The sequence below is a fragment of the Thamnophis sirtalis genome, unplaced genomic scaffold (genome assembly GCF_051295495.1).
Source record: "Thamnophis sirtalis isolate CommonGarterSnake01/CBP01778 unplaced genomic scaffold, rThaSir2_p1.2 scaffold_1, whole genome shotgun sequence".
Lineage (NCBI taxonomy): Eukaryota > Metazoa > Chordata > Lepidosauria > Squamata > Natricidae > Thamnophis > Thamnophis sirtalis.
This window is the reverse complement of record NW_028261381.1, coordinates 177707605-177779693: the sequence shown is the minus strand read 5'-3', so window position 1 is coordinate 177779693 and position 72089 is coordinate 177707605. Positions and strand designations below refer to the sequence as shown.

The following is a 72089-nucleotide window of genomic DNA, read 5'->3' as shown; positions in this document are numbered from 1 at the left end:
AGTCTCTATGGAGAATCTTTCATCTCATCTCTTATGCCGATGCTCAAGGAGAAGGAGATCTGCCTGGCCTATGCAGAAATGTTGGAAACTGATGCCCTTATGATTATAGTACACAAACTTAATTTATATTATAAAACGTGGCTTAAAGCTGAAGTGATTATTTTATTTGTAGATTCTACTATTATTGCAAATTTATTGTCATTTCTGTCTATTTACAAAAAACATGGCTTAATATCACTACGGAATGTTTGGATCCTATCTTCTCATTGGAAATTTACTGTGCTGAAAGGCATAAAGACCATGCATGGGGCTTTGCATTTTAGAGACCACACTGGTGATGTCAGAGAATTCAATCAGTTCCTCCTGTCTTTAGACCCTTTGAACTCACAACTAGATACTTTTCTTCCAGAATGGTGGGAAAGGATCTTTGGCTGCCATATCCCCAAACCAGGCAAGGTCCCTCCAAAAAGGAAAAGACAATGTACAGGAAAGGAGAATTTACAGAATCTGCCAGTTTACTATTTTGAAATGAGCCTGACAGGTGAAAGTTACAATATCTACAATGCCATTTATGCTGTGGCCCATGCACTACATGCCATGTATGGATCAGGAAGGCGACCAGCCATGATGAGGCTTGGAAAGAAGATCTCAAATGTCCAGTCATGGCAGGTAATTCATCTGACTTCTTATTGGGTCCACAGACTCTTATAGTTTTTCATATGGATTTCTTGATTATTGGTTAAATATGCATATGTTACCATATCAAGATATCTCAGTAAATAAAAACAGAAATTATTAAAAAGCAATGTTATGAGTGGAATATAATGTTAAGTTTGAAATGGGGGGGGAGTAACTGAGATCAATTGACCATAAAATTGAAAGACAATCTTCATGTAAGATTCTGAAAGGTTGCCTGAGTTTCAAGAGCTCTCCATTCTATGCATGTGTTTGTGTGTGTGTGTGTGTGTGTGTGTACACACACATCATAGAAATGCCTAGTGATAAAACAAAAGGCATTATATTGTTGGTAAATGAATAAAATATTTGGTGAAACTCCTGATAGTTCAGATCTGCACTAAGATGTTACGAGGAGTCCTTGGTGCTCTTTTAGTTTGCTTGTTTTCTTTCAGATGTTTCATTACCCAAACTAGGTAACATCATCAGTGCTACTTTGGATAAGGAAACATCTGCAAGAAAACAAGCCAATTCAAAAAGCACCAAGGACTCCTCAGGTCAACCCTGAGCCACAAATATTTACTTTTATTGAGTGTTACTCTAGTTTGCTCAGGTCTCGACCTAAGGAAACCTTCTAGCTTCTCAGAGATGCAACTATCTACTAAGATGATGGCCGTCACAGAATGATAGACGCTATGAGGTCTCATTTGCTTCAATTTCTGAAGATCCCTTTTCTTTCAGATTCTTCCCTATTTGAGGAAGGTCAAGTTCAACAACAGTGCTGGAGACGACATTCAGCTCTCAGAAGATGGACTGGGATCTGCCCGTTATGATCTTCTCAACTGGGTTCTCCTCCCCAATGAATCACTTGTCCCTGTGAAAATTGGGCAAATAGAGCCTGAAACTCCACTAGGCCAGGATTTGAGTATTAATTCTGATGCAATTGTCTGGGCCGCAAAGGTGAGCTAGAAGGAAATGTAAATTTGGGGAAAGAGTCAATCTCTCCTGAAGAAGCAGAACGCTTTCTAATTGGTAAATTAGTCTATGAAGTCTGACAGTAGGGCAGTTATTTGGTGAAAAACCTGCTTTTTTGCATAATATATTCAAGGTGTAGATTGTAGTAGTCCCATGAAGATCTGGAATTGTGAAGGACTCCTGCTTGAAACCCAGGATGCAATTATAGCAAGTAACAGTGATTTCCATGGATCATTCCTGCTCTTTAGGGCCCACATGATTCTATTTTAGGCAAACGCTGTAGCTCAATGATATAAGGCCGGAGTTGCAATTTCCTGAATCCATTGGTGGGTCAGGAGAGAAGTATGTTAATTTCTTAGGCCAACACAAGCATTTCTTTTTTCTCTTTCAGAAGGTGCCCTTTGCCAGGTGTGGCCTGAAGAGGTGCCAGGCAGGAGAGAGGAGAAGAGTTCCAGAGGGAGAGCCGGTTTGCTGCTACCAATGTGTCCCTTGTCCAGAAGGAGCCATTTCTAATCAGACAGGTAGAGCACCATTCATATATAGATCTTCCAGGATTGAGACATCCATTCAGTAGATCACAATATTTGTTGTTGCTTTGGTTTTTGGTTTTATTTCAAAATATCCAGGCAGGTTTCTGCAGCACCTTTTGGTCATAGTCTATAGAGTAATAGAGTTGAAAGGGACCTTGGAGGTCTTCTAATCCAATTCCCTGCTCTAGCAGAAGACCCTATACCATCTCAGACAAATGGTTGTCCAGTCCCTTTTTGTAAACTTTCATTAATGGAGCACCCACAAGTCCTGAAGGCAGCCTATTCCATTGGTTGAGAGCTCTTACCATTAGGAAATCTCTCCTTAGTTCTAGGTTGCTTCTCTCCTTGGTTACTTTCCATCAATTGTTTCTCCTCTTGCTTCTAGTGTTTTAAAATAGTTTTATTTTTTTTCTTTGTTAAACAAGTAAAAAAATTGAAAGATAAAACGAAAAATAGTTTGACCCTCTCATCTTTGTAAGAGCTCTTCAAATATTGGAACACTTCCATCCTGCAGCCTAGTCTCTGGATCTCAACTGCCCTTTCCCTGCCCTCCCCCATTCCATTTTTTCTAATCAAATCACAAATTATCCATTAAATAAACATGTACCTTCTTATCATTATATATCAATGATTCAACTGTGATGGTTATACATCAATTGTAAACAAGACATTCTAAGTATTGGGTTCATACATACAACCTCATTATGCATCAATAGTTCAACACCAATTATTATTCCTTCTTTTTCAACAAATTATTGTATATATTGAAATCATACATACAAACATTGTTCCATTACATCATTCTAGTCTATTTAACAATGCAAAACCTTTATAGTATTACATATATCGTTCTATTGTTTTTAATATATAAAAAGTTCTCCAACATTTTCCATTACCATAATTTTTTGTCTAACCATTGATAAAACAAATCTCAAACCTTGTAAAATTGTTCATCTTCTTGTTCTCTAATTTCAAATGTCAATTTGCTCATTTCCACACATTCCATTATTTTTTGAATAGTTTCCTCCTGCATTGGTATTTTGTCATTTTTCCAGTTTTTTGCAAATACAATTCTAGCTGCTGTTAAGACATTTACAATCAAGTATTTCAAATCACTATTATATATTTTTACGGTGTAATTCCCAATAAAAAAATATCTGGCTTAAAATCTATATGTTTTTGTTTCATTTTTTCCAACCACGTGTGAATCTTAGTCCAATATCTTTTAGCTTCTGTGCAAGTCCACCACATATGGTAATACGAGCATATAAATTTGCTTTATATGCTGCTGACATTGTAATTTTATAATTTTGAGACCACAATTTCTGCCATTTCTCTAATTAAATCCCATGCCCAAAATCCTCCCCCATGCTATCATAGATCTTTTGACTTGTTCTTCTTCTAACGTAACCTCTATTAAGTGTCCATAAAGTTTTTTAATCACTTTTTCATCAGTACCCATAAATATTTTATCTAATTCAGTCATTTTATCATAAAAACCTTCCTCTTTACGGTCTTTATCGTATCTAGATTGTATTTGAACTTATGAAAACCAGTCCATCTTTATTCCTTCTTGTTCCAGTTCTTGCATAGATTTAAGTTCACCCTCTGCATTCAGAATTTCACCATATCTGTTTATTTCTTTTTGTATATTATTGAATATGAAAAGGCTTCAATAGTTGATAGCCAGATTGGATTTTTTAAGTAATATTGTCTTTTGATCATCTCCCAGGTTAGTAGCAAAGCCTCCCATAGGTAGTGTCTTCTAAAATATCGCTGGGCTTCAGCTCCCTTGTACCATAAAAAGGCATGTCATCCCAACAATAGATCATGTCCTTCAACAGTCAGTGGTCTAGTGTTCCTTAATGTTATCCATTCTTTAACCCACATGCTTTTTTGTCAGCCCTATTGATCTTCTAGGAAATTGATAGTGTCGGGGTTCCAAGTAACAACCCCAATGAAAAGAAACTCTGAGGCTTGGATTTTCTCAAAGCTACAATTTATTGGAGATGTCATACTGGCACATCTGGGAAAACCTAAATCTGAAAGCTTCCAGGTTTTCCCCACCCAGTTAAAAGTTCAAGACTTTGTCCCAACACCCACAAGTCCATCACATGGTCCAATCAGTCATTGCCACGAAGGAAGATTCCTCCCATCCACATCTGTCCAGGTGCAGGGACAAGATGACCTTGACTTTCTGAGAAGGAATGTTATTATGGCTACATCTCTCCCATACTCCATACAACCCCCTGTCAGCTTCTGCTTTGCTGCTGCTTCAGCTGCCATGAAACGGGAAGGGGGGGGGCGTGTATGTGGGAGGGTTTTAATTGATGTGCTGGAGGACTGCTGGAGGAATGTTCTAGGATGTACCAGTCGTTGGGATTGCGCATGCCTACGTGTTTCCCGCCTGCATCAACGGCCTTCACATTCCATCTTGGCCTGTCTTTTTGAAGTTATCTCACACCTGACATTTGAAGGACTTATGATTGGACTGGAGCTTTGATCCTAAGGGGGGGGAACGGGCTTTGCTATATATCAATTGCTTTCGCGCCATATTATTCAGATTTTGCTTCACTGCTGCTCGCTTACCATTGGTAATTAGTAAAAGTACTTTGGATTTCCAACCCATGGAGTCTCTTGGTTTTCTTTCCTAATTATGGAATGGAGTGGGGCGTGACAAGAAGCAAAATCTGAAAATATCCCTTTCCAGGAGATTTTACGTCTACCGAGAAGGGAAATAATGTCTTCTCCGACCAGAGAGGAGGAAGGCGCCGTTGGAGGGACGGATTCCAGTGAACTGGGACCTCCCGACCTTTCTTTACACCAGCCCAGCCCCTCTGACCGACCTTTGCACGAAGATTTATTTCAACTGCAAATTTCCAGTCAGCCTGAACCTTCCCCCCTACCCCGTTGGTCAACTTCAGTGGGGCAAAGAGAAATAGAGACAAGCTGGAATGCTGGACTCACCCAAAGACCACCTCAACAAACTTCGCTGGAGCCAGGGGCCGTGAGAAAACCTCAGGCGGGTGAGTTCCATGAATATTGGAGCCAAAGAGGCGATGAAGCAGAATGGGGAAATTATCAGCACCAGGGCCCCGTGAGAAGACCCCAGCGGAGTGAGTTACCTGATTATTGGAGTCAAACATTTTTGGAGGACAGGAGGGGGGAGGAGGAAAGAGACTGGAGAAATTGGCAACGTTACCCACGCCAGGATTCTCCCCCACCCCCCCCTCGGCCTGTATCACCCCCTGCGGCTAGAGGTTTCGCTGATCAAAGAGCACCTCCACCCCAGGCTCCCCCCCGAAGACATCGTATGGCTAAAATCCCTCCTTTGCCTGTGCGTTTTAATGGGGCTTCTGCTAGCCTCGCCTCCTTTCTTATGCAGGTTTTTAACTACATGGAGATTTATGGCCGGGACTTTGAATCTGACATTTTAAGGGTCAGAATGGTCCTTTTGTCTTTGGATGGTGAGGCGGCTGCGTGGTCGACTGCTTTGCATATGTCTGGTTCTCCCCTCTTGGGGAATTTTAACCGTTTTATGGCAGCTTTCCGTCGACGTTTTGATGACCCGTTGACTGAGAAGCGAAACAAATTGAAGTTTTTAACTTTTGACCAAGACGACAGGCCTGTCGCCGAATACATCCAGGAATTTCAATGTCTGTCTCAGTACATGAGAGGCTGGGGGGAGGATGCGATGCTGGACAGATTTGCTGAAGGCTTAAACCCTGAAATTTATCAACAATGTGTTAATCGTAACCTGCCGAGACGCTTAATCACTTGGTTTGAGCATGCTGCTGACGCTGAGCTTGACTTAATTCGTCTGCGCTATGCCACTGAAGAAAAAAGGAAGCGGAAAGAAAGGGCTGCCAAGGCCCTCCCCCCTCCTGCTACTCAAGCGCTTTCCAAACGCCGAGGCGACGCGAGAGAGCCCCCTTCTGGCTCCTCCAGACCTTTAACATGTTTTCGCTGTGGCAAGCTTGGCCATACCGCCCCCCTCTGTCGGGCGAAATCACCCCTCTCCGCCCAACCCCCTCCCAGACGTGAGGAGAAGCCTGCAAGAGGCCCTGAAAAGAAAAAGAGGGAAACAGCTTTCGCTGGAGAAACCAACCCCCCTCCTCTTGCCCAACCATTGAAGGATGACGCGGATGCTAACTACTCTTCTTCTGATGACTCAGATGACGACGCTTCACCTCGCTGGGTGAGTTCAAACAAGGGGCCCCTTCTACTCCCTATTGAATTAAAAGTTCCTCCTGAGGGAACACCTGCCACCCTCCTAGCATTACTGGATTCCGGCTGTTCCCGGTCCATGATCAATCCAGCCATGGTTGAGAAATTAGGCCTCAAATTGCGCACTTTGAAAACCCCTATTGTTTTTTGCCAGATAGACGGATCGATTGCAGGGGGGGGGCCCCGCCCATTTTTTTACTGAGCCTTTGGAAATGACAATGGGTACCCACACTGAATTAATCTCTTTTGTGGTCGCACCTGGCATGGACAGACCACTTATTTTAGGCATCCCATGGCTCCGGAAATGGAACCCTCACATAAATTGGCGGACAGGCTTGCGTATTCGCTCCAAAGTGCCTCCAGTGGGGGAGGGCTCTCCAACCCATCCTGACGTCACTAACGTTCCTGAGGTGGCCGCTAGGGGGCAGGAAAGGATTGCAGGAGAGGAGAAAATTCCGAAAGAATATTTGGATCTTAAGGAAGTCTTCAGCGAGCAATCTTCGGACATTCTACCCCCCCACAGGCCTACTGATTGCTCCATTGACATTTTGCCCGGGGTCAAACTCCCAAAACCCCGCATTTACTCCATGTCACCCAGGGAAATGGAGGAGATGCGTTCTTTCATTGACAAAAATTTGAAACGTGGTTTCATTGAACCGGCCCGACCCAAGGTGGCGGCCCCTGTGCTATTTCGTGAGAAGAAAGATGGGTCTCTTCGTTTATGTTGTGACTTTAGGAATCTTAACGCCATCTGTTCTCAAAACCTCTACCCACTACCCTTGATGAAGGACTTATTGGCACAATTGGGGAAGGGACGCATCTTCACAAAATTGGACCTGCGAGAAGCTTACTATAGAGTACGCATCAAGGAAGGGGACGAATGGAAGACCGCGTTCAACTGCCCTCTTGGTTGTTTCCAGTTCCGGGTTATGCCTTTTGGCCTACAGGGGGCTCCTGCTGTATTCATGCAATTTATTAATGAGATCCTACACGACCACCTCTATAAGGGCGTTATCGTATATCTGGACGATATCCTCATTTATACCCGCACTTACGACCACCACGTCAATCTGGTGCGCACTGTTTTGAAAAAACTCCGGGCTGCCAACCTGTATGCCAAGTTGTCTAAGTGTGAGTTTCACCAAGCTACTATTGACTATCTGGGCTATCGTATCTCCCCTGATGGCGTTGAAATGGACCCTGAAAAAGTGAAGGCGGTCACTGAATGGGACGCTCCCAAAACTCGTAAACAGTTGCAAAAATTTTTGGGTTTCGCTAATTTCTACCGTCAATTTATTCCCTCTTTTGCCGACATTGCTCTACCCATTACTAATTTGCTCAAAACTAAAGGCGACCCGAAACCAAAACCCAGTAAGCCTTTGGACTGGACCATGGAATGCCAGGCAGCCTTCGAAAAGCTTAAACGCCTTTTTGCAGCTGAACCAGTTCTTAAACATCCTGATCTCGACCAGCCGTTCGTTGTCCAGGCGGATGCCAGTGATGTCGCCATTGGGGCTGTTCTGCTACAAGCCAATGACCAAGGTAACTTGCAACCTTGCGCGTACACCTCACGTAAACTCACTGACACGGAACGGCGCTGGGCGGTCTGGGAGAAAGAGGCTTTTGCAGTCCGTTGGGCCCTCGCTACTTGGCGCCACTTCCTTGAAGGCTCTAAGCACCCATTTGAAGTGTGGACTGACCACAAGAATTTAGAAGCGTTGCGCACACCGCGCCGTCTCTCCCCAAAGCAGATGCGTTGGGCCCAATATTTTAACCGTTTCAATTTCACTCTAAAGTATATCCCGGGCGGAAAGAACTTCATGGCCGATGCTTTGTCCCGGTTACCTCAGTATAATTGTTCCAAACTGAGTATCGTCCAACCGCTCTTGGCAGCTCCGGTGCTCACACGTCAACAGACCAAGGCTCAAAAGGACGTGCCTCACGATCTGCTTTCTGACCTCAAGGCAGCTCTTCCTCAAGACGACTGGTTCCTGAACCATCGGGACGAGTGCACCATGAGGGACGATCTACCGTGGATTGGTGCTAAATTGTACATCCCCGCTTCCCTACGTCTTATGGTCCTTCGTCGCGCGCATGACTCCAGGATGGCGGGTCATTTTGGGTTCGTCAAAACTTTGCACCTCGTGAAGAGACAATTCTGGTGGCCCTCTTTAAAAAAGGACATTGAACTTTATGTTTCCAGTTGCCCGGTCTGCGCTACCGCCAAAAAACCGCCGGGGAAACCACACGGACTTCTGCAGTCTGTCGCCCGCCCGGTTGCCCCGTGGAAGGAGATTTCTATGGACTTTATTGTGGAGCTTCCCGAGAGCCAAGGGCACACCGTCATCTGGGTGGTTACTGATTTGTTCTCCAAGCAAGTTCACTTCGTGCCTTGCCACAAGATTCCTTCCGCCAAGGCGTTGGCTAAATTATTCCTTTCTCACATATACCGCTTGCATGGGGTCCCCGACCGTATTATCTCCGATCGTGGAGTCCAATTCACATCTAAATTTTGGAAAGAGTTCCTCACGCGCATTGGCTCCGCCCAGGGCCTTAGCTCCGCCTACCATCCTCAGACTAATGGCGGCTGTGAACGTACTAATTCCGTTCTTGAACAATATTTACGTTGTTTCATCAATTATCAACAGGACGATTGGGTGGACTTGTTGCCGCATGCTGAAGTGGCTTATAACAATTCGGTTCACTCCAGCACGGGTTTCACCCCTTTCCGGGTCGTTTACGGCCAGGATTTTGTTCCTATCCCCGAACTGCCTACGGCCCAGCCTCAGGTTCCTTCCGTTGCAGACTGGAGTGAACGTCTCAGTCGCCTTTGGCCCCTCACTCTTTCCACCTTGGACGCTGCCCATAAGGCTCATAAGAAGCAGGCTGATAAGAAACGCTCTCAGCCTTATGAGTACCACGTTGGAGATTTAGTGTATTTGTCCACAAAATTCTTGCATACTACACAAAAGTCAAAGAAATTGGGTCCCAAGTATGTTGGCCCTTTCCCAATTGTGAAAGTTATCAATCCTGTTTCTGTTCGTTTGCAATTGCCCAAACACCTCAACCGGGTCCATCCGGTGTTCCATATCAACCTCATCAAACCAGTTCGAGTCTCCGACCTACGGCCCGCAGATGACCCTCCACCTGCTCCGTTACTTATTGATGGCGACCGTCATTTTGAAGTCCGGGACATTCTGGATTCCCGTCGCCACCGTAATCGCATCCAATACCTTGTGGCTTGGAAACATTTTCCCCCCTCCCACACGGAATGGGTTGATAAGTCCCACGTTCGTGCCCCCCGCTTACTGCGGAAATTTTATGCTTCTTATCCCGACAAGCCTTGACTTTTCTCCTTTCCCTCTCTTGTTTGTTTGTTATTTGTCTGTCTTGTTTGTTTGTTTTTTTTTCCAGGCCTGACAGCCTTTTTTCCGGGGGACGGCCGGATGTCAGCTTCTGCTTTGCTGCTGCTTCAGCTGCCATGAAACGGGAAGGGGGGGGGCGTGTATGTGGGAGGGTTTTAATTGATGTGCTGGAGGACTGCTGGAGGAATGTTCTAGGATGTACCAGTCGTTGGGATTGCGCATGCCTACGTGTTTCCCGCCTGCATCAACGGCCTTCACATTCCATCTTGGCCTGTCTTTTTGAAGTTATCTCACACCTGACATTTGAAGGACTTATGATTGGACTGGAGCTTTGATCCTAAGGGGGGGGAACGGGCTTTGCTATATATCAATTGCTTTCGCGCCATATTATTCAGATTTTGCTTCACTGCTGCTCGCTTACCATTGGTAATTAGTAAAAGTACTTTGGATTTCCAACCCATGGAGTCTCTTGGTTTTCTTTCCTAATTATGGAATGGAGTGGGGCGTGACACCCCCCTTCCCACAGTAGAATAGATTTGAATATGTGGCAGGCTTGAGGCCCTATACAAAGAAGGCTTCCAAGCCTGACAGGCTGTTCCCCCTCAACAGAAGAGTGTGTCCTGTAACAAAAGTAACACAGGGGATTAATCAGATACCTTACCACCTCACCCTCTTCCTTTGGCTTATCAGGGTATTTGTCATGGAATTGTTTAATTAGCTTATCTGCTTTTACATTCCAGCTTTTTATCTACATAGCTTCTGACAAAGGGCACCCTCTCCAGTAAACTAAGTATTGTAATTAACCCCTATGCAATTTGGAGTCTAGAATTTTTTTTCACTTCACAATGGGTTTCCTCTTGCACTACTATCAGAGGAGGTGGGACCCTGGTCCGTGGTCTTAACCTTGATTCCAGGGTGGATTTTAGTCAACTACAATGAAACACAGGATGTATCTCCCCTAGAATGCTGGGGATATTTAGCTGAACTGTCACCAGATTGATTACTTTCACTATTGGGAATGGGCCTAAGAACTTAGGTCCCAATATTTTGCTAGGTAATCTTAGCCGTATGTATTTGATGGACAGAAAAACTTTGTCTCCCACTCAAAAAGGGGGCTGAAGAGAATGATGCTTGTCTATTGTCTATTCTCCCAGCCCCTCCTCAAAGATTTAATTCATTCTGTCAAAGTCATTGAGAAGGGAAGCTCCCGGGGTAATTCTTGCATGGGGAGGAACTCCATGCCTTTGGTAATTTGGAAGTGGGTCAGCCTGGTACTGCTATGCATTTTGTGGTTGTAAGCCACTTCTGCAAATGAAAATAAGTCCGCCAAGTTCTCCTGTTGGTAATTCAGATAGCATCATACATATTGTTACACATGGCATTAGTCCTCTCTGCTGCTCCGTTAGTACTCAGATGTAAAGCCGAGCTAAGCCCGGGTGGATCGGATAGATCTCAACAACTCCCTCCAAACTTAGCTATGAATTGGACTCCTCAATCTGCGATGACTCGGCAGAGAATTCCAGTTGATAAATGTGCTTGATGAATAGCTTGGCCAGCTTCTTCAAAGGTGGCAGTCTGGAGGAAGCAATGAAGTATGCTTGCTGGGAAAATAAGTCAATCACTTTCCAAATGACTATGTCCCCCCCCCACTCTCTTGGAGTTCAACTCCTGCCACTGGGGGGGGGGACAAGAGCTCAGTTGAGGTGGGGACCCCTCCCTTCTGGACCCAGACCCCTCTGGGGTGGGGCTTCTTCTGGCTTCTGGTTGGATCAGGAGCCTGCTATTTATGGCTCCTCTCAAGGGCATCAGGAAGATTTGCAGGGCTGTCTGGTTGCTGGGTTATGCAGAGGAGGATTCTCTTCTGCACTTCCTCTTATGCTACCTTTGGCAAGGAATCGTCGACCCTGCTGGCATCCATCGTGGGGAAGAATTATGGCCTCAATGGGTTCCTTTAACAACATGTCTGCATTGCTCTGCAGGGGTTTGCAGAGCTGAGACCCCTGTAGCTAATGCTTGACCCATGGCCACATGTCTGGCTAATAGGAAAAGGTGGCAGGTCAACATTCAACTTTCTGCTCTTTGGGATTCATTTCCGGTGAGCTCGGTTGGTTGGGGTTTTTGTGGCTTCTGGCGGCTTGCCACATGTATGGGAAAACTTCAGCTGAGCCGCCCCATCAGTTGTGGTCGCACTTGGATAGCAGAGGGTGTGGCCTGCAAGCAGGGAGCCTGGGTCTGTTCCAGCGATCATGGCAGTTGGCTGAACAGGTAGTGAACTTTGGCTTTACTAATCCCAATATATTCATGAATGAATGATGATGTGCCCTTTTTGATGAACCATAAATAACAAAGTGGATCATCTGTTCGTCCATCCATCTATTCATCCATCATTATCATGTGGATTGGCCACAACAGAAATGGGATAGTGAGGGATGTGGCTCACTCCTGAAATCCTTTGACAAAAACTCTTAATTTCAGATGCTGCTCACTGTGAACCCTGCCCGGAAGACCAATATCCCAATAAGGAGAAGGACCAATGCATTGCCAAGAAGATCCACTTCCTTGCCTATCAAGAGACCCTGGGATCCACTTTGGCTTCTCTAGCTCTTTTCCTTTCTCTGATCACATCTGCAGTACTGGGGATTTTCCATAAACATCATGACACACCAATAGTCAAGGCAAACAACCGAAATCTCACCTACATCCTCCTGGTCTCCCTTCTGCTCTGCTTCCTGTCTTCCTTCCTTTTCATTGGTCGACCTGGGAAGCTCACCTGTCTCTTTCGACAAGCTGCCTTTGCCATTCTCTTTTCCCTTGCAGTTTCCTCTGTCTTGGCAAAAACCGTCATGGTGGTTTTGGCCTTCATGGCCACCAAGCCTGGAAACAGGACAAGGAAATTCTTAGGAAAATCACTCACCAACTCCATTGTCTTAGGCTGTCCCTTGGTCCAAGCACTTATTTGTGCCATTTGGCTGGGAACGTCTCCCCCATTTCTCAACTTGGACTTCCATTCCTTGTATGGAGAAATCATCTTAGAATGTAAAGAAGGCTCAGCTTTAATGTTTTACACTGTCCTTGGCTATCTGGGTTTTTTGGCCCTCATCAGTTTCACTGTAGCCTTTCTGGCTAGGAAATTGCCTGACAGCTTTAACGAAGCCAAATTCATTACTTTTAGCATGCTGGTCTTTTGCAGTGTTTGGATCACTTTCCTCCCCACCTATTTAAGCACCAAAGGGAAGTTCATGGTGGTTGTGGAGATCTTCTCTATCTTGGCCTCTGGGGCTGCTCTCTTGGCTTGTATCTTTTTCCCCAAATGCTACATTATTCTACTGAGGCCCCATCTTAACTGTAGGGAAAATATGATAAGAAACAAAAATATCTAACTAAATCATTGATAGGCCTTGGTTATATCTCTTTGTTAGTTATGCTAATATGTGATGATATTTCTAAAGCATGCTGACATGTAATGAAGGACCATCTTCTCTGTGGTTCTCCACAGAGTAGCTCAGGGTTGAACTGTGGGGTCCTTGGGTGCCCTCTGTGCTTGGTAGTTTCTGTGGAGACATTTTATTACCCAACTAGGAAACCTCATCAGTGGTACCCTTAGAGAGAAGTTGTTGTACTGCATTGCCATCTGAATTGGAGAAAATTGGAAGACTGCTTTGTTTTATATTTATCTTATGCAATTTTTCTTAGTATCAATTTTTAATCTTTACCCTCTTCTTCCTTTTGCTTTTATGTTAGTTTGTACTTAATTTTTTAATAATGAATAAAGACAGCATTTTTATAATAATGTGTTATTTGTGCCTACTCATTTGTGCCTCGAGTGAGAATTCTGAGCTGAAGCTTTCAGTGATTACAAACACAAATGACATTTGGATTAGAAGTTCCAGAAGATTAGTACTCAAGTCCCAGCATGGGGTCTGCAATACAAAACTAGTTAAGACCACGAAGTTGATCAAATTGATTTCCAGTAAGATCAATTAAGTACTTCCATTCTGGTGCTCATTTTTTACTTTCTCCAGCCATCATTTAGGGTACACCTCTAAAAAGGCAAATAGCAACCCAAAATTCTGGCCCATGGTTCTCACCCTGTCTTCAGGGATTTCTTAATTGCTCTTCATCATTTAACAAACCCTGCATGCCACAGGACTAGGTTATTTGTGGGACTGCCTTGCCCTGAGGACATCTAGCCATCTTACCAGGTCAGATAGGGTTAACAAGCTCCTAGTCCCTTCCCCTAAATGTTACTTTTTCATAAGAACTGGGGTAGAGTTCATATAATATGCACAGCTTTCCCATGGTAGCACTTGACTTATGGAACTCTCTAACTCTGAAGTTCAACAAACTGCTGCTAACTCAGATTTCCATAAAGCTTTGAAGATGTAAATAAAGAAAAAGAGCAAAGGTGATGTCCATGTCCTTCTTCTGTCATTGCACCAACTACTTCCAGCCTGAAGTATCTCCATCATGGCCCTACAGCAACTGCCAATTCTTAAGGCCCTTTCAGAAGAGTAGAAGGATGGGGATGGACTTCACCTTTGGTGGCAGAATGTTCCAAAGTGTGGAGGGCACAGCAAAAAAACCTCTTCTTCTAGACCCCACCAACTGAAATTCATTGGATGGTGGGATCTGAGGTTCCAGACGGAGCTTGGGGTTATTCCTGATACCCTCGCCCGCAGTCCGGCGGAGACTCTGGTTGCTGCTTGGAACTCGGCAGCGACGGAGCCTCTTAACCGGATTGTGCCTCTACGGCCGCTCCGAGGCAGTGGATCCAGGAGGCCCCTTGGTTTACTGAGGAACTCCGGGAGAGGAAGCGCCGGAAGAGACACCTAGAGCACTTATGGAGATCCAATAAATCCGAATCGAACCGAGCACTTTTAACATCTTGCATCAGGGAATACATCAGGGCAATTAGGACGTCGAAAAGAACTTATATTGCCACCCTGATTGCTTCCGCTGAGTCGCGCCCAGCCGCCCTGTTCAGGATAACCCGTTCCCTCCTAAATAGGAGGGATACGGGGGATCCTTTGCAGGGTAGGGCTGAGGATTATGTCCAGTTTCTAGCGGACAAAGTTGCTCGGTTTCGGTCAGACTTGGACTCCAATCCCGCAGACCCAGCCGAGGCACTAAGGCATAATCTGGTAGGCCATCGCTGGGTTGAGTTTCAGGCTGTTGCCGCTGAGGACGTGGACAAGGCCATGAGAGCTGTGAGTGCCTCCACATTTGTACTGGACCCGTGCCCCTCCTGGCTGGTCGTCAACAGCAGGGAGGTGACACGGGGCTGGATCCAGGCGGTTGTTAGCACCTCCCTTCGGGAGGGGGTCTTTCCCCCTGTTCTTAAGGCAGCGGTGGTGAGACCCCTCCTGAAGAAACCATCTTTGGATCCAGCCGTTCTTAACAACTATTGTCCAGTCTCCAACCTCCCCTTTGTGGGGAAGGTTGTTGAGAAGGTGGTGGCCTTTCAGCTCCAGCGGTCCTTGGAGGAAGCTAGTTATCTTGACCCATTCCAGTCTGGCTTCAGGCCTGGCTAAAGCACAGAAACCGCTTTGGTCGCATTGACCGATGATCTCTAGAGAGCCAGGGATGGAGGCCACGCCTCCATCCTGGTTCTCCTTGACCTCTCAGCGGCTTTTGATACCATCGACCATGGTATCCTTCTGCGACGACTGCGGGAGGTGGGGGGTGGGAGGCACTGTTTTACGGTGGTTCTCCTCTTACCTCTCGGACAGGTCGCAGTCGGTGTTAGTCGGAGGGCAGAGATCGACCCCTAGGCCCCTAACATATGGGGTGCCGCAGGGTTCGGTCCTGTCCCCCCTACTTTTTAACATCTACATGAAACCACTGGGCGAGATCATTCGGCGGCACGGGATAAAATACCACCAGTATGCGGATGATACTCAGTTGTATCTGTCCGCCCCGTGCCAACTCAATGAAGCGGTGGACGTGATGAACCAGGGCCTTGAAGCTGTTAGGGACTGGATGAGGGTTAACAAGCTTGTGTTCAGCCCAGATAAGACCGAGTGGCTGTTGTGTTTCCCTCCCACCAATTCGGCAAGTATTCCATCTCTCAGGCTGGGGGGGGGTCAAATATTACGCCCCTCAGACAGGGTCCGCAACTTGGGAGTCCTCCTGGATCCACAGCTGACTTTTGAACACCATTTGTCAGCTGTGACCAGGGGGGCATTTGCCCAGGTTCACCTGGTGCCCCAGTTGCGCCCCTACCTGAACCGGGAGGCTCTCACAACAGTCACTCGCGCCCTTGTGACCTCTAGGCTGGAGTACTGCAACGTGCTCTACATGGGGCTGCCCTTGAACTTCAGCTGGTCAGAATGCGGCCGCGCGAGCGATCGTGGGTGCACCTCGTTTCACCCACGTAACACCTATCCTCCGCGAGCTGCACTGGCTGCCTGTTGGTCTCCGGGTGCGCTTCAAGGTGCTAGTTGTCACCTACAAAGCCCTTCATGGTAGTGGATCTGGGTACTTGAGAGACCGCCTACTGCCAATTACCTCCACCCGACCAATTAGATCCCATAGATTAGGCCTCCTCCGAGTTCCATCTGCCGGTCAATGTCGACTGGCAACCACGCGGAGGAGAGCCTTCTCGGTGGCAGCTCCGGCCCTATGGAACGATCTCCCCGTGGAGATTCGTACACTCACCACCCTCCAGACCTTCCGCACAGCCCTTAAAATCTGGCTATCCCGTCAGGCCTGGGGTTAAAGACCGTAACCCACCCGAATTGTATGAATGTTGTGCTTTTAATGATGTACTGTCTTATGTGTTAATTTGTTTGTTTTCCCCTCCTTTCGAATTGTAAGCCACCCTGAGTCCCCCCAGGGAAAAGGGCGGCATATAAATAAACTACTCATACTCATACTCACTCATCTGTAGTAAACTTCTGCCAGGATCCATGGGATGAGGCAATCCCATTCTAGTGAGACACTTCTTCAGATATTCTGAATACATGATCAGCTTCCTTACAAGGGTAGCCTTATGGTAAACTCACAATACTCCATCCACCCTAGATTTTCTCACAACAATACTTTAACACCTGATTGGACAATGTGACCTACACTAATGGGGGGGGGGAGGGAAGATTCTATCCTTTAACTCTACAGAATACATGGAAATTAGTTGAGCTGGTTTTGCTTTCATGCTGTGCTGAAATGATGTACTCCCCCCCCCCCGGGACATGTCATCTTCTTGTTCTATTTCCCCGTGATGCCATCCCATTTGGTTGATGCCACACTCTCCTCTATGTTATACTGCAACAGAACTTTACTCCCTTCGGGAATTCCCCCTTTCCCAAGGATGGCCCTCTTGCCTATCAAGACGCTTCCTTAACGACAGATCTTGGGATCCCAAGAGTTGGAATGCAAAGAAGAGATTTCTTAGGGGTATCTTACAGGGGGTTTTAAATCAATTTTAAGGGGGGGGGGTTGATTCAGATTGCTCACACAGGCTTGGGGGGAGTCTCCCAGGGCACAGGCCAGAGCTAACTAATGGGCGTGGGCCGAGAGTGCTGGGAAGGGTTGGGATTCTGGGGGAGACATTAAGCCATTCCATTGGGGGGTTCATCATCTCTACTGTTTGTGGGAGAGGCAGATATGGTGGGGGCCATGGGCCAAATTATGTTCAGGGGATGTGGGTTCGCTGTTTAAGAGCGATCGCGCGTTCCGACCCTCATCACCCTTATTGCACCCCCAGGTGCTCGGGATTACAGGACCCTGGTCTCCCGCTGGTGTCGCTTAACGCCAGGTCCGCGTTACATAAGTCTCCCCTCATTTACGACCTCATACAAGAGGGTAGAGCAGACCTGACGTTCATTACAGAAACCTGGTTGGGCCGTGAGGGGGTGTTCACCTTAGTGAATTATGCCCACCAGGCTTCCAGAGGTTTTACTAGCCGAGAGCCCAGGGCAGGGGCAGGGGGTGGCGGTGGTTATTAGCGAAAGTCTCGGACCTCAGGAGGTCACTGTGCCTCAGATAGGCAGGTGTGAGTCCCTTTTTGTGAAATGAGGCCTTGGAGTTCAGGTGGGCCTTTTTGTTATGTACCTATCTCTCTGCTACATTTCATCGGCCCTGCCGGAACTGCTGGATGTGTTAGCTGGATTGGTGGTTGATTTCCCCAGGCTTATGATCCTGGGGGATTTCAATCTGCCTTCCATTGGCGAGACATCCGAGTCAGCTAGGGAGTTCATGGCTTCCATGATGGCTATGGACCTAACTCAGTTAATTCAAGACCTTACCCATAATAGGGGACACACGCTCGACCTGATTTTTGTCTCTGGGCAGTGGATGAATGATCTAGATTTAGGGGATATTTCTATTCAACCCTTTTCATGGTTGGATCATTTCCTCATCAGGCTTGACTTCCATACTGCTACCCTTCGCTGCAGGGAGGCTGAACCAACTAGATGGTTCTGCTCCAAGCGCCTGATGGACCCTGAAAGGTTCCTGATGGAGCTTGGGACTTTTCCTGAATCCTTTGCTCACAGCTCAACCGAAGCCCTAGTGGAAGCCTGGGATAGGGCGGCCACTGGGGCCTTGGATCGCATTGTGTCTTTGCGGCCTCTGACCCAGTGTCGATCCCGGATAGCTCCCTGGTTTACCGAAGAGCTCCTGGAGATGACATGCCAGAAAAGACATCTAGAGAGTGGTTAAATGGCCATCCGGTCCGAATCCAATCAAACACTAGTAAGAATTCATATTAAATCCTACTTAGTGGCGATAAAAGCGGCAAAGCAGCAACTTTTTTCCACTCTTATCGCGTCCGCAGATAACTGCCCAGCCGGCCTGTTTAGGGTGACCTGCTCCTTACTTAACCAAGGAACTGGGAATGACCCCTGGTAGGGAGGGCTGAAGAATTTGTTAATATCTGAATAACAGATATGTTATACGGCGATCCATGGAAGCTGTTTCGGCTGGATATACCCAAGGGGGTGCCAGTCCCAAGGGTCGACAGAGCCCGATTGGTGGGAACGGGGGGCACCACGTGAAGGCCGGGTTGTCGTTTGATAGCTGAGAGGCTTATATATATATAAAAGACCCAAATACAACTGGTCTTGTTGTATTTGGGTCTTTTCCCTTGTAAGATTGAGATTGTCTTGGCAACATTTCAGCGAGGTCTCACTGTCCATCTTCAGACTGGGTTTTGGACTTAAAGTGTGGTTGGAGCTGCCGTCTATAAATCTTGGTGGGGGTATGTGGAGTGCTGTCTTTGTTTCAGTAAGTGGATTGATTGGATGTGTGGCTGTATCATGATTGGTAGATTGGTGCTGATTGGTGCTGGCTGTGTGTCCATTGTTGTTTTGTGTTGGGTGGTGGGTGGGGCTCAGTGGTGGGTTTCAATTTTTTTAGAACCTATTGTGTGGGTGTGGCCTATTTTATGGGCATGGCTTGGCAGTCATGTGACCGGGCAGGTATGGCCAACTTGACATCACTCATGCACACTCAGTCACATGACCCCCCCCCCCAAGCCATGTGGCAAATTTTTTGGGGACTCCTATTAAGGGGGGGGGGAGAGAGGGGAAAAATCCCAAAAATAGACTACTGGAGGATTAAGTGCCGAAATTAGGGAGATTGGAGAAGGCAGGACAGAGAGGAATCCAGTAGAAAGCTACCACACACTGGGGAAAGAACTTTGGGAGATCGGAGAAGGCAGGACAGAGAGGAATCCAGTAGAAAGCTACCACACATTGGGGAAAGAACTTTGGGAGAACGGAGGTGGCAAGGCAGAGGGGAATCCAGTAGAAAGCTATCACACTCTGGGGAAAGAACAGAGGACCTCTCTGTGCTTCTCTGTTCACCAGCTCCACTCCCAGGTATGGGAGTTGACACCGAATTCAGCTAGTATAGTGCGGATGGGCGGGGGGAGCGAGTGATGGAGTGGCTTCCAGACGGGCAGGGGTAAGTGAGGAGCAACTGGGCCAGGGCAGGCATTCCAGAAGTTACTTCCAGGTCCACCGGTCGAACCTCCTCTCACCGGATCAGTAAATTTCACCATCCGGTTCTCCCGATCCAGTGCAAACCGGAAGAAACCCACCACTGGTGGGGCTCATTTGTTGACTAGGGCTGCTTTCTAGATGTCTGGTAGGTGGGAGGTATCATCATGTTTATTCATGTTGTGGGGGTGTTTCTCCATTTCGATAGCTTCCATAATTATTCTCTTGTGAAGTGTTCAGTTTTGGAGATTAACCTGGTTCCTTCAAAATTAATTTCATGTCATGTAGCTTTAAGGTGCTGGAAAAAGGAGGAAGTTTTTTTCTTTTTTTCTTACTATGTTCTTGTGTTCTGCGATGCATGCAAAACCCAGCCTCAAGATGGTGAGTGAAACCTTGCTGAAATATTACCAAGACAATCTCAATCTTACATGGGAAAAGATGCGAATACAAGAAGACCAGCGTGAACAGCTTTAGTTTAGAGTAGCAGACTAGTTTAGAACTCAGCACAGGCTCAGAGCTACAAAGCTAAGCTATGCCCAGGCTCCCAGCTGTCTCCAGCAACTACTGTTTCAGTTTCCAAACAGCCCTCATTGGCTGACTTAGTTGCTATGCCTATTCATTGGCTGACCTTGTTACCATGTCTCTGCCAGGTCATGAACTCCCATACACTGACATACAGCTGCTCAATTTGGGTAGCATTAAAACTGAGACTCTTCCACCCCATCCAAGAGCTGTCAGAAACTACAGCAAAACCTTGACTACACTGCTTGGTCCTTCACTGCTTGTGGACTTGAATGTCACCTCTATATGGACGATACCTGACCTTGAACTGAGAAGGACTCCGTGAGGCACCTTGAAAATAAGGGATTGAGCTATATCTCCCCACCTCCAACCAACATTGAGTGGAACCAACTCCAGAAAGAGGAACCACGTAACACCATGCACCCATTCTTATTATCCCAGTTGGTCGAGGCATTTACTATGAATGATGGCATCCTTTCCACACCTGCTGAGGATTCAAATGATATACTTCATAAGACAAATACAGCAGACACACATTTATGGCTCCATCAAGTTCTTAGGCAACCCTGCTGCAGAGTTTAAATTAGCCAGACAACTTGAATGATCCTCTTGCCTGTTTTTAAATCTATGGGAAAAGAAAGCTTCTACTTTCACCCAATTCCATCTGAGTATCAATAAATCCGTTATTTCATTGGTATTATTGCCCACTTGCTTACTAGTGTACAACTGATTGTCATGTGCCACCAGGCCTCTTTTGCACTCATTCTATCTGAACAAATTATTGCAAAGTTCAAACTCCATCTTGTGTGCAGGGACTGCTTTGTGTAGGTCAAATACCCAACTTCCCCTTGAGCATCCAATCCATCTGCTCTGTGGAATAGCAACAAGAGACACAAACATGTTTTTCCTTTTCTGGTGCACAAACAAAATCTTGTGCTAAGTGGGCGGGACAACTGCTTTTCCTTGTAATTATCAGAAGAACAGTAATTTTTAATGCATCCCCTATGAATTTCCACCTACGAAAGTCTTCCAAGATAAAAGCTGATTTAAAATTATTCTTTGATTTCTCCCAGCAAAGGGAGGGAGACCTTTACAAAGAGCCAACTTCTAGCTTTGGTGAGACTCAACTGAATCACTTTTCTCTTTGGTCACAGCCCAAACACAGGTAGGAAGAAACACATTTGATATAAATTTGCATTGGGGCCATTGATGTAGAAAGAGCAGATTTTGTGCTAAGACTCTACTGAGATTTCAAGTAATACCTGTAAATCAGCTTACGCACAAACCTTGATTCTTTTTAATCTAGGAGGGAAAATGGCAAGAATGACTGGGCCGCCTCTCCTGCTGCTGCTGCTGCTCTTCTGGCTCCTGCCTCCAACTTTTCCAACATCTGCTGTGAGGATACAAACTAGATATGTGTTGCCAAAACATTTAAAAATTCAGGAATACTATTACAGGCCTGGTGATCTCATTATTGGTGGGAATTTGCCCCTTGGTGTCTATTTTAACAGTGCTAGCCTAGACTTTAAAATGAACCCATTCTGGACTTCTATTCAACTTTTGTAAGTTTCTTCTTGAGGACAATGATGTAGATGATTGTTGGCTTTGTTTGCTCAGAAATACTAGCGATGTTTCCGTGTCCTTGCGGAGTTCAAATCTTTGTGCTTTTCTCAAGAAAGAGCCAAGTTCATAAAACAGGCTAGATTCCCAATCTTTCCAAAATTCTTTATCAGGAAGTTGATAAACCACGTTCAGAGATATGAGTTGTCCAACTCATTAGGAACGTTACTGCCCTAGTTAAGAAGATGACTTGCAAGGTTGTTAATTTGGAAAGTATGTCATGCTGGAACGCTCAAGGACAAGCTCAAAACTGTTCCTGCAGGGGATCCTATAACCCCTATACACACAAAACTCAGTTTTGGAATCAGGAGTGTTTAGAAAATAATGGCCCTCAGTAAGTCTTTGCTGTGGTGCCCACTGGAATCTTGCACTCAACAGACTAAAAAAGCTGTTCCAAGAGAGAACAAGATTGATTAAAATTCTCCATTGGCCAAGTATGATTGGACACACAAGGCATTTGTCTTTGGTCCATAAGCTCTCAGTGTACATAAAGAAAAATAAAATACATTCATCAAGAATCATAAGATACAACACTTAGGGATAGTCATAAGTTACTAATAAGCAATCAAATCATACTCAGGAGCCTAGGTGGCGCAGTGGTTAAATGCAGCACTGCAGGCTACTGCTAGATCAGCAGTTCAGCGGTTCAAATCTCACCGGCTCAGGGTTGACTCAGCCTTCCATCCTTCCGAGGTGGGTAAAATGAGGACCCAGATTGTTGGGGGCAATATGCTGACTCTCTGTAAACCACTTAGAGAGGGCTGAAAGCCCTATGAAGCGGTATATAAGTCTACTGCTATTGCTATTGCTATTGCTATACTAGGAAACAAATAAAACAACATAAATCATAAAGATACAAGCAACATGGTTATAGTCATAAGTAGGAAGAGCTAGGTACTAGGAAGACTGAGAAGAATAATAGTAATACAGCCTTAAATAATTTGACAGAGTTGTAGAAATAGGTTGTTTAGCAGTGTGATGGTATTCAGGGAAAAACTGTCCTTGTGTCTAGTTGTTCTGGTGTGCAAGGCGTTATAGCGTCATTTTGAGGGTAGAAGTGGAAGCAATTTATGTCCAGGATTGAAGGCTCTGTAGATAGTTTCATAGCTCTCTTTTTGACTCGTGAAGTGTGCAGGTCCTCAATGGAAGGCAGGTTGGTAGCCATTGTTTTTTCTTCAGTTCTAATTATCTGTTGAAGTCTGTGCCTGTCTTGTTGGGTTGCAGAGCCAAACCATTAGGGTACTAGAGGGGAAATTTAGTAGGACTACAGCCACCAAAGCAAAGAGAATAAGGTAGGAATGATAGAGGATATAAAATGATATGTGATAGGGACACATGTCTACTTCTCCTTTCTCACAAATATATCCAGGTTGATAAAAAACGTTTGTAAAAAATCTATTAATATTTGGGACATCCTGCTCCAAAGAAAACCCCCACAAAGGTCCAAGACAAGGCAAACTCCACCAGCACAAACAAGCTTTCCTGTAATATCTCCCAATGTTTCTCTCACTATAGACCCTTACCTAACAATTACCACCAGTTCCAAGCCTTGGTGTTTGCAGTTAAAGAGGTCAATAAGGATCTGGTTCTCCTCCCCAACATCACCCTGGGCTTCCACATGTATGACAATAGCCAGTGGGATAGGAGGATTTCTTTAATCAGCCTCTTTCTGCTCTCCACGCGTGACCAAATGATTCCAGGATATAAATGTGACAGGCAGGACCCTCTGCTCTCTGTCATTGGAGGTGACAATGCCAAATCCTCAAGGCTGATGGCCTCCATCTTCAGCATCTTCAAGGTCCCACAGGTAAGGAGGCTCCATTTAGAAACATGATGGAATAGATAAACAACAGAGGAATACAGAGAAGCACAAGATGCCTCCAAAGGTGTTTGGGGCAGGGGGACAATAATATATATGTGACTTAGAGAATGGATGCTATACTGGGATTCATTTTAATATTTTATGGGTAAATATATGTTTCACAAGGGATGCGGTGGCTCACTGGCTAAGACACTGAGCTTGTCGATCAAAAAGGTTGGCAGTTCAGCTATTCGAATCCCTAGCACAGTGTAATGGATTGAGTTCCCATTACTTGTTCCAGCTTCTGCCAACCTAGCAGTTCGAAAGCATGTAAAAATGCAAGTAGGAAAATAGGAACCACCTTTGGTGGGAAGGTAAGAGCACTCTGTGCACCTTTGGAGTTTAGTCATACCAGCCACATGACCATGGAGATGTCTTTGGATAGCGCTGGCTCCTCGGCTTTGTATCAGAGATGAACATCACCCCTCTAGAGCGAGGAACAACTAGAACAACTAGCGAGGGAAACCTTTACATTTACCTATATGTTTCATATAAAATAAACCATTGGTTGATGGCTTCTTCTCTTGGATGGTCACAACTCTGCAAATGTGTTAATTGGTGGTTCTTCCTAAAAACTGAAGAAACCTACCTCTCAAAATGATTCAACTTGACTGATGAGTCACTAAACCACACAATGGGGACATTGTTGCTTTATCTTTTAAAGAAGATTCTCACTTTCTCCAGCTCAGTGTCAGCTTTGAGTCCACTTGGGAAGGCAGAAGAGTTTATCCTTCCTTCTTCCGGATTAATCCCAAGGAATCTGCTCAGTTTGTGGGCTTAGTCCAGCTGCTCCTGTATTTCCAGTGGAACTGGGTTGGGCTTCTGGCTGCTGGAAGCGAGAGTGGGAATCATTTCATCTCAACTCTGATGCCAATGCTCAAGGAGAAGGAGATCTGCCTGGCCTTCACTCATAGAATGAAAGATGAATCTGAAAAGCATATGGTCCAGTTACTTTTACATTCCAAAATGTGGCTTGAAGTTGACATCATTGTTTTCTTTGGAGACTCTGGAACTGTTGCAGCTTTTCAGTGGGGTCTTTATACTTATGTACTTAATGAAAGGGGGTCATTCCAGAATGTTTGGATCCTAACTTCCTCCTGGAAACTTAGTGTAATGCATCATGTAGATATATGGAAATCTCTAAAGCCCTTGCATGGGGCTTTGCATTTTAGGGATCACACCAATGATATCTCAGAATTCAGCAATTTCCTACTGACTTTAGATCCTTTGAACCCACAAGGGGATATGTTTCTCCCATTATGGTGGGAAAAAGTCTTTGTTTGCAGCTTCCCCAAACAATTTAAATTTTATCCGGACTGGATGAAAAACTGTACAGGGAAGGAGAATTTACACAGCATACCATCTTCCTTGTTTCAAACAAGAATGACTAGTGAAGGTTACAATATCTACAATGCCATCCACGCTCTGGCATATGCATTACATTCAATATACGTATCTAGAGGACGACCAGCCATGGTGAAGCTTGGAAAGAAGATCTCAAATGTCCAGTCATGGCAGGTAACCTCTGGGATTTTTTATCCAGTCCACAGATCCTTAGAGTAAAAGTTTCCCATATGCATTTCTTGAGTTACTCATGAAATATCTTTATCCCAGAATATCAGTGAATATCAGAACAGGTTAAAGCAGCAATTGTTATAAACAGTGATATGACTTAACTGTTGTGTTTAGTTGAAAAGGGAGAGGGGAGAAACAGAAATAAACCAAGCTAGTTATCCATAAGAGCCATGAAGGAAATGATGAGAAGAGAAGAGAAGAGAAGAGAAGAGAAGAGAAGAGAAGAGAAGAGAAGAGAAGAGAAGAGAAGAGAAGAGAAGAGAAGAGAAGAGAAGAGAAGAGAAGAGAAGAGAAAATAACAAGAGTTGGAAGGGACCTTGGAAGTCTTCTAGTCCAACCCCCAGATTAGGCAGGAAATCCTATACCATTTCAAACAAATGCTTAGCCAATCTTTTCTTAAAAACGTCCAGTTTTGGAGTATTTACAATTTCTGAAGGCAAGTTGTTCTACTGATTAATTGTTCTGTCAGGAAATTTCTCCTTAGTTCTAGGTTGCTTCTCTCTTTGATTAGTTTCTGCCATTGCTTCTTGTCCTGCCCTCAGGTGCTTTGGAGAATAGCTTGACTCCCTCTTCTTTGTGGCAGCCCCTGAGATATTGAAAGATTGCTATTATTTCACCCTAGTCCTCCTTTTCATCAAACTAGACATACCCAATATCTTCATGGAAAGTCCTGAAAGATTTTCAATGGTTGCCTGAATTTCAGGAGGTGAATGTCTCATGGAGGAGGTATCAGTCCATAGCAAGGATGTGTTTCTGACAGATGCTTCAATAGGGCAATTGAAGTCCTTGTGGGCACATTTCCACAACCACCTCAGTTTCTTTCTGTATGAATTCTGAAACGTGTTCCTGGTCTGAAATATGAGGTGGGTTCCTACCAGTTTGACACGGTTTGGCTGAACTGGTAGTGATATGCTGGCCTGGGACACAGAACTGGTAGTGACCCAGGCTGGCCATGCCCCTGAACCAGTTCCCCAGTCACTGCCATCACCGCCATCACCTTTTTTTTGGAGTTCTGAGCATGTGCAGAACAATTTCCATTGAACTGTGCATGCATGCACAGTGTGCATCCAGTGTGTGTGCACGTACGGACGAGCAAACTACCAGTAATGCCAGCTAGAACCCACCCCTGTCTGAAATGAATCAGAATTTTCTACATCAAAGAATAAATGTCCTGGACAGGGAAGTAACAACCGTGGCCATCCTCTTCCTTCCATATGTCCCCACTTAGTCACACCTGGTTCCTGAATTTTGCTCTCTTTGTCTATCAGGTAAAGAAAGTCAGTGGAATTGTATATCATTTTGAGAGAAATTATTTAATCATTCCAATAATGCATTTGTCATTTACAAGACAAATTTACAAGTAAAGATTTGTAAATGTAGATAGCCACATAAAGCATGAGAAAAGCCAAACAATGAAATTTTGAATGTAGCATTAAAATCTGTATACATAGGCATCATTTGTTAAAAGTAGAGTTGAGGAAGCCATGATACAAATGCCCAGACACTACGGCAAAATGTTGTTGTGCTGCAGAAATAGCTGAGCACTTGGTGTTACCCCTAATTGCTCAAATCTCCACTAATGGTTCTGTAGAACTTCTCAGACATAAACTGATCTGCTAAAATGAGGGCCATGATAGAACGGTAGGAGCCATGATGTCTCATTTGTGGCTTTCAACCAAGTATTCCAATTTCAGAAAATCTCTTTTGTTTCAGATTCTCCACTATTTGGGGACTGTCAAGTTCAACAACAGTGCTGGAGAGGAAGTCTCCTTCTCAGAAAATAGACAGAGGTCTGTTCGTTATGATCTTCTCAACTGGGTTTTCCTCCCCAATCAATCAAATCTTCTTGTGAAAGTTGGACACATCCATCCTGGGGCTCCCCTGGGTCAGGATTTTACCATTAACTCGGATGCAATTGTCTGGGCCACAAAGGTGAGTTGAAAGGCATTGATGTAAGTTCAGGGAAAGATTTTTTTTCCTCTTCTGGAGATGCAGAATATTATTCTAGCTGGAAAAAGGTCTATTGAATCATAAAATATGGCAGCTATTTGCTCAAAAATCTGATCTGCATGTAACACACTTCAGGTCCGATTTGTGGCAGATCCCAGAAAGGATTGGCATTGGGAAGAAGTTCTTGCAAGCCAGGATGCCGTTATGGTGGGCAACAGTGATTTCTATGGACTATTCTCACTATGGAATCAAATGTAGGACCCAAAACCAACAATCAAACCTCACTGCAGGATTTAGCAGTTCACATTGGAGTAAACAATGGGAGGGACTCCTACAAACCCAAGGACTACATTTCAGGAAATGGGAAAGAAAATGATAAAGTCAAACATACCCAGATAGAGTAGAGTAGAGTAGAGTAGAGTAGAATAGAATAGAATAGAATAGAATAGAATAGAATAGAATAGAATAGAATAGAATAGAATAGAATAGAATAGAATAGAATTCTTTTCTGATTGGACACACAAGGAATTTGTCTTTGGTGCATATGCTCTCAGTGTACATAAAAAGACAGATACATACATCAAGAATCATGAGGTACAACACTTAACGATAGTCATAGGGTACAAATAAGCAATCAGGAAATAATCAATATCAATATAAATCGTAAGGATACAAGCAACAAAGTTACAGTCATGCAGTCATAAGTGGGAGGAAATGGGTGATAGGAACGATGAGAAGACTTATAGTAATAGTAACAGCCTTAGTGAATAGTTTGACAGTGTTGAGGGAATTATTTGTTTAGCAGAGTGATGACATTCAGGAAAAAAAACTGTTCTTATGTCTAGTTGTCTTGGTGTGCAGTGCTCAATTGCATCGTTTTGAGGGTAGGCGTTGAAACCATTTATAAGATTGCCATTGTGCTCTGGGCTGACTTTTTAGGAACCTTCTATGATGATGTTTCATCTATGAATCTTAAGGAAGACTGCTTTGATTTATTTCTGTTCCCCCTTCTGCCCTTTTCCAATCAAACACTACACTTAATTCATACCATATGTATGTATAAGTCATTGATGATATAATCACAGATATTCATAAATAGGAAGCTTTAAGGTACTCTCCCTGTTTCTACTGTTACTAACCTCAAGAAATAATAATTGCCTTAATAAAAATAAGCATATCTTGTTATGTTGCCATAGACAATTTAATGAAGCATATGCCAGCCCTGAAGATGCTCCCAAAATGAAGGAGCATGAAGATGCTCCTGTCAGCCCTGAAGCCATTTGGGGAGCATCTTTAGGGCTGCTAGCTTAATGAGTACCAAAGGAGTTCAAGATTGCCTCAATTAGAACCCATTTCACCTGTTTTTATTTTGCTCACCTCCTCCTACGTCTCCAAAAATTCATTTTCCTCACACTGTTCAGTTGGTCCTCATCATTTACTGTTTCATCAAAACAGTAACTTAATGTCACAAACTATGGAACCTCCAATCCCCAGCATCCAGCTCCAATCTCCAGAATCCATGGAAAGGATAGGAATGCTGGTTGCCTAATTCACCTAGGAAATGTTTTTGGTTTCTGGGAAGCCCAGGTGAACCATTTCTTTTGAAGACTTTCACTTTTTTAAAAAAATATACTTTTTTTATTTTCCATTTTCATAACATATAATCACATGTATACTATTACATAGGCAATATCATATTGTATTAAGTAGTAAAAACATCAGTTCCTCTTGCCATCAACGCCCAGAAAGATAAAAACCCATTATTAGCTCTTCTGCTCTCCATACACCTCTTTCTTCTGCCTCTCTCCTACCTCCTTTCTTCCCTCCATCATCCTTTTCTACTCTACTTCCCCTTCCTTTCTCCTTCTCCTCTCTCTTCATTCCACTCCTCCTTATTCTCCTCATCTTCCCCACTTACCCTTTCTCCTATCCCTCTCTTCCTATCTTTCTTCTCCTCTGCTTCCCACTCTTCCTCTCATTCACTTGGTGTATTTCAGCTTCTGAGCAAACTCCATTCTATGTTGATGGTATTTATGCTTCCATATCAATATACTTAACATATCTTAGTTTTAAAGAAAAAATAAGAGAAGACAGTATACATGTGCAATCATATTACTTTAAAATCTAACACCCCTCGTCAACCCTAATATACATCCCTCCCTCCCACCCTCCCCTCCAATCCCCCCCAGCCTTCCCTCCCTCGATTTCCCAGAACCCATACACGGTATGAATCTTTAACAAAAACAGTCTAAAATATATTTGAAAAAAGAATAGAAAATTGATAACATCTTTAAATTGTACTTAGCTCCTCCTTGCTAGGCTAATTTTAAACAATTTATATCATTCCTGATCTTAATCATAAGCTATCTGGGATTTCTTAGTCCTATATTTATTTTGTATATAATCGATCCATTTTTTCCAGTCTCGTTTATATCTCTCGTTTGAGTAGTCCTTAAGATATGCAGATATTTTAGCCATCTCGGCTAAATTTGTGACTTTCAATGTCCATTATTGAATTATAGGCAAATCTTCCTTCTTCCAGTATTGCGCCACCAACAATCTAGCTGCAGTTATTAAGTGCAAAATCAAATTAATCTCTACAGCTGTACAATCAGTAATTATATCTAACAAAAATAACTGAGGGGTAAACTTTATCCTTTTTTTAACAACATTTTGCATAATCCACCATATTTTTATCCAAAATGCCTTAACCTTTTTGCAAGTCCACCATATATGACAATATGTAGCGTCCAGAGAATCACATCTCCAGCATTTGGGTTGTAAGTTCGGATACATAGAAGCCAACTTTTTAGGATCTAAATGCCATCTATAAAACATCTTGTAAAAGTTTTCTCTCAAGTTTTGGGCTTGTGTAAATTTTACATTTCTTACCCAAATCCTTTTCCATGTATCCAACATTATTGGTTCTTCAATATTTTGAGCCCACTTTTTCATACAGTCTTTAACTAATTCTGTTTCGGAGTCCATCTGTATTAATACATTGTATAGTCTCTTTATATGCATTAAGCTTTGATCTCTTATTTGTTTAAATAAATTATCCTCGACTTGCATAAAACCAATTTTTTGATCTGTTTTCCACCTGGCCTGTAGCTGTCCGTACTGGAACCATGTTTGAATTACCTTTTCCTCTTTTAATTCATCCAAGGATTTTAGTTGTAATACACCCCTTTGTAGGGTAAGAAGCTGTCTGTAAGTAATTATATCCTGTTTCTGTACTCTGTTCATATTTTCTATTGCATGTCTAGGAATTGCCCACATGGGTATCTTATCATTTAATTTGTATTGATATTTTTTCCAAACCCGCAGTAAAGCATTCCTTAAAATATGACTTTTAAAATTCTTGTCCACTTTTTTGTTATATAGCAGATAAGCATGCCAGCCATATACCAGATCACACCCCTCGATATTAAGTATCCTATCATTTGTTAAATTAATCCAATCACTAATTACAGATAAAGCTACTGCGTCATAGTATAGTTTTAAATTGGGTAATTTCAAACCTCCCCTCTCATGCGCATCTTGCATTATTTTTAGTTTTACTCTCGGCTTCTTCCCTGCCCATACAAATTTATTAATACCCTTCTGCCATTCCAACAGGTTCACATCTTTTTTAAGTATAGGTAGCATTTGGAAAAGAAATAATTTAGGTAAAATATTCATTTTCACTGCTGCTATTCTTCCCAGCAAAGATAACTGTAACTTCTCCCATTTTTTCATCTCTGTCTGTATACTATGCCAAAGTAGTTCATAATTATACTTATGTAACTTCCCGTTTGAGGTTGAAATATGAACTCCTAAATATTTGAACTTTTTAACTATTTTGCATCCTATCATTCCTTCTAGTTCTTCCTTTTGTTTAGTATTCATATTTGTAGCTAATATTTTTGTTTTCCCTAGATTTATTATAAATCCTGACACTTGACCATATTGATTAATCATATTCATTAAGATCTTACTAGATTCCTGCAGTTGGGTTAATATTATAACCAGATCATCCGCAAAAGCACGTACTCTATATTCTTGCTGCCTAATCTTAATTCCCTGTAAGCCCTCCAAGCCCCGTATTTTATTCAACAATATTTCCAAATTTATAATAAATAGTAATGGGGACAAGGGACAACCCTGTCTTGTACCTTTTTCAATTTGAAAAGAATCTGTTAAACTTCCATTAACTATAATTTGAGCTGTTTGCTGTTGATATATTACTTTAACTGATTGTAAGAAACGTTCTCCTATTTGCATTTTTTGCAGTGTTTTCAACAGGAATTGCCAGTTAACTCGATCAAAGGCTTTCTCAGCATCCAGAAATATGAGCGCAGCATGAATTTGGTTGTTCTTTCCCAAATATTCTAGTGCATTAACGATTAATTTTACGTTGCTTCTCATTTGTCTCCCTTGAATAAAACCTGTTTGATCATTATGAATCAATTGTTGAATAACCAACATTAACCTATTTGCTAGTATTTTAGTAAAGATTTTATAATCTACATTAAGTAGTGATATAGGTCTATAGTTTTTTGGTTGGGTAATATCTTGGTCTTCTTTGGGTATCAGGGATATAAAAGCTGTCTTCCAAGATGGAGGTACCTTACCTTCCATTTGAATCTTATTAAATAATTCCTTAAGAAGTTCTACCATTTCTAATTGTAGATTTTTATAGTAAGCCGCTGTCAAGCCATCTGTACCAGGTGCCTTCCCTTCCTTTAACTGCTTAATTACCTGTAGAATTTCCCCCGAAGTTATTGGTTGATTCAATCTTTCCCTCTGCTCTTCTTTAACTATGAGTATTTTTTCTTTATCCAAGTATCTCTCTATATCTAGACCTTTAATTTTGTCACCCTTGTACAACACTGTAAAGAATTCACAGAAGACCTTTTGAATTTCACCCTGTTGATACACTTCTTTCCCTCTCTAGTGCAATTTGGCCATGTTACAAAATTTTTGTTTTTTTCCTAATCTGATATGCTAACCATATACCAGATTTATTTGCATTGCAGAAAGTGTTATGTTTTGCATATAACAGACTAGTGGCTACCTGGTCTGAGATCAACATATTAAATTGGTCTTTTAATAAGGTAATTGCTTCTTTAATCTTTAAAGTTAACTCTTGCTCTTTCTTCCTAATTTCATCTTCCAGTTCTGTTCGTTTTTCCCCTTGTTTACGTCTGTGTAATCTATTTAGATTTATCAAAGCTCCTCTCATATATGCTTTAATTGCATCCCATACAATTTCCATAGATGTACCCTTATTCATATTAAAAACAAAGTATTCTGTTAACAATTTTTTACATTCATTAGTATATTTCTATATCTAAATAAATTTTCATTCAATCTCCAAGACCTTCTTGCTTGCGTCACCCCTCCCAACTCCATCCAAACTGGATTATGATCTGATAAAACTCTGGCACATATCTTTGTCTTCTTCATCCTAGAAAGCAAATCATTGGTAGTTAATATGAAATCAATTCTGGAAAAGGATTGATGTCTATCAGAAAAGAAGATAAAATTGTATTCTTCTGCATTTCTTTCTCGCCAAATATCTCTCAGTTCGAAATCATCCATCATATCGAAAAAGGACAGGTAGTTTCGCTCGCATTTTAGTATTTGGCCGAGAAGCCTTCTTATCTTTCTTAGTGTCCATAACACCGTTCCAGTCACCTAATAGTATGCAGGACCTATAATCCCACTGTACTAATTTGGCATGAAGCTTTCTATAAAATCCATCTTGTTGTTGATTGGGAGCATATATTCCCAGTAGCAATGTCCTTTTCCCTTCTAATACCAAGTCTATTGCGATATATCTTCGGTGGGGATCTGCTTCGATTAATTCAGCTTTCATATCCTTCCTTAAGTATATAACTATACCATTTTTCTTCTCTGAAGCAGAAGCTATAAAATGTTGTCAAATCTTGTATTAATCAGATATTTTTGGTCAATTGATCTAATGTGAGTTTCTTGCAAACAAATTATATCATTCTTGAACTGTTTAAGATAGTGATTTATTTTCTTTCTTTTCTGTGGAGAGTTTAATCCATTGACGTTCCATGTTAGGAACTTAGTTGTCATCTTTGGCTCCCTGAAGCTTTTTTAGAGCCATCTGAATATCCTGGAATTTAACCTTTGGTCTGGTTCCTCCCACTGCTTCTAAGGTGGTACCTGTAGAATCTTGACTGGTAACAGGTGTTTGTTGCGATTGTTGCTTTTAAATTGTTGGTCCATTCGTCTGGTAATCACACTGGTTTGTCTTTGTTTCTTGGCTCCTTGTGCTTCTGAGAGAGAAAGATGATCCATCCTTGTTGATAATTGTGTAGTTTGCTGGCTATCTTGTCCTTCTTGTTCTCTTTCTCTAGGTCCAGGTGGGGCAGGGTGTCCGGCCTTCAAGATATTATGGTAAAAATCTCAGACCTTCCATACTGAATTAAGACGGTATCTTTGCCCCTGAAAAATGAGTGCTAGTCCAACTGGTGCATCCCATCTGAACTGTAGCTGATGATTTTTAAGCTCTTCGACTAAAAAGGTGTAGTCTTTCCTAGATCTTAGCATTTGAGGTGGTATCTCTTTCAAAACAGTCACTTCCTGACCCCCAATATGAAGCTTGGTTTTATAGGACTCTTGCAGTATCATATTCCTCATGTCTCTTGTGGTAAAGTAAACCACAATGTCCCTTGGAAGTTGCTGTCTAGCAAGCCAGGAGTTAACACGATAGACCTTATCAATTTGCCAATCAAAATTCCCCCCTGGCCTTCCCATCAGACTATTGAAAGCTTCTGAGAGAATCTGTTTCAGATTTTCCTGGTTATTTTCACACAAACCTCTTATTCTTAGTGCAAGTTCCATTTCTCTATACTGTAACATAGTAATTTCTTTTTCAGCATCTCCGACTTTTTGTTGAACCACGTCTATTTTGGATACCAAATTAATATTAGAGTCATTAAGATCTTCTAATCTGCTTTCAATTCCGGACACATAATCTGAAAACGAATTAAGAACCCCCAACATATCATCCCTGATCTTCTGAACCCAGGTCTCAAGTTTATCAGACAGTTCTTTATGAACAATGGATATCTCCTCCTTAATTTTTGTTTCCATCATAACTACATGATTTTTAAAGGCTTCAGCCAGTTCCTTCTGAAAAGTTTCTTTAGTTAATGGCTCCCCTATGGGGGGAGGAAGTAATGACTGTAGTTTCGTGCCGGGGGCAGGCGAACTGCCCGCACTTTTTGAAACGGGGGGTGGGGAACCTTTTAGATAGGGTTTTGCTTAGAAGCCATTCCAAGTTTTAATCTTCTTCAGCCAATTAATAAATCTATGCTGGTCGATTGTGCAGCAACTGCTGTTTAATTTAGTAATAAATCACTCCTTTTCTTTGAAGTTTTAAACTCCGTAGAAATTCAAAGCCCAATCAGTGTTACGAAGCTGCTCGGCGCCATTTTGAATATCTCTTTAGCAAGTAAGATATCAGAAGGAATTCTTGTAAAAATGAAGCTAAGGATTAATACAAACAATTAAAAGTTCACATGTATAGGGTCTGCTCGTCTTGAATTCAGTAAATCAAAATTTTGTTCTGAGGGTGGGTGGTTTGCTTTGTGATGCTAATAAACAGCAGGAATTCCTGGCACGGAGACAATTCTGCCCTCGGGTGCCCTTCCTCCACTCCCAGAGTTGATCTGAGAGAGTTAGTTGGTGCATTGCCCAGCACAATTAGCTCACCTTATCTCCTTAGTCCAAAGAAAAGGTAAACAAGCTGTCAGATGGCTGATGGATTGCTATTCAGACAGTTTAACGCAACCAGGATTCCAGAGCTGTTAACGACCAGCTCCCACCGGCAAACCCCGCCCCCACCCCACCGGAAGTCAAGACTTTCTTTTGATTGAAATAGGAATCGATGAAGCATGTTCTTTGCTTATGCCATCTCAAGCATTTCCTCTTTCTCTTTTAGAAAGTGCCCTTTGCCAGGTGTGGCATGAAAAGGTGCCAGGCAGGAGAGAGGAGAAGAGTTCCAGAGGGCCAGCAGGTGTGCTGCTATCAATGTGTCCCTTGCCCAGAAGGCACCATTTCTAATCAGACAGGTAGAGCAAATGTCAAAAGCAGATCTTCCAGGATCAGTTGATAGACATATCAGAGGAAGAGGAGATGCAGGTATCCATGTCTACTAGCACTCAACAACAACAACAACAATGATCATAATCAACAGAGTTGAAGTACAAAGCAGAGAACTTGAGTCAAAGAACTCTCATTGCTGTGGTGGTTCTGGATCATTCTTTCTTCTTCCCTCTTTCTCTGTAAAACACTTTGGACCAGGAAAAGAGACTTTCCCTCTCCCAAAACTCAGTAGACATTTTCATGACCATTTCAGTTTTATTGTATATCTTCTCAACACAAACTCAAAAATAATACACAGACAAAAGAGCTGGATTTCTGGCTGAAATATCTATCAGTCTTTTTGTGATTCCAGCAAAAAGCGGGGAAGAAGTGGCGATCTCTCTCACATTTAAAGCCACAAAAGTCATGGGAGAAGCTATTGACTGGACACTGCTTTTTTTATAGAACAAAAAAACCAGAGCAGCTGGAGCTGAACCCCTCCTTGTCTGGAGCTAACTTATCCAAAGCATCATCAATAATATACAAAGAATGGATTTGTTTCATCCATGATGAAATGCACAAAGAGTCATTTCATCACTTCCTTTGTAGACTGGCAATAGCAGAAAGGGGAAATCATGCCAGAATAGAGGGAGGGAGGAGTAATGAAGGGGCAATAAAACTTATGGCAGATGTCCCTGGAATCTTCAGGCAAATATTTGATTTTTTAATTTCAGATGCAGCTTCCTGTGATCTTTGCCCAGAAGACCAATATCCCAACAAGGACAAGGACCACTGCATTGCCAAGAAGATCCACTTCCTCACCTATCAAGACAACCTGGGATACACTTTAGTTTCTCTCACTCTTTCTCTCTCTGTGACCACAATAGCAGTTCTGGCAGTTTTCCTTAAACACTGCGACACACCTATTGTCAAGGCCAACAACCGAAATCTCACCTACATCCTCCTGGTCTCCCTCCTGCTCTGCTTCCTCTGCTCCTTCCTCTTCATTGGTAGACCCCGGACGTTCACCTGCCTCTTTCGACAAATTATCTTTGCTATTCTCTTTTCCCTTGCAGTTTCCTCTCTCTTGGCAAAAACTGTCATGGTGGTTCTGGCATTCATGGCCACGAAGCCAGGGAACAAGTCAAGAAAATTATTAGGAAAAACACTGACCAATTCCATTATCTTAGCCTGTCCCCTGATCCAGGCAGTTCTTTGTGCCATCTGGCTGGGAACCTCTCCTCCATTTCCCAGCTGGGACTTCCACTCCTTGTTTGGAGAAATCATTTTGGAATGCAAGGAAGGCTCAGCTTTAATGTTTTACATTGTCCTTGGCTACCTAGGTTTTTTGTCCTTCATCAGTTTCACTGTGGCATTTCTAGCTAGGAAATTGCCTGATAGTTTTAATGAAGCCAAGTTCATTACTTTTAGCATGCTTGTATTTTGCAGTGTGTGGATCAGCTTCCTCCCCACCTACCTGAGCACCAAAGGGAAATCCATGGTGGCTGTGGAGATCTTCTCCATCCTGGCCTCTGGGGCTGGTCTCTTAGCTTGTATCTTTTCCCCCAAATGCTACATTATCCTACTCAGGCCTGATCTGAATCAGAGAAAAAATATAATGAGGCACAAGAATCTCTGATTTATATGTAACATTTATTTTGCCTTTGGGCACCCCTTTTTTAAAATATATTTTTATTTTCAAAACAAACATACAAATACTCCTTCTTTACATACTGTAGAAAGTGTATCAGTTGGTTACAAAAGGCTTTTGTACATCTCTTCCACCATCATCAAACATAATTCATATTAACTCTAATATCTTAACAGATATTTATTATATTACCATCATCATACCTCCACTTTAATTTGACTATGATTATTTAAACTTCCTTCATCATAAAATATACCAAGATTTAATACATAACCACATACTGGCATTTCATTTACTTATTTATAAAATCCTCCATTAACATTAAATCCTCATATCCTATTCTAGCTAAACATCCATAATATTTAACACCAAAATTTTGTAATCCTCCTTTCCAAATCCCTGTTTACAATTTACATCCAATTCCTTTATATTATACACACACACACACACAAATTATTATCATTATCCTTTCTTTATTTAACTATATCCTATATCATAACATTTCCCCCTAATAATTAAAACTTAACTGTGTCTAATTTTGTTCTTTTTTATTGTTATTATTATTAATAACCTTTATATATAGTACAAAAGGATTTCTACCCTTCCCTTCCTGAGTATCATTCAATATTCATATCCAATTATTGCTTATCATAACACTACACATTGTATACATTACTATCATTATCAATTTTTATTTAACTATACCTATTGTCACTAAATTTAACTAGGTTTAGCTAGTTTTAAATTATACTCTTCCATCTATCAACCTGTATCTTTCCAGTAGCAAAACAATCTAATGTCTTCGTCCATTTGTGGAACCAATCCTCCAAACATCCTCTTCATCAAATCTGTATGGACTCCTCTTAGCAACTCTTTGCTTGTAATATTTAGCAACTCTTTGCTTGTAATATCTCTCATGTAGTCTTGACACCCTCTTTCAATTTCCTTATTCAGCTTGTCTTTGATTATCAGCAGTGTTATCAAATATTTTGCAAATAGGATTTCATAGTCCATAGATTCTTTAATATTTTCTTCTTTTTCTATGTCCTGCCCTTTGAAATAAATTTTCTCTCCATTTAATTCCTCTTTCAATATTCCATTCTTTCTTTTTTTAGAAATAAACCAATTGCCATGAATATCAACAAGTTATTCTCTTTATGTTCGTCTTCCATTTCAGTTTTTTGAATTTCAGTCTCCTGATTTTGCATTTGAAAAACATCCTCAGTTTTTTCATCATATTTTATTGTTAAATGCTCCAAATATTCCAATTTTCTCTCAATTTTTTCCTTTGTATTTAATAATTTTTGCAGTTCTGAAAGTATTCATTGCAAATTCAGAGACTCCACATATGCCATATTCATACACAGTTGCTTTCTCTTTGAAGGTCAGCAAGATTAAAACATATGTTCACAAGCTCTCTGTAAGCAAAAACAAACTTCAAAGGGACAGCTGTGGAGTCTTATCAGATCTTAAGCCAAACATCCAGGCAGTAAAACCTTGCAATGCCAAAGTCAAAACAATCCATGAAAGAAAAAAAAGAGGCAGGTTCCATCTTTAAATACAGCAAAGTCTCCGATCAGCCTCCGGAGTGGGGATTTTTCTTTTTTCTTTTATCTCTTTTGTATATCAAATTAGGCAAAGAATCCAATCTTTAACGAGTTTTTAAAAAAATACCCACACCAATAAAAGAGGAGAAAATTAATCTGTAGCTTACAGAAAGTCACAAAGAAATGTTAGAAAAAGAAAGCTTAATCCAACCATTTGAAAAAGGTTTGCTTAGATTCAATCCATGTAAATAGCATTTAAAAAGTAAGATAACCGGACTTCCGGTTTGGCGTCGCGCCGGAGCAGGCTGCCGACAGAGCCTCTGTTCGGTTCGCCCAATCTTTGCACGAGCGTGGCCATAATAGGCAAGGTCCCTTCGAGTTGCGAGGACCTGTGGAGAGGGGAAGCGTCGGAGCAGTGGAGGGAGAAAGGCGATCTCCCCCCACGAAGCGAGAAGCTCCCTCAGAGTGCATGCAAAAGAGGTCGGCTGATTAATGGCCGACCAGAAGACGTGACTGCCAGACTTCAATAAGGAAGGGAGAGACAGCTGCAGGGAACGTTGCGGATTGAATGACGGCAAATGTAAGATCTTGATTTAAAAGCCTAAATCTGAAGGGATAAACAACTTAACTGTAATAAGTACAGATACATGTGTGGGCGCATTTGGTTGAAGCGGCTAGTAAAGACGAACAAGAAAGATTGGAGAGAGCCGAGTGACGGAGCGGATAGAGAAAGACCGAGACTCTGGATTATTTAAATCATTTAAATTGGGAGGATTAACGGAGGACAAGACAGAGGAGAGAAAGACAGTCAGTTGGATCTGCCCCCTTCGTGGGAAAAAGGGGAAAAAGCCTATAAGCCGCGAGGATTTGAACCAGCCCTAAAACTTTGAGAGTGCGGTGTCATATTACAGCCAGAGACAACAGAAGGACAACACTACACTGACAACAGGAAGTGATTGATGGGTGAGCTCTAAAATACTTTCAGAAACTCTGGCCTCTCCCGTCTCCTGCCTCTTCACGCTGAAACATCTTCCCCCTAGCTAGTAAACGCCTCCCAGATATTGCAGAATTAATTGATCCTAGGTTGTATAGCCCTGCTCTAGTTTAACCACCTTGCATGTCCTCCGGGCACTGTATAATTACTCAAGCGGTAACCAGAAGGTACCAAATTTACAGCTTAAAGGGGGAGAACTGAATTAACGTAAATGGCAACGAGAACAGTAACTTTAACCAAAGGGAGTAAAAAGCAAACGCCTTTATCTACCCCGGTAAGGGAAAAGTCGCCTGAGGGCAGGCAAATGGGAGACAAGACAGCCCCAACTCCACAAGGCCAGGAGGTAACAATGGACTCTTTACAGGAGGCAATACTGAAGATGAGCGAAAATGTCACCAAAGGTCTGGAGGGAGTAAAGAATAAAATGCATGAAGTTAAGAATAATATGGGAAAGATTGAGGAGCGTATAGGGGCGATACAAGCAGCATTGTCGAAAAATGAACAGGAAATTCAAAATGTTAAGGAGAGAACGGGAGTAGCGGAAAAAAGGATAGACAGAGTAGAGGATAAACTGGAATCTATAAATTCAAACCTGGAGGAGGCCATCCTCCACCTGGAATTAGAGCGATCAGCATATTATCTGAGACTACAAAACGTGGAGGAAGTAAGAGACGAAGACCTCCGGGAGCTGATTGGAGAAATTCTGGGACTAGTCCTTGATAGGCCGAAAAATGAGGTCATTAACGAACTGGACGAAGTCTATAGAATCAATACAAGCTTCGCGAGACGCCATCGACTTCCGAGGGAGATACATGTGAGGGTGTTGAGAAGACAACTAAGAGAGGACATTCTAAACACAATAAGAGGGGACTCACTAACGTATAAGGGTAAAGAAATCCTCATTTTAAAGCAGATTCCCCGGAGAGTCAGAGAGAAGAGAAGGAAATACAACTTCCTCTCCTCACAATTAAACAGACACAGAATCCAGTTCCAATGGCTTCTCCCAGAAGGATTGTTAATAACATGGAGGGAAAAGAAATACCGGATAGACACTTTGGAGAAAGCTCAAGAATTCCAGGACCTCATACTAGCAGATGAAGAGAGGTTTAACAAAGAAGGAACTTTAAGACAGGAGGATTCTACAACTGCAACTCAGCGGGAGGGGCGAGAGACTGGAGGGGTCAGGGAGCGAGAGAGATATGGCAGAGAAGAGTCAAGAGCAAGGTCACCAATTGAGACAAGGTCCAAAGGTGTCAGCAAAGCGAACAACTTGTAAAGGAACGGGGGAATGGGAAACGAATGTACTGTCAGCTAATATAAATGGTCTTAACATAACTTCCAAAAGAAAACGTGTACTGTTGGATCTAATGAAACAAAAACTAGATGTAATTTGCCTTCAGGAAACCCATATTAAAGAGAAATATAATAATCTGTTAAATTGTCCAAAATTAGGTAAAACGTTTTGCTCGTCAGCACAAACTAGAAAAAGGGGAATTGTGATGTATATAAAGGAATGGTTGAACCCCAAATTAATACATGCAGACAAAGAGGGTAGAGTATTAATGGTGGAGATAATGAATGGTGGGAAAAAATTTTTACTAGTTGGAATTTATGCTCCAAACCAAAAACAAGAAAGATTTTATGTAAATCTATACAAGAGGATAAATGAAATAAAGTGGCAAAATATATGTATTCTAGGGGATTTCAACGCAATAGTAGACAGTAAAATGGATTATAAGGGTACACACAAGAAAAGTACAAGAAGGAAATTACCGACTGCCTATGCAAATATGCTGAAGGAATTAGACCTTTATGATGTCTGGCGAACAATGAATGACAAGATACAACAGTACACGTTTTATTCTCAACCACATAATTCATGGTCCCGTATCGATATGGTCTGGTCAAACCCGGAACTACTCATGGATACTGTAAACATTGAAATAACAACGAACAAGTAGGCCAACCACCACCCAGTCTTATGGCAATGGAAAGGGAAGTCAAGGACAAAAGCTAGGTGGACATTAAACCAGAACATATTACAAGAGAAGCAATTCGTACAACAAATAGAAAAGAAACTGGGCTACTTTTTTAAAGAAAATGGTAAAGAGCAGACTTCTATACAAAACGTCTGGGACACGATGAAGGCAGTTGTGAGGGGAATATCAATAGCCTATCTAATAAGAAGAAACAAAATGCATAGGGGAAAACTTAATATATTGAACAAAGAATTAAGAGAGACAGAATTGCTGATTCAGAAAGACCCAGACAATAGCAGGTACAGGGAAAGAGGAGAGTTAATCAAACACCAAATAAATTTGATCTCACAAGAGGAAGTAGCACAAAACATTAAGAGAATGAAACAGAACTATTTCGAACATGCAAATAAAACTGGGAGATGGCTGGCCCACAAAATAAGAAAATAGCAATAGCAATAGCAGTAGACTTATATACCGCTTCATAGGGCTTTCAGCCCTATCTAAGCAGTTTACAGAGAGTCAGCATATTGCCCCCAACAATCTGGGTCCTCATTTTACCCACCTCGAAGGATGGAAGGCTGAGTCAACCCTGAGCCGGTGAGATTTGAACCGCTGAACTGCTGATCTAGCAGTAGCCTGCAGTGCTGCATTTAACCACTGTGCCACCTTGGAGGAGGTCAAAAGAATTATTAAACAATTATGTGACGAAGAGGGGAATCTGAAACAGGAAATAGGGGAAAAGAAAAAGATTGTACAGAATTATTATAAGAAATTATATAGACCGGACGAAATCAATGAACAAGACACTAGAAAATACCTAATAAAGCAGAAACTTCCAGTCTTGCCGGAGGAGATGCGAGAGATACTTGATAAGGAAATCACACAAGAAGAACTGAAAAAGGCCATCCAAAAACAAAAAAATAACAAAACTCCTGGTCTGGATGGGCTTCCATCGGAAATATATAAAAAACTTCAAAACGTCGTAGAAGACAAATTATTAGAACTATTCAATGAGGCACTAAAAAATGGTAAGGTTCCAAAATCATGGGAGGAAGCCTACATCACCCTAATACCAAAGGAAGAGGCGGATAGTGGTAAGATTCAGAATTATAGACCTATATCTCTGTTAAACGCAGACTATAAAATTTTTACATCAATATTGGCGGAAAGACTAAAAATAATATTAAACCAAAGTATACATTCGGATCAAAACGGCTTTCTCCCAAAAAGACATATTCGGTACAATACAAGAATGATAATCAATACCTTGGAATTCTATGAAACAAGATCCGAGAAACAAGTAGCTTTAATTTTTGTTGATGCCCAGAAAGCCTTTGATAACTTAGATTGGAACTTCTTAATCACACAATTGAAAATGATGAAGTTTGGCGATAATTTTATAAAGATCATAGAAGCTATATATTCACAGCAATCTGCAAGCATCATAATTAATGGAGAATTAACAGAGAGGGTACAAATTGGAAAAGGTGTTAGACAAGGGTGTCCGCTCTCCCCATTACTATTCATTATGTCCTTAGAAATTCTCCTAAGTCGGATAAGATTAAATCAGGAAATTAGGGGGCTGACTATAAAAAAAGAACAGTATAAAACACAGGCCTTCGTGGACGACATGGTCTTTATTGTGGAAGACCCACTAACCTCAGGACCGTACTTGATGAAGGAAATTGAGAACTTTGGGCGTGTGGCCGGATTAAAAATTAATAAGGAAAAAACTAAAATGATTATAAAGAACTTTCCTAAAAATCAGATTGGAGAACTAGAGAAAATAATGGAAATAAAGGTAACCAAAAAAATTAAATACTTAGGGATTTGGCTGACTGCGAAATGCTCTTCCATAAAAGAAGATAATTATGATAAACTATTACAAAATATCCAAAAAGATTTTAAAAACTGGTCGAAACTACAAATATCATTGATGGGAAGAGTCGCAGTAATCAAGATGAATGTTTTGCCAAAAATCCTCTACCTATTTCAAACGGCACTGGTCAAATTAGGGGAAAAATTCTATAATGAGTTAGACAAAATGGCACGAAATTTTGTATGGAATGGTAAAAAGCCCAGGATAAAATATAAACATCTTCAGGATAGAAGGGCACAAGTGGGAATGGGCTTACCAGAGTGGAAAACATACCATCAAGCAGCAATAACTATGTGGACAAAAGAGTGGGTAATGTTAGCCAACAAAAGAATCTTAACGATAGAGGGCCATGACCTGCAATATGGGTGGCACAACTACCTATGGTGCAAGGGAAATAAAATCCATAATTATTTTGGTAGACACCATTTAAGAGGGGTATTAATCAAGAACTGGCTGGAAATCAGAAGGAAATTTTACACCCAACTTCCCAAATGGATATCTCCGACGGAAGCTCTGATATACCCGAATTTGATAAACTTTGATAAAATTGTTATTTACCAACAGTTGCTAGATGATCAAAATAGACTAAACTCTAGGGAAAATCTGGCCGAAAGGGGAATAAACATTGATTGGTGGCCATACCTTCAAATTCAAAATAAACATAGATTAGACTTAGCACAATTTGGCTTCCAGAACAAGGACCAGGAACTGGACAAAATTTTAATTGGACCAGATGAGAAAGTAATCTCGAAATTATACAACTGCTTCCTGATTCGAAAAATGGAAGCAGAAAGAGTAAAAGAAGTCATGGTAACCTGGGCCCAAAACATCGGCCACACGATAGATCTAGATGATTGGGAAAGGGTTTGGGAGTGGAATTTGAAATTGACAAAATCGACGGCCTATAAAGAAAATATATACAAAATGTTCTACCATTGGCATCTTCCTCCGACAAGACTGGCAAAAATCTCCCCCAAAGCATCGGCCAAATGCTGGAAATGTAAAACAATGCTGGGTACGTACTACCACATGTGGTGGACGTGTCCGGTTGCCAAAACGTATTGGAAGCAAATACTAAGATGGCTGAACGGAATCTTGTCAATGAAATTATGTCTTAACCCGGAAACCTTCCTATTAGGGATAACAGATCAAAAAATATGTAAAATCAATCAATACCTTCTCGTCCATATTTTGACAGCGGCAAGGATTGCTTACGCACAGTGCTGGAAGAGTGAAAATGCCCCCACCAGCACTATGGTGATGAATAAAATCCTAGAATTAGCAGAAATGAACAAATTGACGATGCGGATTAACGATAAAGAAGATACAGACTTTTACAAAGTCTGGGAGAAACTGTACAAATGGCTTGATGAGACAGGGAAGATAGCAGTAGACTTATATACCGCTTCATAGGCCTTTCAGGCCTCTCTAAGCGGTTTACAGAGAGTCAGCATATTGCCCCCAACAATCTGGGTCCTCATTTTACCCACCTCGGAAGGATGGAAGGCTGAGTCAACCCTGAGCCGGTGAGATTTGAACCGCTGACCTGCTGATCTAGCAGTAGCCTGCAGTGCTGCATTTAACCACTGCGCCACCTTGGCTCTTACATAAGATGTAAACATAAAAGGAGATAGCTGACTAACTTAACACGATTCAAGTAACAACCCTAACGAACAACAAACAAAGACTGAGAGATAAGTGAGGGGAGAAAAGTATTAGAGGTGAGGATTCACCGTTGACCAACTCTGCTAGACCACGACATCGGGAAAACCTGTAAAGCTGATAGGTAATCCGCCACAGCTACCTGCATGGAATTAGCAACCAAGTTTTATTCTAGGTAAGGCGAGATAAGCAATGGGAGATGAAAATAATGCTTCATCTTGCTTCTTGTAAAGCTTGCCTTTTTTAAATAAGGAAAGGAAAGAGAACCGGGCCGTCCTCAGTAGAGGAAAATATGTAAATGCAACAAAGGTTAGATTGGAGGGAGAGAGGGGTAGTAGGAAGGACAGGATGGAGAGGAGAAAGGAGAGAAACAGGAGAAAGGGAAAGGCAGAAGAAGGGGGGAAGGTTAAAAAGGAGGAAGAGAAAGGAGAGAAGGGAAGGAGGGAAGGAGGAAAGGAGGGAAGGAAGATATGAGAGAAGGAGGGGGGAAGAAGAGAGGAAAGGGAAGGGGAAGGAAAGGAGGAAGGGAAAAGAAAGGAGGGAAGGAAGGAGGGAAGGAGAGAAGGAGGGAGGGAAGGAAGGGGAGTGGGAAAGAAGAAACAAGGTAAGGAAAGAGGGAGGGAGGGGAGAGGATAACCAACCTTTGATGCCTATAAGGATTTTGATATTATGGGAATGTCTTGAAACACAGTCAAATGTAAAGTGAAACAGTGGATGTTGTATTGTCTTTTACCAGTTATTGGTTGTTGTATTTTTCTTTTACTAATAAAAATACTTTAATAAAAAAAAGTAAGATAACCACTGTCCAGAACCATTACAAAGATCAAATTTGCTGCTAAATTATTCTATTCTTTGATTTAAGTTGGTTTTTAGGTTTTATAGGCAGTCTGTTTTTTAAAACAATAAAAGTTTCTAAACAGCTGGAAACACTCTCTTTTTCCACATCGTTCCATTCTGAGGCCGGCCCGACTTAATCAGTCTTTTGACTGGAATTTTTATTACCGGCTTGAAGATCTTTTCTTGCTTCTTTCAGAGATTTTGCGATATCTCCGAGATTAGCAAAATCATCTCTTCGGGATGCTTTAGGTCTGTTGGGACCCCCCAGCAATAAAAGTGTCGACTGCTATCTCAGAGCTTTGAGATCGCATGTCGTCTCATTGTGACTTTGCCCCCCCCCCTTTGGGCCCCTTTTTAATTTGATGTGATTTCATAAAAATGGTGAAACAAGAGAGTGGCTTTTACTTCAAATAATTGGAAATTATGGGAATATTTGGTAGTGCAGTGGTTAGAATGCAGGATGCTGATCACTGGCTGCCAGTTTGGGTCTCACCAATTTTGACTCAACCTTCCATCCTTCCGTGGTGGATAAAAGGAGAACCCAGATTGTTGGGGGCAACAGGCTGACTCTGTAAACCACTTAAAGAGGGCTGTAAGTTGTAAAGTCATATATTAGTCTAAGTGCTATTTGTATTTTATAATCATCTCTGTCCAAAGACACATCATTTTAGTTCCTATGTGAAATTCCTTCTATTTGCATTTCAGATTTGGTACAATATAATTTAGAGTATTAAAACATTTCTCCTTAGGTCTCAGTATTGTGATGTGCTATGCTTAACTAATTAAAATAACACATTAAACAATCTTTTGTTTATGTAAATGTGACTGACAAGCAAGTACTGGAGCATATAACACCAGGTATGCTGCTGGAAGAAAATTATGAAATTGAGTCTCACTTACTTTGGAAATAGGAGAAAGCAATGATGTTTGAAAGAGTAAAAGGAAACCAGGCCATCAAAAATGCCATGGCTGGACACTACCAAACGTGACAACAGCTGGAACATAAAACAACTCAAAAGTGTAGTGCAGGCGTAGAGACACCTGGCCCATAGAATCATTGAGAGACGTATCCAACTCAATGGATATCGATCCCTATTATATATTGGGTAATCACACCTCAATATTGCATCCAGCCTCAGAGAGAATCCAATACATAAGTGACAGGGTGTAAGATGCAGGCAGGGACAGCATATACTGAATGACACCACCAAGTAGTTGGAACAGGAATATATGCACACTGTATGGGCTAAGCCTTCTAAAACCCAGTTGTGATATTCCATACAAAGAGAATAACAGGGCTAAGATCCTCTGGAACTTCCGGATCAAAGCAGATAGGCAGGTCCTGGCCAATGAGCCAGACATAGAGGTCATAAAGGTCATAGAGAAGAAGACAGAGGTGGGAATAGATGAAGCAGTGTCAAATGGAACAGAAGTTGCCTTCAGAAGTTGTGGGAGCTTCATCACTGGAAGCCTTCAAGAAGAGACTGGACTGCCATCTGTCAAAAATGGTATAGAGTCTTCTTGGGTGGTGTGTTGGACCAAATGACCTACAAGGTCCGTTCCAACTCTGTTAATCTGTATCTGTAAATGACAGCAAGATCAGGAAGAAGGAGGATGGGACACTGAAAAGTTCTGGGGTCTAAAGGATGAATTGGAGAGGAAAGTCAAGGCCAAAGTGGTCCTAGTGATAGGGGTATTTTGGGCTGTGGCTTTCAAACTGGTAGAGGGGCTCCAGCAGATCCCAGGAACAACAGCAGAGCTCTGGGCCCAGAAGAGTGAAGTGCTAGGAACAGGTAAATTAGTGTGTCCATCCTTGTATTACTTGACTCAATGGCAAATGTGGAGGAGTGACCCCACCCTGGACCTTCTTATTGTGAGATGCCACAGGGGTCAGTGCTGTCCCCTCTTCTATTCGACATCTGCATGAGACCCCAGGGAAAGCTCATGTATCTCCATGTGGTGAGGTATCCTCTATATGCTGATGACACCCAATGGATCATCAGTGCTTCTGGTAAATTAAGCAGTGCTGTACATGTACTGTCCTGCTGTCTGGAGGCTATGAATATCTGGATGTGGAAAAACAGGCTTCTAAGGAACCTGAGCAAGACTGAGTGGCTTTGGGTTTGCAGGATCTCTAGTTCTAGGACTATACAATCTATGGTGCTGGGTGGAGTAGCATTTGCCCAAAACAGACCTTGCAAGAAAGGTGGGGTCCTTCTAGACTCATAACTCCTGCTTGAGGACATGGCTAGAAAGGCCTTTTCACAACTGTATATGCCAGTCGCACCTCTTCCAAGACAGAAAATGCCCTGGTCACATCTTGGTTGGACTAAGGCAATGTGTTCCGTATGAGCCTTCCCTTGAAGAGTATCCAGTAGCTTCAGCTGGTGTAAACTGCATTAACAAGAGCAGTTATGTTTCTGGGAGATCTCATCACACCTTTCTTTGCTGAGCTGCATTGTGTGGCCTCATCACTCCTGAGCTTCTGAAGGTCTTTCAAATCTGGTCATGCTTGCAGACTTGGGAAACCCAATATTTCTAATTCCTTTTAATAAATGTTGTATAAAGGTTTTAGGCAATGATTGTCTTCTTTATTTACACTTACACTTTATTTACACTTGTTTACACTTTTTACTGGACTGTTTCATGCTGCTCAGGATCATCAAGAGCCGAGGTGGCGCAGTGGTTAAATGCAGCACTGCAGGCTACTGCTAGATCAGCAGTTCAGCGGTTCAAATCTCACCGGCTCAGGGTTGACTCAGCCTTCCATCCTTCCGAGGTGGGTAAAATGAAGACCCGGATTGTTGGGGGCAATATGCTGACTCTCTGTAAACCGCTTAGAGAGGGCTGAAAGCCCTATGAAGCGGTATATAAGTCTACTGCTATTTTGCATGAGATGAGTGGCCATATAAACTTGATCAATCAATCCATTCCACCCCTTCTTTTGTGGATATAACTAAACCAGTTCTTCCATCTAAACACTGGGGTGATTGCTCACTCTTTCTAGGGTACAGCTGACTGCCACCCTGCCCCATCAGCACCCATTCTATCTGAACATACTATGGCACAGGCCAAACTCCATCTTGTGTTCACTTTCAGATAGGTCAAAAAGTTTAGTGCACTTTGACTCTCAAGTCCCTCTGCTCTGTGGATTAGCTGCAAGAGACACAAACATGTTTTTCCCATCTGATGTGCAAACCGCATCTATTGCTCAGTGGGTAGGACAATGGCTTTTCCTTGCAATTATCAGAAGAACAGTAATTTGTATTGTATCCCCTGTGGATTTTGACCCACAAAAAAGGCTTTAGAAAATATGATGTGAGTTTTCCCAGTGGTGGAGGACTTTGCTTTGTCTTCCAAAGATCTAACTCCAGGGTTCAGTGAGATTCAGCTGGTCTTGGTCTCAAAGCCCAAACACAGGTAAGAAAAAGCATGATATTAGTTTATTGATTGATTACTCTCGCAGCCCTATCCTTAAAATAGAATAAAATATAGCACATGGTCTAATTTCAGAATAAGATAGATAGGAGGACATAAATGATAAAATACAAATGTGTTAATTCAAAGAGATATCAGATAAATTTGCCCTGAGGTAATCTGGGCAGTTTAAACTGTGTAAATCTAGTGAGATTTCCTATACTCCTTGCAGTTCAGCTTCTACACAAACCTTCATTTCTGATCTAGGAGGGAAGGGGAGAAGAATGGCTGGGCTGCCTCTCCTGATGCTGCTGCTGCTCTTCTGGCTCCTTCCCCCAAATGCTACTAAGGAGATTCAAACTGTATGTGCATCGCAAAAACATTTACAGTTTCAAGATCCATGGGAATTTTACAGACCTGGTGATCTGAATATTGGGGGGAATTTGCCCCTGTTAACCTCTCTGCAGTTCAGAATCCCAGATTTCCAAAAGGACCCATTGCATCTTAATAATAGAGTCACGTAAGTTTCACCTGGAGGGGAAAGATATAGGTGATTGTTTTCTTTCCTTTTGATTCAGGGCTTCTTTTAAGAAATCCTCATTCTGGGGATCTTCAGATCTTAGTCCTTGTCTCAATAAAGAGGCAAATTCAAGAAATAGGCTAGAATTACCCATCGCTCCAGAAGTGTTCATGAGGAAGATGAGAGACAACATAAAACTGAGGAGAGACAACACTACTAGACTCTAGCTGCCCTAGTGAAGATGTTGACTTATAATATTAATTTGGACCTAAAGTTATAATAATAAAAAAAAAACTCAAAGAAATGTTCAATCTTATTCCAATGTGGGACATTACCAAATAAAAACCCCTCAGTTTAGGAATCTGCAGAGCTCATGAATAATGGCCCTTAGTGAGTCTGTGTTGTGACCCTCACTGGAGTCTTTTGTTCAGACCCGAAGAAGCTGCTCGGAGAGAGGAAGAAAATGATTAGGGAAGAAGAGGAGCAACTGGGGAGGATTTCAGACCAAATGAAGGAAGGAGGGAGAACAGAGGGGTGGTGGTGGTAAAATGATCTGGGAGAAGGACAGCCAGGCCTTTCTCCTTACTCAGAAACCCCTCCAAGTTGAGTCAAGGAACGTCCTTTAAAAAATCCAAACAAATGAAATTTGTGACTTTCTGTTCCAAGGGCACACAAAAAAGGCAATGCCAACTTCAACAGCACCCAAAGTATAATGCTCCCCCATATTTTCTCACCACAGACTCACATCCCTAAACTACCAGTACTTCCTAGCCTTGGTGTTTACTGTCACGGAGGTGAACAAGGATCTGGATCTCCTGCCCAACATCACTCTTGGCTTCCACATCTATGAGAATAGCAAGATTCACAGGGAGATTTCCTTATTCAGCCTCTCCCTGCTCTCCACACGAGGCCGAATGGTTCCAGGTTATAAATGTGACAGGCAGGACACCCTTCTCTCCGTCATTGGGGGTGAGGGCCCCAAATCCTCAAGGCAGATGGCCTCCATCTTTAGCATCTTCAAGATCCCACAGGTAAGTGTGGATTACAGTATGGAGTAGACGAACATACAGAAGGCAAGGATGAAATCAATGTTTTGGTGGGGAGGGGAGAATATTAGATGTATATGACTTAAATAATCCATCTCATATTTGAATTGATTTCTGGATTTTATATATCAAGATACATTTTTATATAACAACAAAGCCATATTGATATAATTCTGAAAAAGGAATTAGTTCCTGACTTTCAGAGAAGTTTATCATATTTCTGCAGCTTTCAGTGCAATTTATTCTCTGTATCAGATTTAGGATTTGTTCCTTTTACTTCCGATCAATCACAACCAGGAAAAATAGGTAACTGGTTGCTCTCCCTAAGAAGGGAGGGAGATGAAGCCTGCCACTCAAAGTGGATAAACCTGACTGGTGGGGCAATGAACCACACAATGGGGACCCTTGAAGTCAGCATTAAAATGTACTTTGTCTTTTCAAGAAGATTCTCCTTTTTTCCAGCTCGGTGTTGGCTCTGAGTTCACTCAGGGAGACAGAAGAGTTTATCCGTCCTTCTTCCGGATTAATCCCAGGGAATTTCCTCAGTACGTGGGTATAGCCCAGCTGCTCCTGTATTTCCAGTGGAACTGGGTTGGGCTGGTGGCCCCTGAAAATGACATTGGAGAACATTTCATTTCCTCTCTGGTGCCAATGCTGAAGGAGAAGGAGATCTGCCTGGCCTTCACTGAAATTATGAAATTTGATTTTATTGCTACTTCAGATTCGAAATTACATCATATTTTCAATACTTGGTCTATAGGTGAAGTGATTATTTTGTTTGCAGACTCCAATACTATTACAAGTGTACAGACAGTTATGTTTGTTTATGAAAGAGAGAGAAATGCATCATTTCTGAAAGTCTGGATCTTTACATCCAGTTGGAAACTTAATGTTCTGAACTCTCAATACTTATTGGAAATTATAAAGCCCTTCCATGGAGCTTTGCATTTTAGGGACCACACCAGGGATGTCTCAGAGTTCAGACGTTTTCTCCTGTCTTTAAACCCTTTGAACCCACAAGGGGACATTTTTCTCCCAAAGTGGTGGGAAGAGGTCTTTGGCTGCAAGATCTACAAACCAGGCAGGATCCCTCCAAAGGGTAGAAAACCATGTACAGGAAAGGAGGATTTACGGAATCTGCCATCTTACGTGTTTGAAGCAAGCATGACAGGGGAAAGTTACAACATCTACAATGCCATTTATGCTGTGGCACATGCGGTACATGCCATCCATGGATCCAGAGGGCAACCAGCCATGATGAGGATTGGAAAGAGGATCTCAAATGTCCAGTCATGGCAGGTAATTTCTGTGAGGTTTTTTTGGCCCAGTCCATTCCTTGGACTGGATAAAGGTTTTTAATACAGGACACAGATGCTTAGAGAGGAAGCTCCCCATGTGTATTTCTTGAATTAAACAATTCTATGGTATCATATCACTGCATCAAATCTGCATTAAACCAGATTAAAACAGTAATTATTAACAAAAACACAAATGAGGGGTCAACCTATATTCCAAAGAAACTGAGAGCAGTACAGGAAGTAACAAATGGAAGATTATCAAGAGTGATCCAATGTCCAGTCTGGAAAGGTAATTTCTGCAATCATCATCATCATCACCATCATCACCATCATCACCATCATCATCATCATCATCATCATCATCATCATCATCATCATCTTTAAATAGGAAACTCACAATGTGTATTTCTTTCATTTAATATATGCATGACATCATATTACTGCATGAAACCAGATTGAAATAGTATTTAAGCAGAAAACAACAGTAAAGTGAATTAAACAAAATATTTTGTTGAGAGAGGTGGAGGAGAGAAGGGAAATAAACCAAACCAGTGTCCATGAGGTTCATGTAGGAAAGACCTTCCTAAAAATTCTTCAAAGGTCTTCAAGGGTTGCCTGAGTTTCACAAAGTGGTCATTCCAGGGAGGAAGCACCATCCAGGAGCAAGAGAGAACAAAGAGCAAGATAGCAATTTTGCCAGATGCTTAAACAGTCCTAGTGGGCACATTTGCAGAACCACCTCAGTTTTCTTCTGGATGTGCCCTTGATGACGATGATGATGTTATCCGTCATGCCTGACTTTTGGTGATTCTGTGGTCCAGATTGCTCGTCATTCTCCAATCTTATACTACTTTTTTAAAAGATAGTAAACTCAGTTGATTTTAATCTTGGTTTGTGTTTCTATGGCTTAGCATGCTGTGTGACCTTCCTCGTGTCTTTAGTTTGCAACGTGTTGTACTGAACAGCTTGTTGTGTCCAAGCAACCTTTGTCAAATTTACCACACAGAACTGGACTCAACCTAGTCTGAAATTCATCAGATGTTTTTTATTTCTGCCTCAAAGGCTAAAGAACGGATCTCTTTGGCCAGTGAAGCCACAAATCAGGGCAGGCACTGTGTGGAAAACAAATCCTTAGAGGAGTGGGGGAGTATCAGCAGAACAGAAATAAAGAAGGAATGTTTGCTAATTGGCATATTAAAAGGAATGTTTCCTTTTACAAAACTTTTACAAAAGTTTTAAAAAATTAAAAAAACGTATTTCAACATTTGAAAAAAGAAGAAAAAAATCAAGGAAACAATTGATCCATTAATGGAAGAAAATGGCAAGAAGGGAACAAGCAAAGATACAATTCGGCATCAAATGCTAAACCTTGGGCCTCTTCTGGACAGTAGAATAACAAACTGGGGCAGGAAATTCCTTCACATGGCCCCACTTGGTCATATCTTGTTCCCACATTCTGCTTTCCTTGATTGTCAGCTAGAGAAAGTCACTCGGATTCTACACCAATGTGGTAAAAATGATTTAATTGTTCCTAAAATGCATTGCTCATTTTCAAGACTTTGGGCCAAAGTCAACATTTAAAAAGAGCCTAGTATCACAGAAGCAAGACCATACAAGGAATTTTGAATTTGACATATTTGTATGTAGACACCATTCTGATAAAAACTGCAGCTGAAGTAGCTGTAATACAAATGGCCAATACAAAAGAGAAACTTTTGTAGGGGAAGTAGGTAAAAACTTGATGTTATTCTAGATTGCTCAGATCTTCAACAAGGAAACTCTTCTAGATTCCCAGATAGATACGAATCCCCTAATATGAGGGCCATCACACAATGATAGAAACCAGTTATTCCAATTTCTTTTCATTCAGCTTCTTCCCTGTTTGAGGAAGGTCCACTTCAACAACAGTGCTGGTGATGAAATCTCCTTCTCAGAAAGTGGACTGGGATCTGCTCGTTATGATCTTCTCAACTGGGTTTTCTTCCCCAATCTATCTTTTGTCCACAGTAAAGTTGGACAGATAGAACCTGAGGCTCCCCCAGGGCAGGATTTCAACATTAACTCTGATGCAATTGTCTGGACAAAAAGGGTGAGCTGGAAGTTAAAATAAATGCAGCAAAAGAGTCATTCTCTTGTTATTTTTTTTATTATTATTATTAAAAGGTTTTTATTTTCCTTTTTTTTTTCATTTTCATACACTCACATATAGTTTTTAATAGTTTTTTTTTTAATAGTTTTATTAGAATTTGTAGGCCGCCCTTTTCCCTGAGGGGACTCAGGGCGACTCACATAAAACTGGGAAGGGGGGGATACAAACAACAAGATAGAGACATATAATAAAATGGTAGGCAACATACATTCATCATTCGGGAGGGGTAACTATCCTTATCCCCAGGCCTGACGGGCGAGCCAGTTCTTCAAGGCTGTGCGGAAGGCTTGGACGGTGGAGAGGGTACGAATCTCCACAGGGAGCTCGTTCCAAAGGGCCGGGGCTACTGCTGAGAAGGCCCTCCTCCTTGTGGTTGCCAGCCGACACTGGCTGGCCGATGGAATACGGAGGAGGCCTAGTCTATGGGATCTTATTGGTCGCAGGGATGTAATTGGCAGAAGGCGGTCTCTCAAATATCCAGATCCACTGCCATGTAGGGCTTTATGGGTGATTAGTAGCACCTTGAAGCGCATCCGGAGATCAACAGGCAGCCAGCGCAGCTCGCGGAGGATAGGTGTTATGCGGGTGAATCGAGGTGCACCCGCGATCACTCGCGCGGCTGCGTTCTGCACTAGCTGAAGTCGCCGGATGCTCTTCAAGGGCAGCCCCATGTAGAGCACATTGCAGTATTCCAGCCTAGAGATCACAAGGGCCCGAGTGACTGTTGTGAGAGCCTCCCGATTCAGGTAGGGTCGCAACTGGCGCACCAGGCGAACCTGGGCGAATGCCCCCCTGGTCACAGCCGTTAGGTGGTGGTCAAATGACAGCTGCGGATCCAGGAGGACTCCCAAGTTGCGAACCCTCTCTGAGGGGTGTAAAATTTGACCCCCCAGCCTGAGTGATGGAATATTAGTCAGATCTTTGGGAGGAAAACACAACAGCCACTCGGTCTTTTCTGGGTTGAGCACAAGCTTGTTAACCCTCATCCAGTCCATAACGGCCTCAAGACCCCGGCTCATCACATCTACCGCTTCATTGAGTTGGCACGGGGCGGACAGATACAATTGAGTATCGTCCGCATATTGATGGTATCTAATCCCGTGCCTGCGGATGATCTCTCCCAGCGGTTTCATGTAGATGTTGAATAGTAGGGGGGATAAGACCGAACCCTGAGGCACCCCATAATTTAGGGGCCTAGGGGACGATCTCTGCCCCCCCACTAACACCGACTGCGACCTGTCCGAGAGGTAGGAGGAGAACCACCGTAACACGGTGCCTCCCACTCCCACCTCCCGCAGTCGTCGCAGAAGGATACCATGGTCGATGGTATCGAAAGCCGCTGAGAGGTCAAGGAGGACCAGGATGGAGGGATGTCCTTCATCTCTGGCTCTCCAGAGATCATCAATCAATGCGACCAAAGCGGTTTCTGTGCTGTAACCGGGTCTGAAGCCTGACTGGAAGGGGTCTAGGTAGTTTGCTTCCTCCAAGGACCGTTGGAGCTGGAAGGCCACCACCTTCTCAACAACCTTCCCCAAGAAGGGAAGGTTGGAGACAGGGCGATAGCTATTAAGGACAGCTGGATCCAAGGATGGTTTCTTCAGGAGGGGTCTCACCACCGCCGCTTTCAGTGCGGCGGGGAAGTTCCCCTCCTGAAGGGAGGCGGTCACAACCGCCTGGATCCAGCCTCGTGTCACCTCACTGCAGTTCGTGACCAGCCATGAGGGACACGGATCCAGAACACAGGTGGAGGTACTTACAGCTCTCATGGCCTTGTCCACATCCCCAGGGGTAACATCCTGAAACTCAACCCAGAGCTGTTCTACTTGGTCCCCCTGTGTCTCGGCTGGAACTGCGGGGGTGGAGTCCAAGTCCGACCGAAACCGAGCAATTTTGTCCGCTAAGAATTGGGCATACTCTTCAGCTCTGCCCTGCAAGGGTTCCCCCGCCTCCCTTTTGTTCAATAGGGAGCGGGTTATCCTAAACAGGGCGGCTGGACGGGACTCAGCGGATGCAACCAGGGTGGCTATGTGAGATCTTTTTGCTGCCCTAAGTGCCCTGGTGTATTCCCTGGTGCAGGTGGTTACCATTGCTCGATATATACTGTGCATAGCCGGAGCCATACAACATTAAACAATAATTGCAGCAATTCCTCTTGTCAACAATACCCCCAAAATTAGAAGCCCAATATACCTCTTCCACTCTCCGTACACCTCTCTCTTCCACCCCCTCCAACTTTCTATCTTCCCTCAATCATCCCCCTCTACCCTACTTCCCCTCCCCCTCTACCACTCCTCTCTCCCGATCCACTCCCTCCCTTCCTTCTCACCCTCCCTCTCATCCTCTCTCCTGCCCTCTCTACCCATCTTTCTTCTATCCCACTCTTCCTCCCCTTGGTGTATTTCCACTATATGTCAATGTACTTAACATCCTATTTTTACACAGAAATTAAAGAAAAACAGTATACATGTGAAGTCGCATTACATTGAAATTTAACACATAAATATCCCTCCCTCCCCCCACCCTCCCCCCCAACACCCCACCTCCCCCCCCGACTTCCCAGAGCCCATACACGGTATAGATTTTTAACAAACACAGTCTAAAGTATATTGAGAAAAAAGAAATAAAAAATGGTTAATAACATCTCTACATTGATCTTAGCTTCTTCTTGCTATGCTAACTTTAAACAGTTTAAATCATTCCTGATCTTAAGCATAGGCTATCTGGAATTTCTTAGTCCCATATTTGTTTTGTATATAGTCAATCCATTTTTCCAGTCTCGTTTATATCTTTCATTTGAGTGGCCTTTAAGATATGCCGATATTTTAGCCATCTCGGCTAAATTTGTAACTTTCAATGTCCATTCTTGAGTTGTAGGCAAGTCTTCCTTCTTCCAGTATTGCGCCACCAACAGTCTTGCTGCCGTTATTAGGTGCAAAATCAATTTAGTCTCTACCACTGTAAAGTCAGTACTTATACCTAGTAAAAATAGCTGAGGAGTAAACTTTATCCTTCTTTTAAAGATATTTTGCATAATCCACCATATTTTTATCCAAAATGCCTTAACCTTTTGGCAGGTCCACCATATATGAAAATATGTAGCATCGAGAGAACCACATCTCCAACATTTAGGCTGTAAATTCGGATACATAGAAGCCAGTGTTTTAGGATCTAAATGCCATCTATAGAACATCTTATAAAAATTTTCTCTCAGGTTTTGAGCTTGTGTAAATTTCTTACCCAGATTCTTTCCCATGTATCCAGCATTATTGGTTCTTCAATGTTTTGAGCCCACTTTATCATACAATCTTTAACTAATTCTATTTCCGAATCCATCTGTATTAATACATTATATATCCTCTTTATATGCATTAAGCTTTGATCTCTTATTTGTTTAAATAGATTATCCTCAACTTGGATAAAACCAATTTTTTGATCTGTTTTCCACCTGGCCTGTAATTGCCCATACTGGAACCATGTTTGAACTACCTTCTCCTCTTTTAATACCTCTAAAGATTTTAGTTGTAGTACCCCCCTTTCCAAAATGAAAAGCTGTCTGTAGGTAGTTCTATCCTGTTTTTGTGTTATATTCATATTTTCAATTGCATGTCTAGGAATTGCCCACATGGGTAACTTGTCATTTAATTTATATTGGTATTTTTTCCAGACCCGCAGTAAAGCATTTCTTAAGATATGACTTTTAAAATTCTTGTCCAATTTTTTGTTGAATAATAGGTAAGCATGCCAACCATATACCAGATCGTGTCCCTCAATATTCAATATTCTATCATTAGTTAAATGAGTCCAATCACTAATTAGAGATAGCACCACTGCATCATAATATAGTTTTAGGTTAGGTAATTTCAAGCCTCCTCTCTCGCGTGCATCTTGCATTATTTTCAGCTTTACCCTCGGCTTCTTTCCTGCCCATACAAATTTGTTGATACCCTTCTGCCATTCTAACAGATTCGCATCTGTTTTAAGTATAGGTAACATTTGGAAGAGAAATAAAAATTTTGGTAAAATGTTCATTTTCACTGCCGCTATCCTACTCAGCAAAGATAAGTGCAATTTCTCCCATTTTTTCATCTCTATCTGTATACTATACCAAAGTGGTTCATAATTATGCTTATATAGTTTCCGATTTGAAGTTAAAATATTAACTCCAAGATATTTGACTTTTTTGACTACCTCACATCCTAGCATCCCTCCTAGTTCTTCCTTTTGTTTAGTATTCATATTTATAGCTAATATTTTTGTTTTTCCTAAATTTATTTTAAAACCAGACACTTGACCATATTGATAAATCGTATTCATTAAAACCATACTGGATTCCTGCGGTTGTTCCAATATTATGACCAAATCATCTGCAAAAGCGTGCACTCTGTATTCTTGCTGCCTAATCTTGATCCCTTTTAGACCATCCAAGCCCCGTATTTTATTCAACATTACTTCCAGAGTTATAATGAACAATAGTGGGGACAAAGGACAGCTCTGTCTTGTACCTTTTCCGATTTGAAAAGGATCTGTTAAACTTCAGTTGACTATGATTTGGGCTGTTTGCTGTTGGTATATTGCTTTAATTGACTGTAAAAAGCTATCTCCTATCTGCATTTTTTGCAATATCTTCAACAGAAATTGCCAGTTAACTCGACAAAGGCCTTCTCAGCATCCAAAAATATGAACACAGCAGGAATTTGATTATTCTTTCCCAAATATTCTAAAGCATTAATAATTAATCTAACATTACTCTTCATCTGTCTCCCCTGTATAAAACCTGTTTGGTCGGTATGTATCAGTTGTTGAATAACCACCATTAACCTATTTGCTAGTATTTTAGTAAAGATTTTATAATCTACATTAAGTAATGAAATAGGTCTATAATTTTTTGGTTGGGTAATATCTTGATCTTCTTTGGGTATCAACAATATAAACGCTGTCTTCCAAGATGGAGGCATCTTACCTTCCGTTTGAATCTTATTAAATAATTCTCTAAGAGGTTCTACCATTTCTAACTGTAAATTTTTATAGTAAACCGCTGTCAAACCATCTGTACCTGGTGCTTTCCCTAACTTTAATTGCTTGATTACCTGCAAAATTTCCCCCGAAGTTATTGGTTGGTTCAACTTTTGCCTGTGCTCTTCACTAACTGAGGGTATTTTCTCTTTATCTAAATATTTGTCTATATCTAAACCATTAATTTTATCCCCTTTATACAATTCTGTAAAAAATTCCCAAAATGCCTTTTGAATCTTCTCCTGTTGAAACACCTCCTTCCCTCTGTAAGTCAGTTTAGATATATTTCGAATTTTCCTTTTTTTCCTAATCTGATAAGCTAACCATCTGCCAGGTTTGTTTACGTTACAAAAAGTATTGTGTTTTGCATATAATAAACTAGTGGCTACCTGGTCAGAGATCAACATGTCAAATTGAGATTTTAATATGGTGATTGCTTCTTTAACCTTTGTATCGCCTGGATTTATTGTTACCTCCATCTCTTTCCTCTTAATTTCCTCTTCCAATTCTCTTCATTTTAGCCTTTGTTTATATCTATGTGTTTTATTTATATTCATCAGCACTCCTCTCATATATTATTCAGATAACATTTTTTTACAATCATTAATATACTTTTCATATCTAAATAAGTTTTCATTCAATCTCCAAGACCTTCTTGCCTGCACTGCCCTTCCCAATTCCATCCAAACTGGGTTATGATCCGAAAGGACCCTAGCTGCAATCTTTGTCTTCTTCACCCTAGAAAGCAAATCATTAGTGATTAGTATAAAATCAATCCTTGAAAAGGATTGACGTCTATCAAAAAAGAAAGTGAAATCATGTTCCTCTGCATTTCTCACTCGCCAAATATCTCTCAATTCGAAGTCATCCATCATGTCAAAAAAAGATTTGGGTAGCTTTGCTTGCATCTTAGTATTTGGGCGAGAAGTCTTCTTATCTCTTTTAGTGTCTATCACACCATTCCAATCACCCAATAGTATACAAGACCTATAGTCCCACTGAACTAATTTAGCATGAAGATTTCTATAGAATCTGTCTTGCTGTTGATTAGGAGCATAAATTCCCAAAAGTAATATCTTTTTCCCTTCTAAGATTAGATCTAACGTGATATATCTTCCAAAGGGATCTGCTTCAATCAATTCAGCTTTGATATCTTTTCTTAAGTATACAACTATACCATTTTTCTTTTCCATGGCAGAGGCTACAAAATGTTGACCAAGTTTTGGGTTAATCAAATATTTTTGATCAGTTGATTTGATATGAGTTTCTTGCAAACAAATTATATCATTCTTAAACTGTTTAAGATAGTGAAATATTTTCTTTCTCTTCTGTGGAGAATTTAGTCCATTGACATTCCATGTTAGAATCTTAGTTGTCATCTTTGGTTACCTGAAGCTTTTTTAGAGCCTCCTGCATGGCCTGTTTAACCTTTGGCCTAGCTCCTCCCATGGCTTCTGAGCTTGTTGCTGTAACTCCTTGATTGATGGCCGGTGATTGTTGAGGTTGTTGCCTTTTTGCTTGTTTTTCCATTCGTCTGGTAGTCATACAGCTAGGTCTTTGTTGCATAACACCTTGCCCTTCTAGGGAGGGGAGATGGTACATCTTGTCTGGTAGTTTTGCTGTCTGTCTTGTCCTTCTTGTGGTCTTTCTCCGGATCCAGATGGTGCAGGGTGTCCCACCTTCAAAATATTGTGATAAAAATCTCAAGCTTTCCATACGGAGTTGAGACGATATCTTTGCCTGTCAAATGTAAATATAATACCAAATGGTGCATCCCATCTGTAGTGTATCTGACGGATTCTGAGTTCTTCCACTAAAAAAAGCATAGTCTCTCCTGGCTCTTAGCATTTGAGGTGGTATTTCTTTCAAAACAGTCAAATCCTGGCCCCCAATTTGGAGCCTAGTGTTATAGGACTCTTGTAATATCATGTTTCTGAACTCTCTTGTAGTGAAATATATAACTACATCTCGGGGAAGTTGCTTCTGTTTTGCCACCCAAGAATTAACGCGATAAGCTTTATCAATCTACCAGTCAAAGTTGGACCCCGGTCTTCCCACCAGACAATCAAAAGCTTCTGAAAGAATCTGTTTCAAGTTCTCCTGTTTATCCTCACGCAACCCCCTTACTCTTAATGCCAGCTCCATCTGCCTCTACTGTATCATAATAATTTGTTTTTCAGTGTTTTCAACTTTTTGTTGCACCACCTCAGTTTTGGATGTCAAATTGGTATTAGCTGAAGAGCCGAGGTGGCCCAGTGGTTAAATGCAGCACTGCAGGCTACTGCTAGATCAGCAGTTCAGCGGTTCAAATCTCACCGGCTCAGGGTTGACTCAGCCTTCCATCCTTCCGAGGTGGGTAAAATGAGGACCCAGATTGTTGGGGGCAATATGCTGACTCTCTGTAAACTGCTTAGAGAGGGCTGAAAGCCCTATGAAGCGGTATATAAGTCTACTGCTATTGCTAGCTTGGTTAGGATCCTCTAGACTATCTTCAATTCCAGAAACATTTTCTGTCAGTACAGTTACAAGTCCCAGCATATCATCTTTCATTTTAGCAATCCTAGTATCAATTTTATCATACAAGTCCGCCTTAAGTTCTTTTATCTCCTCTTTTATCTCCTCTTTAAAATCTCTAAAAGTTTCCAAAAAAGTTCTTTCATTAGCAAATCTCCAGTATGGGGCATAGAGGGTGGAGGCTGCGACTTTGTGCCAGGTATTGGGGATGTACTTCTAGGAGGTGGTTTCAAAGCAGGATTTAATTTTGAGGCCATTCCAAGTCTTATCTTCGAGCAATTAATCAAACTCTACTGGCCCGCTATGCAGCTACAAAAAGAAGCATTAAATCACCCCTTTATTAGCTCCGTAGGACTTTTCAGAAGGTTTCAGAAAAAAAGCATTGTAACGAAACAGCTCAGCATATTCAACGCCATTTTAAACTTCTCTATATTAGAAAAATATATTAGCAAAGTTGATTTAAAAAAAAAGGTCTTGTGGAATCTTGTAGAAATGAAACTAATTAATACAAATCTGCTGGCCGGCTATAAGGCAGAGCAATGAATCACTCCCTTCCATTGAAGTTTTATAGCTGTTCTTTGCAAGAAGATTAAGGAGGGGAGCGTTGTTATGGAGAATTCACCGTCACCATTTTAAAAGCTTTTTTTTTTTAAAAAAAAAACCAAATTAACGAAGGAAGATCTTGTAAAAAAATGAAGCTAGGATTAAATAAGCAAATGAAGTTCTCAGATACGGGCTCTGCTTGTATTAAAATCAAATAGTTCAAATATTGTTCTAAGTGGGAGGATCTTACTTTGGGCTGCAAAAAGCAGCTGTAGATTCTGGTGCAGAGATGATTCTGCCTCGGCCGGCCCCCCACTCTCTTTGCAGACAAAAAAGCTGCAAAGATCAAAAAGGCACTTTGCCAGCTGGATCTCTCTCCTTCCCTTCTTGCCTGAATGGATAAGGTACCTGTCAGATGTGTAGACAGATAACACGACCAGGATCTCGGGAGCAGCTCTATTAAGCTGCTACCATCAGCAAGGTCCTGCCCAGGAAGTCCAAAAGAGTCATTCTCTTCTAGGGATTCAAAACATCTCCCTTACTGGAGAACAGGTTACTGAATCAAAACTTTGGCAACAATTTGATGACAAAACTACTTTGCATGTAACATATTTGAGGTCTGATTTGTGACAGATCCAAAAGTGTTGAGATTAGGAAGAAATTCTGCTTGATACCCAGGATGCAGATGGAGCAGGCAATAGTGGTTTCCATGGACCATTCCCATTCAGTTGGATCTCCATCAGTGTTTGCTTCAGAAAAGCTATAGCTCAATTCATGACCCTTCTATTGCATGTCAAGCCCCAGTTACAATCTCCAGCATCCATTGGTGGTCTGGAATGGAATCGGCCTTAATCTCTCTGTGCCTTTTCCAGGTTTCTGCTAGAGCCCAGTTAACCATTTCTTTTGAAGACATTTTGATAATGGAAACAGAAATGTACAAATGAATCAGTGAAGCATGTTTGTTGCTTATACTATCTCAAGCATCTCCTTATTCTCTTTCAGAAAGTGCCTTTTGGCCGGTGTGGCATGAAGAGGTGCCATGCAGGAGAGAAGAGGAGTGTTCCAGAGGGAGAGCAGGTCTGCTGCTACCGATGTGATCCTTGTTCAGAAGGGACCATTTCTAATCAGACAGGTAGAACAAACTTTTAATGTAGATCTTCTAAGATCCAGGAAACCACTCAGTAGAGGGCAATATCAATTTTGTTGTTATTTTTCATAAATTGAAATTCTTCAACATGTTCATGTTTTTCAGCAGAAATTCTGAGTTCATGGGATCTAAACTGTCCTGCCCACCTCCCACCCCAGGTCACCTGTGTCAGGATTGTCCTGAGATTGTCCTGAGGAGACAACCTGCCCCACTGCTCAGCAATTTAACGCAAGGTAGTTTGGGACACAATTCATGTGTTGAGGAGTCCTTGGTGCTCTTCATGTTTTACCTCCTTGATTTTCTACTCAACTCTTACAACCCATTGGGAAATCCCACTACAAATCTTTTCATGAAGGAGTGTGAGGTTAAAGCTCTAATATTTATTATCTAGAGTATGATTGTTCAGTCCCAGAAAATTGATAGATCTGTTGGGGAATGAGAAGTTATATCCAGCTATATCTGTGTATTCTCCTCTGCAACAAAATTCTGAAAGTGCAATTGCAAAACACAAAGCAGAGAATTTGAGCCAAAGAGGTGAAAACATCCTTGCCTCTAGCTAACCTGTCATCAGGGTCATCAGTAAAGGATGATTAACCCTTTTTGATCCATCATGAAATACAAAATGACTCTTGATTTCAGATGCAGCTCACTGTGACCCCTGTCCAGAAGACCAGTATCCCAACAAGGACAAGGACCACTGCATTGCCAAGATGCTCCACTTCCTCTCCTATCAAGAGACTCTGGGATACATCTTAGTTTCTCTTGCTCTTTTTCTCTCTGTGACCACATCTGCAGTCCTGGTGGTTTTCCATAAAAATCATGACACGCCAATTGTCAAGGCCAACAACCGAGATCTCACCTACATCCTCCTAGTCTCTCTCCTGCTCTGCTTCCTCTGCTCCTTCCTTTTCATTGGGCGACCTCAGACGCTCACCTGTCTCTTCCGACAAACAGCCTTTGCCATTCTGTTTTCCCTTGCAGTTTCCTCTGTCTTGGCAAAAACTGTCATGGTGGTTCTGGCCTTTATGGCCACCAAGCCAGGAAACAGGGCTAGGAAATTCTTAGGAAAACCACTGACCAATTCCATTGTATTAGGCTGTCCCCTGATCCAGGCAATTCTTTGTGCCACCTGGCTGATAACCACTCCCTCATTTCCCAATTTTGATTTCCACTCCTTGACTGGAGAGGCCATCTTGGAATGTAATGAAGGCTCAGCTTTAATGTTTTACACTGTCCTGTCCTACCTGGGTTTTCTGGCCCTTGTAAGTTTCACTGTGGCCTTTCTGGCTAGGAACTTGCCTGACAGCTTTAATGAAGCCAAGTTCATTACTTTCAGCATGCTGATCTTCTGCAGTGTTTGGATCACCTTCATCCCCACTTATCTGAGCACCAAAGGGAAGTCCATGGTGGCCGTGGAGATCTTCTCCATCTTGGCATCTGGGGCTGGTCTGTTGGCTTGCATCTTTTTCCCCAAATGTTATATTATTCTACTGAGACCCGATCTAAATTGTAGAGAAAACATAATGAGACTCAAGAACCTCTGACTAATGTAGTTTTTGAGAACTTTTATTTGATTTTTGGACTTTTTTATTTTATCAGCTATTTGGACTTTTTTATTTTATCATGAAATGAGGAAAGGGCTTTTCCATGAAATAATCAGATGATGAAAACCATTACAAAGTACCTATTAATCTTAAACAATCCCTCACCTTTCATTTTTCATTTATGCCAGTTCTCTTCTGAGTCGATCCCCCTGAGTTGATCATCTTGGAAATAAATCTGGATGTTAAATATGTAAATATTCCTTTCCAAAATGATGGATTTATTTGAATCAAAAGTGTCTAAGAAAATATGCTGGGGTGGATTTACTATCGTTATTTTTAAGCATGTTTGTTTCCATAGGTCACTGAAAGTTTGCTGAATTTCTTATTATTTTTTCATTCACCTAATTACTAGTTCTTTTAAAATAAATTATAGAATTCAAATAATCCACATTGTTTTTCTCTCTATTAATTGAAAAATACTTTATGAAAATAGAGTCCTCTGGGATTGTGCGGCCTATAAATCGATTTAATAAATAAATAAATAATAAAATATAAGATAATAACAATAGTACATATTAAAAGTAGATATTTACAATATTTTTCTGTTAATATCTGCTTTTCTGTTTTTCTGCTAATTGTTACTACTTTTTATGGTTTATTGATGAAGAAGGAAGGACAAAGAGATGAATGGAAGAAAGGAAAGAAGCATGGATGAGAATAAATGTTTTCTCAGAAGTCAAAATAAATGTTTCCTAGATTTGAAATGCATACTTGTTGAATATATTTGCAAATTAATATATCAAATACCAAAACAGTTGTATTTGGCAGAGGAATTGAGTGAACCAATGGTGGGATTCAAATTTTTACTAGCAGTTCTGCGGGTGTGGCTTGGTGGGCATAGCTTGGTGGGTGTGGCAGGAGAAGGATACTGCAAAATCTCCATTTCCATCCCATTCCAGGGCAAAGATAATGTCAAATCTCCATTTCCACCCAAATCTAGGGAAGGATACTGTAAAATATGCATTTCCTCCCCATTCCAGGGGAAGAATACTGTAAAATATCCATTCTAAAACCACTCCAGGGCAAGGATACTGTAATATCTCCATTTCTACCCAAGTCGATTTTGGGACAAACCATTTTTCTCTTGAATTTATGTTTTACCGACAAAGATATAAAGGGAGACCAGTACAGAAGCTATTTAGCTCTCATCAGCTAGCCATACCCTTCTTGGATTTGAACCCTGGCTACTTGCATAATAGGTAGTTGTATTAACCTCTAAGCTATGGACTCTCCTCCCTTTGTCGGCTATACCTGGGGAAAGATTAAGTGTTTTTTTCAGGGCAACCTTGTCTACTCAATTATAGGCTGGAGCATATTACTTCCATTTTCATTTTTGCCTTTCAGCACCATTCCAGGAGCTTTCATAGGCAGTTGTTTTTGTGACAAACTATTTTTCTGTTGAATTTATGTTTCACTAACAAAGAAATAAACAGAGACTAGTATAGATTGAGGGCAAGGCATTAAACAACAAATACTTTCCAGAATAAATCTATTTTTAATAGCTTGTGGGACACAAGAATCAGATCTAGTTTTTCAGGCAAAGCTGACAGTGTCCTGGAAGGTGGGAGGCTCTATAAATATTTTAAATAAATAGACAAAACAAAACCTCCAGAGAACAGGGGCAGCAGAAGAAAAGAATCCGATTCTTGAGCAGGAACTGAGAGTCAAGTTCGACCCCCATATCACACCACTGCAATGCACTCTACATGGGGCAGCCCTTGAAGAGTATTCGGAGACTTCAACTCGTCCAGAATGCAGCCGCGTGAGCGATTGTGGGTGCACCTCGGTACACCCACGTTACACCTATCCTCCGCGAGCTGCACTGGTTACCGATCAGTCTCCGGATACGCTTCAAGGTGCTAGTCGTCACTTATAAAGCCCTTCATGGTATTGGACCTGGGTACTTGAGAGACCGCCTGCTGCCAATTACCTCCCACAGACCCATTAGATCTCACAGGGTTGGCCTCCTCCGGGTGCCATCTACCAGCCAATGCCACCTGGCTATTACCCGGGGGAGGGCCTTCTCTGTGGCAGCTCCGGCCCTCTGGAATGAACTCCCCACAGGGTTTCAGACCCTCACCTCTCTCCAGGCCTTCCGAAAAGCAATCAAAACCTGGCTTTGCCAGCAGGCCTGGGGGTGATGAGTTCCCTCCCCTCTCGACATGTATGGCTGTGCAACTGTTGTCTACTTTTATTATTTGTATTTTGTCTTTTATGTTCCCCTTTTTTCCCCCTTGAATTGTTCGCCACCCTGCGTCCTCCCAGAGAATGGCGTCATACAAATAATAAAATACAAATACCACAAGGCAGTGTAACATCATGCAGGACCAAAGAGGGAAAGTCCTGAATGGACCAATCATCCACAGCTGCTTAGTTTTGCTAGGATTCAAACTGAGATTTTTCCTCCCCTTCCAACAGCCTTCAAGCACCTGGACAAAAAATTGACTGCATTGCTTTGTCAGTCAATGCTTGTAGAACTGGACATCATCAACCTACAGTTGACCTCTGAGCTAGAACTGAGAAGACCTCACTGAGCCACCTAAACAATCAACAGTTTGGGCTCAATCTCTCCCTTCCAAGCAACACTGACTGGAACCATCTTCAGAGAAAGGAAAGAAGCACATAACAAACACATTGCACCCATTCTTATTATCCCCGTCAGTCAAGGGTTTACCATGGGTGATGGAATCCTTCCTACACCAGCTGACAATACTGGACACATATAGTCCAGAGGGTGGAGCTTCATTCTCCAAGTGTGTGGGTTGGTTCCCAGATGTATCATTCCACTGAAGATGTGATGATGTTGCTTAGCCTGGTAAAGAAACGTTCATAAACCAACCCACAAACTCAGAGAACAAATCTCCACCCTTGTCCTGCACTCGAGCTACAGATATTCACCACCATCACAAACACATATTGCTTCCCTAGACAACACAGAAGACCAACTTTGCTGGCTCCAGCTAGTTGCTAGAGTTCAAATTAGCCTAAGATCTTGAGAGAGCATCTTACCTATTTTTAAAATCTATGGGAAAAATTAATTTATTGGGGTAGGCGATGCAGGATGGCTGTGCAGCAGCTTCAGAGGTTTCTGGATAAATTGGAGTATCTGGATCCTTTTCAACAGTGGTGGGATTTTTTTTACTACCAATTCTGTGGGTGTGCCATGGTAGGCATGGCATGGCATGGCTTTTTGGGTGCAGCTTGGTGGGTGTGGTTTGGTAAGCATGGCTTGGTGGGCGTGGCAAGGGAAGGATACTGTAAAATCCCCCATTCCCTCCCGATCAACTGGGTCTGGGGAGACAATAGATGGGGGCAGGGCCAGTCAGAGGTGGTATTCACAGGTTCTCTGAACTACTCAAAATTTCCGCTACTGATTCTCCAGAACTAGTCAGAACCTGCTGAATACCACCTCTGCTTATTATTCAGGTTTTAGACCTGGATATATTTCAATACAATACAATACAGTACAGTACAGTACAGTACAGTACAGTACAGTACAGTACAGTACAATACAATACAATACAATACAATACAATACAATACAATACAATACAATACAATACAATACAATACAATACAATACAATACAATACAATAGCAGAGTTGGAAGGGACCTTGGAGGTCTTCTAGTCCAACCCCCTGCCTAGGCAGGAAACCCTTTACCGTTTCAGACAAATGGCTATCCAACATCTTCTTAAAGACTTCCAGTGTTGGGGCATTCACAACTTCTGGAGAGAATTTCTGTTCCACTGATTAATTGTTGTATCAGGAAATTTTTCCTCAGTTCTAAGTTGCTTCTCTCCTTGATTAGTTTCCACCCATTGCTTCTTGTTCTACACTCAGGTGCCTTGGAGAATACTTTGACTTCCTCTTCTTTGTGGCAATCCCTGAGATGTTGGAAGACTGCTATCATGTCTCCCCTGGTCCTTCTTTCCATTAAACTAGACATACCCAGTTCCTGCAACCGTTCTTCATATGTTTTAGTCTCCAGTCCCCTAATCATCTTTGTTGCTCTTCTCTGCCCTCTTTCTAGAGTCTCCACATCTTTTCTACATCATGGTGACCAAGTGTGGTCTTACCAAGGCATTATAAAGTGGTATTAACACTTCACATGATCTTGATTTAACTCCTCTGTTTATGCAGCCTAGAACTGTGTTGGCTTTTTTGGCAACTGCTGCACACAGCTGGCTCATATTTTGTCCACTAGTACTACAAGATCCCTCTTACAGTTACTACTCTTGAGTTAGGTACCAGATATACTGTACCTGTGCATTTGGTTTTTCTGTGTAGCTTGTCCATTGTTCTGGGCTCAAAGAATGACATCTTTTCTACATTGTGGAGACCAAAACTGAATGCAGGATTCCAAGTGTGGCCTTTCCAAGGCCTTATAAAGTGGTATTAACACTTCACATGTTCTTGATTTAACTCCTCTGTTTATGTAGCCTAGAACTGTGTTGGCTTTTTTGGCAGCTGCTGTACACGGTTGGCTCCTATTTAAATGGTTGTTCACTAGGACTCCAAGATCCCTCTTACAGTTACTACTATTGAGCAAGGTACCACCTATACTGTACCTGTGCATTTTGTTTTTCTTGCCTAAATGTAGAACCTCACTCTTTTCACCATTAAATTTCATTTTATTAGATAGTGCCCAATGTTCACATTTTTCAAGATCCTTCTGTATCTTAAGCCTATCTTCTGGAGTGTTGGCCATTCCTGCCAGCTTGGTGTCATCTGCAAATTTGATCTGTTTCCCATTCATTCCCTCATCCAAATCATTGATGAAGATGTTGAAGAGTACTGGTCCTAAAACAGAGCCTTGGGGTAATCCACTGCATACTTCCCTCCATGTAGATGCAGTTTCATTGAGGACTACACATTGAGTGCGGTTGGTCTCCCAGTTAAGAATCCATCTGGCGGTGATGCTGTTTAACCTATATTCTTCTACTTTATCTAATAGTAGGTTATGGTCTACCTTATCAAATGACTTACTGAAGTCCAAGTAGACTATATCGACGGCATTCCTCTGGTCCACTAACTTTGTCACTTTGTCAAAGAATGCAATAAGATTAGTCTGGCATGATTTGTTTTTGACAAACCTATGTTGGTGTTTGGCTATTACTTTGTTTATTTCTGTGTGGTAGGGATAATAATCACTGGGGATGACATTGAAATATGTAGATACTCTTCATTTCAGATACAGCTCGTTGTGATCTCTGGCCAGAAGAACAATATTCCAACAAGGACAAGGACCACTGCATTGCCAAGAAGATCCGCTTTCCTTCCTATGAAGACACCCTGGGATATACTTTAGCATATTTCTCTCTCTTTCGTTCTCTGTGATCACATTGGCCATCCTGGCAATTTTCCTTAAGCATCATGAGACACCAATTGTCAAGGCCAACAATCGAGTTCTCTCCTATATCCTCCTGGTCTCCCTCCTGCTTTGCTTCCTCTGCTCCTTCCTTTTCATTGGTCGACCCAGGAAACTCACCTGTCTCCTCCAACAAACTGCCTTTGCCATTTTCTTTTCCCTTGCAGTTTCTTCTGTCTTGGCAAAGACTGTCATGGTGGTTCTGGCCTTCATGGCTACCAAGCCAGGAAACAAGACAAGGAAATTATTAGGAAAACCACTGACCAACTCTATTATTTTAGTCTGCCCCCTGATCCAAGCAATTCTTTGTGCTACCTGGCTGGGGACCAGTCCCAACCTGGACTTCCACTCTTTGGTGGGAGAGATTATCTTGGAATATAATGAAGGTTCATTTTCAATGTTTTAAACTTTCCTGGACTATCTGGGTTGTATGGCTCTCGTAAGATTTATCATTGCCTTTCTGGCTAGGAAATTGCCTGACAGCTTTAACGAAGCCAAGTTCATTACTTTTAGCATGCAGGTCTTTTGCAGTGTTTGGATCAGTTTCTTACCTACCTACCTGAGCACCAAAGGGAAGTCCATGGTGGCCATGGAGATCTTCTCCATCTTGGCCTCTGGGGCTGGTCTCATGGCTTGTATCTTTTCCCCCAAATGCTACATTATCCTATTCAGACTTCTTCTTAATTGTAGGGAAAATATAATAAGGAACAAAAATCTTTAATTAATGCAAGCATAGGGAACATTTATCAATTTTAGTATCTGGCAACACTTCCAAAACATGACAGACAAGGAGGAGCATGTTTATTAAATAATGTCTTATCAAGTTCAAATGAGGGTCACTTGGTTGAATTGGGTGCATTTTGAAACTGAATCAATTTATCAATAGGATTTCCTGTTTTCGGCAACAATCAAGCAATGTTTTTTTCATCTCTTGTCTTCCAGTTGTCTCACAAGGAAGTCAGCATTCTACGTAGAAACAAAGCTTGGTGTTCCTTTTTTCAAGCAGGATAGTTTCTAATTTTATTCCTTTTCATTAAATATTTTACAATGTTGGTGTTTTAAAGGATTTGGTTCCATATGTTTGTTTCCATAGTCTCCTGTTACTTTGTAGAATCCCGTTTGTTTTTTTACTGGTAGAATTTAAATTCTCAATGATTGATTCTCAATCAAATGCTGCTGTGCTTCCTCATCAATGTGTTGGATTTTCTACTTAAGATGCGAAAATAATGTCAGCAGTGTACGCATTGCTTAAACTATTCCTTGTACCATGTCATGTGTGCTCTATGACAGCAGCAACCCCATAGAATTTGCATAGTCAATGAAAGCATAATAGTTATCCCAATTTCTAAGATAAGGCTACAAGTGTCTCTCAGTCAGAGGTGATATTGCAAATAATTTCAGTCCCTTGACATGTATGCATTTTAATAACCAGCATCTGGAATTGCACCTATGTTGAATCAAAATGCAGGATTTAAAGTACTTTAATCAAGGCTCACTGCAACAGGGATGATTAGGGGAATGGAAGCTAAGGCATATAAAGAATGGCTGCTGGAATTGGGTATGTCTACTCCAGT

General features: G+C 41.9%; 1 protein-coding gene across 1 annotated transcript; it reads left to right on the top strand.

Moving 5' to 3' along the window:
• The first annotated feature begins 20067 nt into the window (after window positions 1-20067).
• Window positions 20068-65763, top strand: LOC148049913 (vomeronasal type-2 receptor 26-like). Its single transcript, XM_087705359.1, has 13 exons — window positions 20068-20094; window positions 23080-23147; window positions 23371-23662; window positions 27005-27223; window positions 46090-46142; window positions 47160-47289; window positions 47488-47686; window positions 49256-49313; window positions 50570-50861; window positions 51339-52175; window positions 54045-54263; window positions 63396-63525; window positions 64180-65763. The coding sequence occupies exons 1-13, from the start codon at window positions 20068-20070 to the stop codon at window positions 65082-65084; spliced, it is 3429 nt and encodes a 1142-aa protein (XP_087561485.1). The 3' UTR covers window positions 65085-65763.
• Window positions 65764-72089: the final 6326 nt, after the last annotated feature.

Excerpts from the sequence above, each read along its gene's own strand:
- LOC148049913 (XM_087705359.1), top strand. The coding sequence starts at position 20,068 with ATGCATGCAAAACCCAGCCTCAAGATG. Across the intron at positions 23,663-27,004 it reads GCATCTTCAAGGTCCCACAG|ATTCTCCACTATTTGGGGAC; the intron begins GTAAGGAGGCTC and ends CTTTTGTTTCAG. Across the intron at positions 27,224-46,089 it reads CAATTGTCTGGGCCACAAAG|AGATTTTGCGATATCTCCGA; the intron begins GTGAGTTGAAAG and ends TGCTTCTTTCAG.